This window comes from Mastomys coucha, unplaced genomic scaffold (assembly GCF_008632895.1).
Source record: "Mastomys coucha isolate ucsf_1 unplaced genomic scaffold, UCSF_Mcou_1 pScaffold5, whole genome shotgun sequence".
NCBI classification, from domain to species: Eukaryota; Metazoa; Chordata; class Mammalia; order Rodentia; family Muridae; genus Mastomys; species Mastomys coucha.
In genome coordinates this window covers 94,893,845-94,964,614 of record NW_022196911.1, presented here as the reverse complement: position 1 = coordinate 94,964,614, position 70,770 = coordinate 94,893,845, and the positions used below count along the sequence as shown (strand labels likewise).

Here is a 70,770-nt window from a genome sequence, read left to right as displayed (position 1 = left end):
AGGATCAGGGACAGGGGCCACAGGCAATGTCCTCCCTGGTTACATGCGCCCCCTGGTGAAGGCAGGCTTCAGCATCCATGATTAAACTGTGGCTCTGCTGGTCCCTGTCCTCTCACTACTGCCCGATTCCGTGACACCAGCTCTGCTCTAGCACCAACAAGTTGAGTGAGACCCTCAGGCTGGGCTGCGCTGCCCCCTTGCATCCTGCTCCCCCCGCCCACCACCCCCCTCCCGCCATCACTCACCACCTACTCTCCGATTTACCCCACCTCCTCCTGCCACCCAAGTTGTATCCAGGCTATGAGTCTCCTTTAAACATGTCCTGGCAGTGCTCCTGCCCCCACAGCCCCTCTCTCACCCTACACACACACACACACACACACACATACACAGACACACACACACAGGCTCCTGCCAGCAGCTGCTGAAGTTCTCGGAGCAGGAGGGAAATCATGAGGGTGGGGCCGGGGATTGAGTTACCAAAGCCAACGGGGTAGGCTGTCACCCAATCCCCCATCTCCCTCACCCATCTCCCTCACCCACCTGCCTCCCTCCCTACCTCTGGCTGGCAGCCTGCTCTCCCTTGAGCCCCTCCACCGTACTCCACCCAAACTAGGAAATAAATGTTCAAGGGTAGTTGTCATGTGAAGACCAGCCCAGTATATGTGTAAGAAAGAGAAGGTGAGCTTGATGCAGACAGACCTAGCTCAATGTTTGGGCTACCACCGGTAGGCGTGTCTATGCCTGCGTTACTGAGAGACTGAAAAGCTCAGAGTAGCTCACGGGGTCCCAGTAGAGTTGGTGGGGCCCAAAGGGAGTTGACAGACTGAACAGCCTCAATCCATTTACACTATTGATTTCTTACACAGTGCCGCAGGCTTGATGGGGGGGCGCGATAAATCAGGACCCTAGAGACGGGAACTGAGTGGGCAGGGGGGAGGGGCTCTTGCACCATAATTTGTGGCCCTCTCAGAGCTGCTTGGTGAAGAGGTGACCAGCCGGGGAAACGGGAGGGGCTGAGTGACAGGGGGCAGGGTTGGGAAAGGAGGTGTTGGATTAAGGTCCCCATCTGTAACCACTCCTTCCAGCTGGCAACCCAGGTTCTGGAACAACTCTAGGGGGCGCCATTCACCTTACAATCCCACGAATGGCTTTCTTCACACCTATATAACATGGAGTCCCTCAGGGAGACAGAATCGCGATGGAATCCCCATTGATGGCTTTTTGGCTATTCTCTACCGAGCTATCTCCCCCTAACCATCCCCTGCTCGCTCCTAGGACTCAGACAACCCCAGTCCCCTAATCTGAGACCTCTGCTAATTGTGCTGGCTCCTTTCTGTGCTAGGGGCAATGGCCAGGATCCCGGGCATGGCAGAAATGAGCTCAGGATGGGTTCTGGGGAGTCTAAGGATATGTGTCCTTGTCCCCCATCTATCCTCAACTCATCTTGCAACTGTGGACAAAAATCCCTGGCCCTCTCTAGGTCTCTGAAATGAAACAGCTGGACGGGATGTCCCTTCCAAAAGGTGGCTCCAAGCCCTACAGCTTGCCAGCCTGGGAATGTGTTGGAAGTCGTCCAGCGCCTCCATTCACACCAGTGGCCACAGGCCACCCAAACAAACCAAGCTGGGGTTTACAGAGACCCTGCACAGACAAGCAGGGAGGGAAGCAGCCCTCCCTCGCGTTCCTGGTCTGAGGTTCTCCTTGCTGCAAACCGGTGAAGGAAGCATAAACTGTGTGGTAGAGACCAGAGAACAGTGGTACAAGCCACCTGGGCTCCAGTCCCAGCATAGCTGGTGAATGGTTGAGAGTCCTAGGGTAAAACTCATCCCTCTCTGGTTCCCATCAGTGAGGGGGGAAAGGGTTTATCTAGGTGGCAAAAGTCCCTTTCAGATCCAAGGGAAATTGGACAGAGAAACCTGAGGGGGTCCCCGAAGCTCTTCTGCTGCTCTGAGCTGAGTCAAGCCCCACTCAGCAAGCTTGTTCCCCTGGCCAACACACTTCCTTGTTCTGTCTGCTCCTCCTGGCCTCTCCTCACTCCTCAGCCTGTCTTTTCACCCTCACCTTGGCCAGCCCCTCTGCCTGCCCCGTGCTTTTCTGCACGTCCCTCCTGCCAGGGGACAGACCAACTAAAAATAGTCCCCACAGCCTTTCTCGCCCACAGCTGCCCAAAGAGCAGGAAATGGGGGGGGGGCTGGGAGGCCCGTGCCCTGCCCTCACCCACCGACTCTGGGTGTCCAGCACTCCAGTCTGGGGAGAGTGCCAATTTGGCCATCTCTGGGGCATCCCACACCCCTCCCCTAGAGGGAAAAGCCTACTCCTAAGTGCTTACAATCACAGAGTTGCCCTTGCCCAGTGGGAGAAGAAAGGAGGTCATTGGTCTCGAAGGAATCCTTCCCAATTTCTGACAAATCAATGCCAGCCACATTGTGGGCACGAGAAGGGAAGGTCTGGCTCTACCCACTGGTTTTTGAGGGCATAGGGAATTGGCATTGGTAAAATGTGCTCCTTTCCTTTATCCTAGCCCGAGTAGAGAAGAGACAAGCTAGTACCCCACCTGCAATTATGCTATCCCCCAAAATACACATGGCTCGGATAGAAGGGTCTCAGTAGGTCCCCCATCAGATACTATCGCCAAAACAGCAACAGAAAGATCTTCAATACCAACACAGAAAACCAGAAGGCTGGAGGCAGACCCAGGCTGTGTCCCTGGGCAAGCTGAATCAGAGGTCGTGAGAGAAGCCGACTCTCCCTGGTGCCACAGGCTACCTACATAATATGGTGCCTGCTCCCCATCCCATCTGGGATTTCTGGCACCTCCCAGCCCTTGGGGAAGGCCTTCTCCATACAGGCATCAGGAAACCAGTTCAGAGACTCTCTGGAGGCCAGCAAGGGAGCCCTGCACAGTGAAGCAGGCGGGAAACCCAGGCATCCTGGCCTCCAGCCCAGAGAGTAAATGAGAAAAATATCTTCCAGGGGAGGAAAGGAAACAGGCTTGATAGAAATACACACAGACAGACAGACACAGACACAGACACAGACACACACACACACACACACACACACACACACACACACGCATGCACACACAGTGTCCCTGCAGCTCCCAAAAGGATTGAAGTGAGGCAGCCAATACTACTCTGAACAGGAAGGAAGAGCAAGTAGGTGACGCCATGGGATTGGGGGAGACAGCATGGCTTTCCCTTGTCTTTCCTCTCTCTTTATCAGAGTAGTAAGGTGCCTGCACTTTAAGGCCAAGTATCAATTTAGGGCCTCAGGAAAGAGAGCCACCCCAACCTCTAGTCCCTAGTCCCTAGCGGTTCATTCCTGGGCTTCCTCTGGTTCTCCTTTCCTGGGATGAAGCCAGGAGTGAGCAAGCCCAAGGTGGTGCTCTTGGGAGCCAGGGCAGCGGCAGGGGCAGCTCTCACACCATCCACCCCACTGGCTTCTCTCCCGCCTGCTTTCAGCCACCACACATATCTCAGCTGTCCAATCCGATTAGGGTTCCTGCCCACTGAGCCGGACAAGGAGGCCACTGGGCAGGGAAGAGACAGGCAAGGACGCAGACAGAGATGGCAAAAGGAAGGTGGAGAAGAGGCTCCTGGACTAAGCGTCGTGGCCTCTGAGGAAAAGGGGAACCTGGTGCCCGGATTTGTGCTGTGTGCCGAGCATCCTGGTGGCAGGAAAAGCTGCTGTACTCAGGAAGTTCAAGTTCGGCGTCCTTAGGCAAGGCTCCTCTGTCCCCTGGGCAGTGGTGGAAAGAGACTGAAGGCAGAGAATCTGACCCAGATTTAAGGAGGGTTCCCATCCTAGAACTCTGTGGTCATAACTGGAGTTTACACACTATCTCCGGGGGCCTTTTATGGCAGGGTCACAGTCAGGCAGCTATCTGACAAATGAAGAGACTGAGGCTTAGCTGAAGAGAAAGCTATAAATGCATATGGTTAAGTGTCTCAGATGCAGGCTTTTAACTCAAGGCTGCTGCTCATCCCCAGCATCCCACTTGTTTTGTACTGAGGGCAGAAGTGAGTCTAGAATCCATTCCACAACCGACCCTTTCCTCCAAAGCCAACCATCAGGGGGATCTTGAGAAACACAAGGGAGGATAGAGTACACACACTAGCTAGTTTCCAAATAGGTACATGTCACCCACCCTCACAACGTCCCCAGAGCTCAGCTATGATGGGTTAGGAGCTCTTCTAGCTCCCTTCTGTTCAGCTACCCCCAGGGGCAAAGATAAACACACACACACACTCACACACACACACACACACACACACACACACACAGCTACTAGTTACTCAGACAAGCCCCTGGCCCTTCATAGAAACCCACCAAACCATAATAAGATGCCCCCCTGATCTTTAGCAAACAGAGCCTATCAGCCCACCCCAGGAGAGGAAAACCCAGCCAGGTAAACAGAAGGTGCCACCCAGCTCTCTCCCAGACAGCCTGCAGGAGAGCAGAAGCCTGGGGGCCTCCCAGGTCTAGAGTAACACCAGGAGCCCAAGGCTCTGAAAGCCAAGGAGTGTAGGGAGCTGGCATGGCTGATCAGCCTTCCAGATCTGGTCCACACCCCCTTCCCCAGCCATCTGGACTGAGCCTGATTTGGCTTGGGCCTCTCTGGGATCTCTCCTCTTGGATACATACAGTAATCTCTATCCAAAATGTATAGGTCTTAGGACCGCATGGTCTCCACACAGTCACTCAAAGGAGGGGGCTTCTGCACTGGCACGGAGGTGCTGGGGGGGGGGGGGGTGGTGAGAGTTCTAGACTGAGAAGACTTTCCCTAGAGAACAAGGTCAGCAAACACTGGAACCTCCAACCACCTTTCTGCAAAGCCCTTGGGCACCCAAGTGTGTCATGCACCTGGAAGGAGACCTGAGCTCCTTTTATAAGGGAGTGGAGGCAAAGTCCTGAGCCCCAGACTGGGAAGCCACGAGGAAGCAAGGGGGAAATCCCTCAGGGAGAGTAGGATCCCCTCCATGCCCCTCACCACTTTTTCAGTCAGGCTACGGTCTGTCTAGGTGAGGAGGGGGTGGAAGGCTAGGGCAATACTGCAAAAGAGGGTGCAAGGGCGTGGGGCCTGGGCAGACCTCCTCCACTTTCCATTCTTAGCTAGAGAATGCAGACTGCCTGAGGTGGGGGCGAACTGCACGAGGGGCGCTCCGGGGGTCTAGGGTTCCGTGGTTTCCAACGCCCCAGGGTTCCCAGGCTCCCACCTCCCTAGACTACTGTGAGCAATGGGGGGGAGGAGGAGGCGGCATGGGAAAGCCTCAACTGCCGAAAAAGGAAGCGGCCGGATCTGAAGCCGAGAGGCCCCAGCGAAAGGAGACGGAGGGAGAATTGGGAGGGGGCGTGCATGATCTTACCTGCTCAGGTGTGTGCCGGCAGGGGGGCGATGGGGTTCCCAGGAGAACCGGGGAAGCCCTCTCAGCTCGATTCAGGATTCCCCCCTGCTTCTGGGTTAGGCTGCTGCAAGAGGCACGGTTCCCGTTGGGTCCTAAAGCCCACTGTTCAGGTTGTAGGCTCACCCTGCCCTCTTACTACCAGCCCCCACTTAGTTAGCGGGTGCGGCGCTGAGGACTGAAGGAGGAAAACGAATCCACTGTTAGAAAGATCGAGGGTTGGAGACACGGGAAGGGGCAGGAGCAGTATCAGATCTCAACACGCACGCCACAGGACCAATAGACATTTTCTTTCTGCTTTTCCTGAGCCTACAGATTTGGCCTTGAGTCAGGGGATGAAGCTTACACCTTCCTCTCTAACACTCTCATTGGGCTATCTAGCTATCGGCTACAAGAATGTAGGGAAAGCAACTTTCCGTTTAGACAAACAAACACCTACTAATGTCCTCCTTTTTCAGACTATAGCAGTCTGCTCATCCCACCCCTTTACCTCTAAGTGACAAAGAGGCCATCCCAGAAGAAACCCTTGGTGTTCAGGAAGAGAGTCTCAAATGGCAGCTGGAGACTATGGCCTTAGACTGTTAGACTATGGCGTACTGGGGACCTTGTGGTGTGGACTCATGTATAAGAAAGAGTCTGAGCAGGGTGGGACTAGGGAGAAGGGAAGGCTTTGGATACAGCCAGTACTAGAGATGGCAATTAGCGGGAGATGCCTAAGTCACAGATCCTAGATGTTAGGCAGGGCCCTTGCTCAGCCCTCAAAAGGATCTTTATTATCATAGGAATATGTTAAAGTGCATTTCCCCACATCTTCTGGTTCAGAGGTGTCTCTAAACACAGCAGATCAACTTCAAGGTCACTGGCTCTGTAGTATAGGATGGCCAGCTTTCTCAAAGGTAGTCCTTTCTCCGGTCCCCTTGAAAGAAGAATTGAGGCGTGGTAGGGCAGACGGGCATCGGGGAGGCGGCTGAGGAGTCTGCAGAGTGCGGGACTGAGGGCATTTTGCAAGGAGTGTTGCATATTATTTCCAGCAGCAGAGGCGGGGGCGGGGGGTGGTGGTGGTGGTGGAGGGCCAGAAGACCAGGGTATATTGAGGGAAAGACTATGGGAGAGGGCAAAGGTAGAGAGCCTTCAGCCCTCGCAGTCTTGCAGGAAGAACTGGAAGGAGCTAGACAGTAAGTTTGGAAGCCCCAGGGTGGAGTCTGTGGGGTGAGCTCAGGTCAAGCCTTTCACCCTAGTGTGCCTCAGTTCTCTCCCAGCTGTTAAACAGAACTCCGGATTCTTCCCAGGCAGTTAATGAGTGTTTACCAAAGGGCTTGGAGCTCCTCAGATCTCAGCTGGTCCACCACTACAGTTAGAAAGCTCACGAAGGGCTGAGTGTTACTTGGGGAGGGGAGGAGAGCAGGGGGAAAAAGGGAAGCAGACCCTAGTCTCTCACAAGCTGAGGATGAAACCAAGCTCCGGGAGAAGCACAGGCCCGGCTGCTACAGGATATCCTTGTACCCAGGAATGGAGGTCACCCTCCCCCTCCCCCTAACCACCACTGAAACGCTGGCCTCTAGCTAGCTGTAGGCAGAACCCAGCCGGGCAGCTGGCCTTCATTAACTCCAGCTTTTTCGCCCCCCACTGTGAACCCACAGCTTCTACAGGCCTAGGCTACAGGGGGGCTGCCCTAGTCTGACCTTGCAGCTGATACTGGGGTGGGGGGTACCACAGAAAAAAAAATCCAAGTTACCAGCTGAAAAGAAAGTCAAGCGAGACTCCCTTTTCCCACTGGGAGCAAGCAGAGAGGAAAGGAGTGTGGGGGTGAGAGGGTGGAGGTGGGGGAATTTAGGGCAAACAGCAGGCAGTGAAGTCAGCTGGATAGAGGCCCAGAAACCCCCACACCCTGAGGCCAAGTCTTACTCTAGCTTTGCTTTCAGCTAGAGTCTTGGCGAGGCCCCAAACTAGGGAAGGCTCCCTGGCTGCCCCTTTCCGCCTCCCTGCCCCCACCCTTATTAAATACACATTTTATCTCTCAGCATCTTCATTATCTTAACTGAAGGAGACAAGCAGTGGATGGCGGCGGCAGAGAGCGTCAGGGGAGGGGGGGCTGTGGGGAGCAGGCGCACCCTTGTTACAAAGTGCTGATCTAGCTCTTTCAGGCAGTGTGGGAAACAGAGGAGGGATCAAAGCGAGTGAGGCTGATTCAGAACTCAATTAGAAATTAAAAAAAAAAAAAAAAACGGGAGCCGACTCTCCTTTTGCCAGCCTGCAGCTAGCCCCTTGCACCCAATTACCTTCTGCTGGCGGCATCTGGACAGCATGAGACCAGAGGACACACACTTAGGCCTCATACACCTTTCTCTGGAGAGGAGACATCAGGAGGAAATGGAGATAATATCCCCCACAAAGCTAAAAAGTAGGACATCAAAGGTGGCTTCCTCCCCAGTCCCCAGTGCCCAGCAGCAGCTTTCTGGGCAACCTCTGGGGACGTGAGGTAACTTCTTGACAGACCTACTTCTTCCTAGCCCAGTCTCCAACCCACAGCCAAAGTCTCCCTGAAGCAACAGAGGCTGCCTGAAGCAAATTAGTAGGACATCCAACCACATCCAAGGCCCTGGGACTGCCGCAAGAAGGCGTTCTGCAGGGTCCCAGCCCACCTGAGTGTGTCTAGGCCTGCAGTTTACCTCCAGCTGAGAACTGTTTTCTAGATTGAGGGGGGAAAAAAGCGGTATAGGATCTTCCTTGGGTCTTTCACCAAATAGCAGTTAATGAGTAGGAACCAGAGTAAGTGCTGGAGACCAATACAAATGTAAATAAAGTCTGCAGAGGGTTTCTCCCACACAGTAAACAACACAATCCGTCGTCACCTATACCATAAATAAAACTATTTTGCCCCCACCTCCCAATAGTCAAAGATATTTTTGTGCTTGGGAAGGTTAAAGGTCAGTGGTAGGTGTGTTTCCTCAGGGGCCATCAGACTTTCTTTTTTACCACAGGGGTGTCTCTCACCTGACCCGACCAAGCAGAAGCTGGCTAGCCAACAAGCCCCAGCGATCTTCCTGTCCTTGCCTCTGAGGACTGAAGCGCTGTGTGTGAATGTGTGGTGCAGCGTCCTGCACAGTAAGCACTTTGCAACTGACCTGTCTACGTTTTGTTTTGTTTTGAGAACATGCCTTAAGCCAGGCGATGGTGGAGCACACCTTTAATCGCATAATTTAGGAGGCAGAGGAAGGCAGATTTCTGAGTTTCTGAGGCCAGCCTGGTCTACAGAGTGAGTTCCAGGATAGCCAGGGCTACACAGAGAAACCCTGTCTCGAAAAACCAAAAACCAAACCAAAATGGCTTAAGTGATTGGCCTTTTTTTTTTTTTAAAGATTTATTTACTTATTATATGTAAGTATACTGTAGCTGTCTTCACACTCCAGAATAGGGCATCAGATCTCATTACAGATGGTTGTGGTTGCTGGGAATCGAACTCAGGACCTTTGGAAGAACAGTCAGTGCTCTTACCCATTGAGCCGTCTCTCCAGCCCCCAAGTTATTGGTCTTTATGGTGGTGGCTTTCCTTTCTAGCCTCAGCACTGAGGACTGAACCCAGGGCCTTGTGCATATCAGGCAAGCCTGGGAACTCTTTTATTAAAGTGTCTGGGTTAGCCTTGAACTTGTCCTGTGTAAACTAGGATTGCTGGCTTGTACCGCCAGGTTCTGTTTCTTGTGTTATCTTTAGAAAGTACTTACCAGCAGGGAGGACTGGGACTGTGGTTCAATGGTAATGCTCCTGTGCTGGGGTGGGGGTTGGGGCAAGGAGCGATGGGAAGGGAAGGGAAGGAAAAGGGCTTTGCCAACTCTTCTGATTTCTGGGTAGCTAGGCTGGACCTCACACACTCATGGAATTAGCTAGCCACAGGCAAGTCTTCATTGAGCCAGAAATGTCAGAGGCATCTCGGGGCTGGAATTCAGACCAACTTTATTGAGTCTATGTTCTTTCCATAGCAATCCCCAACACTATGGAAGCTTAATCTGCTTCTTAAAATAACAACAACAACAACAATAATGTCAAACCAGGATATACACACCCCAGTGTCTTCAAAAGGAGAAAATGTAGGTCAGCATCTTTGCCACTACTCCATGTGGCCTAAGATCCTGGCAAAAAACTAGTAACCACAGGCCCGTCCCTTCCCACTTATAAACTCCCACCACCTTCCCATAGCTTCCAGCTTCGGTGAGAAAAACCAGCCGGGAAAGGACTCTCTCTTCCCTTCCGACTCAGCGTCTGAATTACACTTAAGACCTCACTGACAAACATACATCAGCCTCTGCTCCCACAAGGGCAGCGGAAGCCAGGCAGGGGACTCTAAGTCTGCTTCACGCATCATTGAAAGAACCAACCCTGTTCCAATTGCTGAAGTCTTAAGAGCAGCAATGACCTAGAAATTGACAGTGAGTGTGTGTGTGTGTGTGTGGGGGGGACGGGTAGGGGGTGCAGAGAGCTGAAGGAAACTAACAAAACAGTACACAGAAAGCCCTGTTTCCAAATGGGGAGGGGGGAGATGAGATAGAGAGGGGAAGGAACTTGGCCCCTTTGAATCTGCAAATGCAATCTTGGCTGGAAGCCAGGGAGGATACAGCCCAGTCCCACTGAGAGTCAAACCATGTTCCTGATCAAGCCCTACAGTTAAGAGGAAGGCGCCAAGCCTCAAATACATCGGAGGCGGGGAGGCCACTCCTTTTTGGGCAGGATCCTACTATGGACACAGAACAGACAGCAGCTGCCCACAGTGTGGAAACAAACTGTAAAGCAGTCACGTCTCTTAAGGCTGCAGCATCCAATAAAATGTAATTTAAATCAAGCCTCACATCTGTTCTCAATCCCATTCGGGTCTCTGCTTCCCATCAGTCTTCGGACAATCTTTACAATTATGCTCGTTAACCCTTACAGTCCCAGACAGTTTCCAAACTCCTCGGGAGAGAGTACGGTCTTGTACTGCCCCGGAGGGAATGCACATTCTAGTAAAGCTGTGAGCAAGCGCTTGACATCCAAACTCCTCTCTACAGACGCTTCTGCAGTGGGCAGTGTACATTTCAGCCGCCGCCCTCCTATCCCCCATCCCATCCCACCTGCTGTGGTTCAGATCACTTTACAAGGATACAGTGGGCAGGCTGAATGAAACCGTGGCCAACAGATCTCCTGTACCCATATCGAATTCCCAGACTCAGGGCCGGATCAGACACTGGGGCAGCAGCCTCGTCTGGAGAAAAGCAAAGGCTCAGACCGTTCGGACCATGCACGGTTTGCTCCCAAGCATTTAGCCAGGTACTAAAGGAGCAGCAGCCTCCCAGACAAGTCAGCGCCTTCCTGCTCCTTCCCTCAAAACCACCGTGGCCTGGTCTACACGTTCAAAGCAATGTTATAATGGTGCCCTCTGGTGTCCTTGTCACAAACTGCCACTTAACACCACAGGAAAGCAAAAACAGAAGTCTTAGTAACCACTAAGATGGACTTATCTAGGGAGACTTTCTGGAACACAGAGACCGGCCTGCCTCTATCACCTGAGGGATGGGACTTAAGGGGCATGTACCACCAAGGCCTGGTGAGAAGGTATTTTTGTATTAACCCCTGAAAACTCAAGCTACCACGGAGTGTGGCTGCTTAAAAAGACAACAGACACGGGCTCATGAAATGGCTCCAAGGATAGATAGGTGCTGGTTGCCGCCAAGGTTGATGGCCTGAGTTCAGTCCCAGCGGTTCACACCACAGAAGGTAAACAGTGACTCCTGCAGCCTGACTTCCGATATGAATACCGAGGCACCTATATGCTACCAAACCCACAAAGACAACAAATGCAAGCCGGGCGGTGGTGGCGCACGCCTTTAATCCCAGCACTTGGGAGGCAGAGGCAGGCGGATCTCTGAGTTCGAGGCCAGCCTGGTCTACAGAGTGAGTTCCAGGACAGCCAGGGCTAAACAGAGAAACCCTGTCTCAAAAAATATAAAAAAAAACTTAAAAAAAAAAAAAAAAAAAAAAAAAAAAAAAAAAAAAAAAAAAAGACAACAAATGCAGCCCAGACAAACGAAACTTGAAAATAAATATATTCACAATCCGTAGTTACTCTCCTTATCACCCCCATACTGGTGGGGAGCACTGGAGCATCTTCATCAGTGCAGTGTAGCAGCAGCACCCGTCACACAAATGGAACATCCTCTGAACAAAATGTCCTTTATATTTCCACGTAGGCTTGTGTATTTTTTGGATCATTCCGTTTCATCCTTCTAAACCTCAAAGTTCTTTACAAAATATATCCTTTGTAGACAGAGGTAATACATATACAAATTCTTCAACACAAGTCTGTATATATATATACTTGTGGGTACTGTGGTTAGGAATGTGAAGAGGGAAAAGTACTGAATATTGCTTTAAAAGGGGTCACTGGTTTTATTTTTAGAGTCTCATGTTGTCCAGGCCAGCTCAAACTCACTATGTAGCAAAGGATGGCCTTGAACTCCTGACTCTATGTCCCAAGTGCTGGAATCGCAGGCATGTCACCACACCCAGCTCCTCGGGTCATTTTTATGGGTAAAAACAGTAAGAGCCAAAGATGTTAGCCAGCGCTAACACTCATGAATTCACACACTAAAATTTACTGGTGTGGAGTAAAAAAAGGCCATAACTGTTTCCAAATGACCTTACTAAAACAAAGACTCTCCGGGCTGCCAAACGCCAGCGGGACACCTGCAGGCACCGTAAGAGAAACACTCAGGGCAGACCAGCAGCTAGGATGTTCCCAATGAACGCTTTGCCTTTCAGGGCATGTTCTATTTCCTTTTCTTCAATCTTCAGAGACACCTGGAAAGAGAAAAAAGGCTTTCCGTGATGAAGAGCATCGGTGCTCACACCATTACACCCTCTGTCATATTCCATTCTCCTCAGACCAGCAGGCTAATGGCTGCCATCCTCAGTGGCCCGAATCACACCACTCCGTCCTCACATCCTAAGCCCTAGCTGGCAGAAAAGCAAACTTCTAATCTTTACTTTGGCAAGGGACACGCTCTCCAAGACAGGACAATTAAAAGCAGGGACACACACAAGAAAGCCATTACTTGTACCTTGGTGAGGCGGCTCTCCTTATTTTTCTTTAATCCCACAATGCCCCTGGACTCCAGGAGTCCTGAAAGGGATAAACACTCAGACTGGTCCACAGCTGCCACCTGCTGTTTGCGACAGATGCTACTGTAGGCTTCATATAACTGGGAGGAAATGAGGGAGAGCAAGTGTCACTTAGAAGCCACACCTCATAACCTTACAGACTGAAAAACAAAAATAAGCCCAGAAACTGTCTTAAGTTATCTGAATAGCCCACCTCGCCCTTTTCAATGAACCCTCAAATGGGCAACAGACCTTCTGTACCCCCAACACTTTATGATTATCCTTTAAAAGATCTATTTTTCGGGCGGTGGTGGTGCACGCCTTTAATCCCAGCACTTGGGAGGCAGAGGCAGGCGGATTTCTGAGTTCGAGGCCAGCCTGGTCTACACAGCGAGTTCCAGGACAGCCAGGGCAATACAGAGAAACCCTGTCTCGAAAAACCAAAATAAATAAATGAATAAATAATCTATTTTTATTTTGTGTGTCTCGTTGGCATGTATTTATGTATGTGCACCATGTTCATGCCTGATGCCCATGGAGAGCAGAAGAGTTGTTGGATGCCCTGGAACTAAAGTTACTGATGGTTGTGAGCCACCATGTGGGTGATGGGAATGGAACCCAGGTCTTCCGCATGAGGAGCAACCGCTATTGACTGGGGAGTCATCTTACTCTAATGTAGAACTTAAGAACAGGGCTTTAAGTAAGTTCAGTGGGAAACGTGGAAACGAAGGCAATGGGCTCTACATAGCCCTGGCTGGCAACCATCTTGGCTCTGCCCCTAGGTACCAGGGTTACAAGTATTGTACCACTTAATGGCTAAGTCAGTTTTTAAATTTTGGGGCAGGGGGCTAAGGGTGGTGAGATATGATCTTTCTGTATAGTCCTGGCTATCCTGGAACTCACTTAGACTGGCCCAGAGATTGCAGAGATCCACCTGCTTCTGCCTCCCAGAGTTTTGTTTTGTTTTTTGGAGACAGGGTTTCTCTGTGTAGTTCTGGCTGTCCTGGAACTCACTGCTTGGCCTTAACTTATGTTTTTGAGACACGTAGCCTTGGTTGGCCTAGAATTCACTACGAAGACCGGGTTGGGTCAAATGTGCAAAAAAAGCTCCACATGCCTCTGCCTCCTAAACGCAGTGACACTAGCACTCATTCTTCATGATAAAAACCCATCTTTAATTCCCATGGTCTGGAGATGACAGGTCTTTTGGAAAGTAGCCGTGGCGGGCTGAGCCTCAGCTCCACCTGCTGGGACTCGAAGCTTACCTTCCCCAGGGTGACCTCTTTGATTTTCAGCCGCCTGGTCAAGAGCAGCAAAGAGCAAACCAGGATCTTCTGCTGGAGGGGAAGGGAATCCTGTGTGTTTTCTTGGCTCAACATCACCCTGTTCCCATCAACTTCCGAAATGACTTGGGATATGTGAGCAAGACCAACGCGCTTGGGAACCAGCGACTCGCTGGGCGATTTACCTGCAAAGTAAGTAAGCACGCTTTATTCAATTCCTTTCCTTCCTTCCTTTCCTCCCTTTGTGTAGCTGTCCTCAAAAAATCTGTCTTCTGCTGCCTGCCTCTGCCTCCCGAGTGCTAGGATTAAAGGCACACACCACCACCATCTGGCGCTTTATTGGATTTCTAAGACGTCACCTGTATGTGCGCAGACACATAATGCGGGTTTTGGCTAAAAGAAACCCACGTGCCCATGGAACGGCACAACAGAGGTTCTGCTTCTGGGGCGGAAGACGAAGGAAAAGACAGTTCCAGAAGGCAGGCTTGCCTTTTCTCTGGGAAATAACGATCCAGTTATCTTGTCCTTTAGGATGCAGTTTCATGTTGAGAAGACAATGAATAAGCAAGAACCCAGACAGCTGCCAACAAGCCTGGCTAGCAGCCTCAGAGGTCGGCTGGGCAAGGAAGCCTGCTGCTACAGCACTTGCCTTGCGCAAAGCCCCTCAGTTGATCCTCAGCCTAAAACTCTAAAGCAAAGACGACTGCCCAATAGTTACAAAAGGAGAAGGAACAGTTGGAAAAATTATCTAATATTTTAATTAGATATGAGTCAAACGGGTGGCTAGGCATGGCCAGTAAAGTCAGTCCTGCCTTAGGCCCCACGCCCAGATGGCTTTCCCGAATAACCTCTGAGGTTCGGTCACATGTCCAAACTAGTCTGCAAGACACTGGTGAAAATGTCACAGGCTAGCCTAGCATGTTCCCTCCCCCAGAGCTGGAGGCTGGAAACGGTGGTGAACACACACAGGCCCCGTGGCCCCACTGTTTGCAGAAGCACAGCTGTGAGCGGCAGGATTTGCTCTCTAACAACCATGCCTGCAGTTACTTCCTGAGACCGCCTGCCCTTGCCCCACAATGATCTGCTTCGATTGCTTTACCACAAGCAGGAAGCGGCAGAAGGCTAATAGAGAAACCAGAGCTCACAGATCGAGTAGCACAAGCTCCAGAATGAAGGGAACTTGGAAGTCTATCCTCACCCCTACAAGTCGGCAAAGCCCCTTCTGAGACAACCCTAGCTCGATACCTATCTCATTTTCCTGTTTCGTGGTTTAGGATGGCCCGCGCTGGCCTTGAACTTGTGGCCATGCGGAGTGCTGGGATCACAGGGATGGCCCACCATCCTAAAAAGGTTTCAACAAAACCTTTTTGTTGCCCTATCTTCAGTGCTGTGGAACCTAGTTATTTCTGTACATTAGGAAATTCCTTCTATTTAGTTGAAGCCACCGTCTCTGAAGCTTACTGTACAGCTAGGCCGCTGAAACTAGCCCCACACACCTATCAGAAGTCAAAAGACAGGAGTTAGGTTACTCCCATGATCTACACCAGGAAGCTGGGAGCTCTTTTAGCAGCCTGTGCCAGGGCTGACCCCAGGGTCACTGACAAGCCTGTGTGTCACTGCTAGGGGAAAGGAGCCTGAAAGGACGGATAACCTAAAGAGACAGAGAAAACAATCTCAATCTACATACTGCTATACGCTGCCCACTCACTGCCCAGGCGCTAATTTGGGTTACTATTTGAAACCTTTTAAACTGTTTCTTCTAGTAAATTCTGATGAAAAAAAAAAAAAAAAAAGGAAGTCTCTATCTTGAATTCCCAACTAGAAGGAAGAAACAAGTCAGATCTCCCTACTTCTTTTGAGCTGGACCGGAGTGAGCAGAGAGAGAGGCCCTGAGTTCAATTCCCAGCAGCCACATGATGGCTCACAACCATCTATCTGTACAGCTACAGTGTACTCATACACATAAATAAATTAGAAAAAAAAAAAAACCTAAGGGGCACCCAGCATCCCCAGAGAGAAGGCAGCTCAACCTTGCAACATTCCCGGAGCCTTGGCAGAAACCTTACTCCTCGAGCCCCACCATTTATGAACACCCCTGGGGACTCACTTCCAGGACTGACACAGGCAGGCAAGACTGAAATGACCTACATCCAGCACACCTTGCTCCCTCTTGTATCTGGTGTGCGAAGGGAGATTTAACCGTGTCCGCTTATCTTTCCCTCTCCCCAGCAAGGTAACTAAAGGTCTCTGTTTGGAAAGGCTGACGGGAAGCAGGTAAGATACTCACATTCGGAGAGTGGTTTGAGGACTGTCTGGCTCCTGACATCAGACTCCACAAGTTCAATGGCTCGCCTATAAAAAAAAATTTTTTTTTCCAAAATTAATTTAGTATGGCCCAAACCAAATACCACACTAAGCCACCATACATCAAAGCAGGCACATTAACTAAAAATACATTTTAAAAAAATGAAGGTCAGGCTGGGGAGATGGCTCAGTGGTTAAGAGCACTGACTGCTCTTCCAAAGGTCCTGAGTTCAATTCCCAGCAACCACATGGTGACTCACAACCATCTGAAAAGGGATCTGATGCCCTCTTCTAGTGTGTCTGGAAACAGCTACAGTGAACTCATATAAATAAAATAAATCTTAAAAAAAAAAAATAAAGCCAGGTGGTGGTGGTGCACACCTTTAATCCCAGCACTTGGGAGGCAGAGGCAGGCAGATTTCTGAGTTCAAGGCCAGCCTGGTCTACAGAGTGAGTTCCAGGACAGCCAGGGTTACACAGAGGAAACCCTGTCTGGAAAAAAAAAAAAAAAAAGCCAAATAAATAAATAAAAATTAAGGTCCCTTACAAGTTTGGTGCCCAGGACCCAAAAAAGGCAGCTCTCTCAACCACCTGTAACTCCAGTTCCAGGGGATTTGATGCCCTCTTCTGGCCATCAGAGGCACTGCACACATATAATATACAGACACAGTCACAGCATACATACACAGAGCTAAAAGAAGTAAATAAAAGCCCAGCAGTGGGGCAGTGGTGACTGCACACCTTTAATCCCAGCACTTGGGAGGCAGAGGCAGGCAGATTTCTGAGTTCAAGGCCAGCCTGGTCTACAGAGTGAGTTCCAGGACAGCCAGGGCTACACAGAGAAACCCTGTCTCGAAAAACCAAACAAACCCCAAGGCCAGTTTCCATGGTAGGTTCCAGACCTGTCAGTCACCCAGGAGACCCTGTCTGAAAATCAACTGGGATATGCTGTAGCCCAAGGGAGACTTACCTGCCTTTAAAATAAAAACGCTAAGGATTTTGGAAATAACACCATTCCTTTTGCTTTTACAGATGTCAAGCAGTCTGTCATACACTGAGCCAGTAACATTCTAGATGAGGAAAAATGTCCTGGGTAGATGGAATAGGCAGTGTGGAGACTGGACAGCGCTCCCACACAGCAGGACCCAAAGGGGAGTTCTCAGAGATAGGACACACGTTGGCTAATCTTGCTGGCCTGCATGGCCATTACTCATAGCCGTCGCCTTTACTCAAGGAGTTTGCTGACTAGGGCGAACTTTCTGTCTAGATCATGCCAACCAGCAACAGGAAGAGCTTCCTCTCCCACTGTTCTTTCTAAAAGTGCTTTGACCACAGGAGTCCACGGGCAGACCTGGATCTTCTATCAGGCAATAGGGGGAAGTTGGACCAGCAGGCCAGCACAGTGAGGATCATTTTAATGGACCCAGTGCTCCTACTGGGAGGGAGAACTTTCATCAGTCAGCACAGAGGCTTTCCCCAGCAGGAGAGGCCGGGGGACAGAAGAGAGAAAGAGGTCTAGGGTAGGACTTGGGGGACCACCAACTGGAAGGAGGAAGGGGTGCCCACAAAGTAAAAAGTCTAAAGGCAAAGATGGTTCAGGTCCATAAATAAACCTGCTTGAGACCAGCGAATGGAAAAGCAAACCGGAGCCTTTTTTAATACAGATGTAATTAACCAATCTATAATCACCACGGGGAGTGCCGGCAACATCTCATTTGTTTCTCCCTCCGTAGGTAATGGACTGATAATGTCTCAGACATTAACACGGTGGAAACCCAGCGCTCCCCACTGAGAAACAAGTCCTCTTTTCTGAGCACGGAAAGAGGCAGCGTGGAGCCTCTTAAGTCACATTCATCTGAGCGACACCAGATCATTGACAACATTTCGTCTTTTTTTAATAAAAAAAAAAAGAGTCAACGACGTTATAACTCACCTGCAAACGTCCAGCGCTTTACGGATGTCTCCCGAGACAGCAGACACTTTGCGGGCACAGAACTGAATCGCAGCACTGTCCAGAACCTGGTCTTTTGAAACCTTCAGACAAGACCCAGAAGACATTAGAGTCAGGCCAGGTTAACACTGGCCTAAAATCCAGGAGACTGACTACAGCAGGAGGATCTAAAGTCAAGTTAACACAGCGAGGCTCTGACTCAAATAAATATACATGCAAAATAATCAGAGCTCAGCCTACAACCCTTGCTAGCCTGAGGCAGATCCCAGTCCTGGCAATGAATAAAATAAAAAGTTTCTCTTAGCTGGGTGGTGGTGGCGCACGCCTTTAATCCCGGCACTTGGGAGGCAGAGGTAGGCAGATTTCTGAGTTCGAGGCCAGCCCGGTCTACAGAGTGAGTTCCAGAACAGCCAGGGCTATACAGAGAAACCCGGTCTCGAAAAACCAAAAAAGTTTCTCTTAGCAATTTAAATTCTAATCATATATTTTCAGACTAATTTTGGGAGTGGGAGTATATGCTCACAGCTCCATGCTTAATGCTCAATGTTGCAAAGGTCTAAACCCAACTGGTATCTTCTTAGTTCTAAGGGACACATTGCACAGATTTAAGAATCTTATAGTGGGCAGTGGTGGCACATGTCTTTAACCCCAGCCCTTGGGAGGTAGAGGCAGGCGGATTTCTGAGTTCGAGGCCAGCCTGGTCTACAGAGTGAGTTCCAGGACAACCAGGGCAACGCAGAGAAACCCTGTCTCGAAAAACCACAAATAAACAAAACAAGAATCTTATAGAAAGATGGTGTAGAGGTTCATGAACGGCATAAAAAAGCAAGTGAATCTACAATTTCCCATAGATCCTCCTTTTTGGTTTTGATCGAGACAGACTCTATGTAGCCCTCTCTGGCCTGCAACTCAGTCATCCGCTTGCCCGTTTCTCAAGTAGACACTCACGACTATGCGCAGCTCCTAGGCTCTACTTTTCAGAATTTATCACATTTATTTACTTTTGTTTGGAGTGGGGGGTGGAGTAGAACATGTGTGCTACAGCTGTGGAGGTCAGAGGACAGCTTCCGGGCTCCTTCCACCACGTGGGTCTCAGGGACTGAACTCAGTGCCTTGACCTTCGGAGCCACCACACTGGCCCAAGCCCCGCTTTTAAAAAGCCATTAAGGAAGCATTTGAACCCTGTAATTCCCGCTCTTCTTTCACCAGCAGAAACTCACATAAAAATGTTCTCACTCATTACGGTCCACAGGAGCTTGCCACACCATTCATAAAGCAATCAAACTTAAATATTTTAAGCCCATTGTTAGTTTTCCATCACAGAGATTATCCCGGCCACAGAATTTGGCACAGCAGCCGGCACTCACCTGATTAAGTCTATCCTGCAAGATTGCAGCTATCTGATTCCTGGTATAAGGTGGGAAGTTCAATAACCGCGGCTTACAGTTTTCTCTAGCTTCAAGTCTCGGCAGAATTCTGTCTGTGAGATCTAGGGTATTAGCAATACCTGAGAAGATAAATAACAATTACCACTAGCAGCAAAATCATCCTAAAAGGAAATTAAGCCCTCTAAAATTCCTGGCTTAACCCAGCACTTCAACTGTTGCTTCCACTTGACCCATACCCCACGCTGGAAGGTGAGATGGACGGACCTACTAGGTAAGACGTAGTGCTTAGACAGGTATAGTGAAGCATGCTCATAGTCCCTACACAGGGCAGACTGACACGGGAAGCTCCTGGGTTTGAGGTTACCCTGAACAAGGGACACTGTCTCCAGGAAGAAAGGGGTAAGAAAAGAGGGTGGACAGGTAGGTTTCTGTTGAATTCCAGGCTAGCTAGGGCTGCAGTGAAACCTTGCCTCAAAAACAAATCTATTGAGCCAGGTGTGGTGGTACCCCCCTACTTCCACCCCGTTTCATCACAGCTCTTTGGAGGCAGGTGAATCTGAGTCCAAGGTCAGCCTGGTCTACAGAGCTAGTTCTAGGACAGCCAGGGCAATGCAGAAACCCTAACTTGAAAACCAAAACAGACCAAAAAGCAAATCTATTGTTTTAAAATGTATTCTGCTCTTTTTAGTACATACATGACGAGAAATGAAGCCATGGCTTTGTGCACACTAAGCACATGCTCTATCAGCAACTCACACCCCTCACTGCCTATGTTACTTTGCATGATTATGTGCACTGTATGTTCACACTCGTGTATTTGCACTTCTGTGTGAGTGTAGGCGGGGCCTAAGTTGGTGTCAGATGTTCTCCATTAGGGTTCTGCACCTTAGGTTTTTTTTTGTTTTGTTTTGTTTTGTTTGTGAGACAGGGTTTCTCTGTGTAGCCCTGGCTGTCCTGGAACTCACTCTGTAGACCAGGCTGGCCTCAAATGCAGAAATCCACCTGCCTCTGCCTCCCAAGTGCTGGGATTAAAGGCGTGTGCCACCACTGCCTGGCTTGCATCTTAGTTTTTGAGACAGGATCTCTCAAGTTTATGCAAACACTTTGCCCAGTGAGCCATCTCTCCAACAGCAACCCCTATTAAAAGGATTTTGCTTGCTATGACACCCCAAATCATGATCTTCCTGCTTCATCTTTCCAAAAAGCTGTGACCCCAGGAATACACTGTGGCATCTGGCTCCTTTGCTATTTTTATTTGGATCTGACAAAAATCATGGTTATGTTCACTTAATACCATAGTAATTTTCTTATTTTGCTAAAATAGCAAGCTGACTTAGGATCCTCCATGGGTATCAGGGAGGCAAGCGGTGCAGAGCTACATGCAAGCAAAACACCCACGCACGTGAACTAACAAACGAGAGAGGTCACTGCCGTGCACAGGGAAACCTCACGGCTCAGCGGACTAAGCACTGGCTATGCAGGCACAAAGAGCTAGCTGTAGACCTCAGAAGCCATGTCCGAACTAGGAAGGCAGGGTGGCCCACCCGCAAACCCAGCACTTAGGAGGCAGAGAGCTCCAGGTCCAGCAAAAGACTCTGCCTCAATAAATAAAAATGAAGACCCGTGATGTCAACTTCTGGCCTCTACACACCTGTGTGCGCTAACATGCTTCACACACGGAATAAGCTGAACAGACCTGAAACCGTTAACAAAGTAAGCAACTGAGCACTGACCAATGAGCACCAGTCGGGAGTTGCTTAGCCACGGCCACTCAAACAGTGTGTATAATACATCCTGCCCTTTGCTGTCCAGCTGGTCCATCTCGTCCAACACCAACACACTGCACAAAGAGAGAAATATTCAGTACCAGTCACATTCTCAACCTTCCAAAGTTGGATCTCAGCCAACTTTAGGTTGCCTGCCTTAGGCTGGTAGGGCAACAGCCCCCATCACTAACAGGTATCATCCAATTGTTTTCAAGGAACCAGCTTAAAGACAATTACATTTTAAACTAGGTCTGGCAGTGATAATGTATAATGCATTGCCGACCTCTGCGAGTTTAAGGCCAGCCTGGTCTACAGTGCTAGCTAGTTCCAGGACAGCCAAGGATATCCAAAGAAAGCCCTGTTTCCAAAAACAAAACAAAAAGAAAACCATCCCAAACGAAACAACAAAACCCCCAATACAACAAAACAGTTAAAATTTAAACTCAATAGTCAGAAAGCGTAGGGGCTGTGGGTGTGACTCAGCGGTGGAGCACTTATCTAGCACACACAGGGCCCTGGATCTGAGCCCTAGTACCATCAATACATAAATTAGAAAGTGGACTATCTTTCTTTCCTTCAAGCATATGCACCCAAGTCGCAGAGCAAAGTTCTTTCCCTGGGTAAGATCTTAAAAGACTTTCACTGGGCATCACACAAGAGAGAAACACTCACATCATGGGGCCCTTCTCAGCCGTCAAGTGCTTTTCCAGTTTTCTCATCAAGTCCTTCCCAGCTGGTCTGCATAGTTCTTCCCGACCAATCTCCTGAGCAATAGCTGGGAACACAGCCTGGGCACTCCTCAGGGACATGCAATTCAGCAGGATAGTTTTAAAGCCTTTTACTTCCTTCTAGGTTTAAAAAAAAAAAAAAAAAAAGCAAACATGGGAGTTATGTCCTCTTCAGACAATGATTTCCACAAACCTGACCAGGATCTCAGAGCAAAAAGAGCGAAGCTCTACTTTCTTTGGAAAGAGTTATACCCTGAAATAACAAAATTTCTTCCTTTTAGGAAGCATTCAATTTCCTAACCATCTATTCTTCCTTAACTCTTAGGAGTCAGTTGTTGGGGCTGGAGAGACAGCTCTGTAGTGGCTGCTCTTCCAAAGGACTAGGATTCAATTCCCAGCACCCATACTGCACAACTGTCTAGAACTCTAGTTCCAGGGGAAACATACATGCAAGCAGAACACCAAGCCCCAGGCATGCACAGACAAATATTGTTTCATCAAAAGTCTCCGTAATTCAGATTCTTGGAGTACCTTGAAGTCTTGCAGAATCCGGCTTAAACAGGCAGTTTTTCCAGTTCCAGGAGCACCAGAAAGGTAGAGGCTCCCCGCTTTTCCCCCACAGACGTGTTCCTTCAGGAAATCCCTGATGACTCCCATCTCCTGCTCTCTGGCAGGCAGCCGGTCCGGGACAGCTGTATTCAGGACTAGCTTTGCTTGCTGATAACAAGTGCCTGTGTCAGACATAAAAGGACATTTAAAGACATAGCTGAAGGTGACTGGGTTTCATTTAGATCCACCGGCACGGTTCCTGATGGCTACTCTACCACGTAAGGACGTACCTTCTTGCTTGAACAGTCTTACACACACAGATTCCTTCTCCGGTGGACATCTCTGCTCAAGATTGGTTTCGCTCTCTGGACCTCTTTGATTGGAGGAAAGTATCTGGTGTTGGTGAACTCTGTCTTGTTCTTTTTGGGTGGAAGCCTTAACTGTGGGCTCATCATCGAATACTAATCTGCACCCCTTCCGCGTATGGGAGCGAGGGGGGCCGTTTTCTTTCTTGCCCAGCTTTGGCGGAGAACAGGGAGATAAGCGGGGAGTGTTGCACAGGTTGTCGTCGCCTGAAACATGGAGTAGGACATGCTTACTTCACAGCAACGCTGTCAGCCACCTCAAACGGGGTCTGTCCTTCACAGTGGAGGGCAGGAAAAAGAACCACAAAGACTTCTCTCACATTCGCAAAGAGGTGAATTTCTTTCTTTTTTTGAGACAGGATTTCTCCATGTGGCCCTGGCTGTCCTGGTTAATCCAGGCTGTCCCTGAACTCACAAGAGGGAAATTTTCTACCTGAGCCAGAAGCACAAAAGAAACCTGTCACCAAGGAGCGGATATGACCACCAGATGGCACCCCTGAATCTTATCCTTTGGTAGAAACCTAATGAGTTCTAGTGGGGTGAAACTGTAAGGTTGTTTTAAAAATGGGACTCCTGAAACTTGGCGATAAATAAGGATAAATAAGTTCCCTCTAAGGGAAGCTGTTTGCGTGCACCAGTGGCCCAGCAGCCTGGGTAGCTTTTCCTCACTGTTCCAATACCACCCCCTCAAGGGGAACCATCTGCAGATATTCCAAATCACCCCCCCACTCACAACAAATATTCTCGGTACACATCGAGGAGTATCTACCGAAAACAACAGTATAAAAGCTCTTAGCCTGGCATGCAGAGCTAAGGGTACAGCACTTCCAAGCACGGTTAAGGTCTTGGGTTCAACCCCTAACATCCAGCAGCTGCGTTATCATCACACACTGCATGTATGAGTAGTTCCAGAAGGACCTCAAGTCTGAGGCAATCCTGGGCTACAAAGTGAGTTCCAGGCTAGCCTGAGTTATAGATTATTTCTCCAAAAAAATCCAAACAACACGTCTAAAAACGGAAATGGTTGTTAAGTACTATTTGACAACGAAAATAAAAAAAATATTAAGAATCTCATCTAATTTTTCTTTCTCAAGACAGGGGGGGGGGGTTCTCTGTGTAACCCAGGCTGCCCTGAAACTCACTGTGGACCAGGTTGGCTGGCCCCAAACTCAAGAGATCCATCTGCCTCTGCCTTCTAAGTGCTGGGATTAAAAGCATGCTCACCACCTTAATTTCATAAGTACGCGGGCAAATTTCACAACACTATAACTTCAAGGGACATATAAAGGACAGAACTAAGGAAATGAAGATCAAACCCAGGTTCCCCAGCAAATGATCACTATTAGTGGACAGCTTAACTGTGCAGTTTGGTACACACGGCAGCCATTATGAAAGCAAATACAGCTCCGGTTTTAAGAGCCAGGCCTTAGCATCATGGCAAGAAAGGCTGAGAGCTCAGTCACAAAGTCGCACTCACAATGTGGAAAGCTTACCCAAACGTTTTCGGGGACTGAGCGGCAGGATCTTTATGTCCGCACATGGAGTGGCGGATACAGGCTGGACGTTTCTAAGCTTTCCTTCACTGTCACCAGACTTGGTTTTGCTCAGGGTCTTAGATAGCTTCTTTTTCGGAAAGCTGATGGTAGCTTGTGTCTGGGATCGGGTTTGAGGCATGATGGCCACACAACTGGATACAAAGGAGAATTAGGAAAGCGAAGAGAAAAACACACAGAGCTTATTTATATTGAGGACCAGCACTCCATAAAATCATGTTAACATAGCATTTTTAACATTTAGTTCTGCTTCTCATGCAAATCTATGCAATGAAGGGTAAGGTCTGTCTGGTACGTATAACATTGTGTTATACACATATTACACACTACAGTCTGACCATAAGTCAAACGTATAAACTACTAGCCCTCTCTTAAAGAGATAGTCATAGAAACACACGCCTATCGTCCTGGGCATCCTGGGACCAGAACCCAAGTTCTTACACTTGAGCGACGCCAGAAGTTTATCTCCAGTAATTTCTATAACACTTTTGTTCCACACAAATAAATTTATAATAAAAAAAGTCACTGCTGGTAAAATATATATATATATATATATATATATATATGTTCCTTCACTGCAGACACGTGAGACGTCTTTAGCACTAGTTTAGTTCCAGATCGTCACATTTAGGCTCTCCTAAGTCCAGGCCAAGTGCGGCTCCGTCCTCGGCGCAAACCTAGCCAGCCCTCCACAAAGCTCTCAACCCCACCCTACACCGCTTCCTCCCAGCAGCTCTCTGCTCCTTCCCAACACTGCGTGCTCGAACCGCTTCCAGAGCTCACAACCCCCTCCCTGACCCAGCCTCAGACCTCAGGCGATTTCCGCTCTCCACCGGCTTGTTCCGACCAGCCTCAACTCTCTGGACACCAGACCTCACGGAGCTTTTTACTCTTCTGGACTGTGTCGCTCAGTGCACACTCCTCGGGTCTCGATCACAACCGCAAGGACTCTCCCGCCACAAGACCTACAGGAGTTGCAAAGTCAGCTCGCGCCAAATCCGCTCTACCTCTGCCTTCTCGTCTCCCGCCAAAGTCCAGCCAGGCTTCTGATTAGTTGTCACTAATCACCACGCCTTCGCCGGTGACGGCCGGCAGCCAATAGGACAGCCCCAGGTCTCAGAGCCCAACACGAAGTCACACCCACTCGCCTGGGAGGGCGTTAACATCAGAGCCCTCCGAGGAAAGGCGCGCGCTTGCGAGCACGCCGCGCCGCAAGGTCTGGCGGGAAATGTAGTTTTTTTTGCCTCCACGCAATCTACTTCCGTATTTTTACTTCTACTGAGGTATCTTTGTTCCTCGCGTTGCCTAACGTTCTCATTCTGCGGGGCTATCTTTGCTCCTCTTCTCTGCCAAATGTATCTATTTCCATTATTCTGGTGGGCTAGATTTTAAGAGGGCTACTACAAAAGGCCTACTTTTTGAGGGGGCGGTCCTGTATGGCATGAAGCAAATGAATGTGTAAGGTCACAGAGTTCTCTTTGGGGAGGAGCTGATGACTTGAACTAGGGTTTTTGGGGGGCAAGTTCTAGACTTATATAAGCAAAGTGACATCATCTCAGTATTTGTTGACTTGTGCTTGAGAAGTGAGAAACAAGTCCAACACCAAACGTACAATTTCAAGGTAATATATTCCAAGTGCCTTCTTAACATTAATCTATCTATACATCGGAGGGGATAAAATTATGTCCCTTTAATTTGAAAACCTTTTATGGCCAAGCACTAGGGCTTCAGACCCAGGGAAGACAGTTATCGGAGAGGCAAGCTGAGCGTTTAATGAAAAATGTAAATTAGAGTAGTCATCTGCAGGCAGGCCAGACTCCGAGGTTAATAACCCACCTCGGGTTCTTTTAAAGACCAGAACCCAATTCTAGGTAATGGTAAAGCTTATGGGATTTTTGTTCTTGTTTTGTTTTTTGTTCTTGTTTTCTGAGACTTTTTATTTGTAGCCCTGGCTGTTCTGGAACTATGTAAACTAGGCTGGCCTCAAACTCAGAGATCTGTAGCCTGGGTCTGCCTCCCAAGAGCTGGGATTAAAGGTGTGCACCACCACACCTGCCTATATCTTTTATTCTCAAATACCAAATAAAATAGTCACAAAGCTAGGAATAGGAAAGCCACAGCAGAATCACTAGTTAACTATTATTTCAAACAGCTGGTAGGAGCCAATGAATGGGTCCTTAAGTGTGTAGGGCTGAGCTCCGTATTTTACCTCTATCACCTTAATTAGTCTTTATAAGCACCCTAGGAAGTTTTTATAACTAGTTGGAAGAGCTGATATTTGCATTTTAAAGTCTGACAGACAACTAAACTCTTGACTACCTAATTATGGAGGAGGATTAAAGAGAGTTGGGTTCTAAACAGGTCAAGGTGGTGAAGGGGTGCATTCTGTGAAGGTTTTCTAGCAGCTAAGAACTACCTCCAGAAGAAAACAAGCTGCCAGGGACGAGAGAAAATACCACGACGGAAGGGAAGCTTTCAGCTTGGACGCTGTTTCTACCAGGGCAGTGGAACCGGAGAGCACCACCACTGGCTCACATCTTTGTAACTTGAGGACCTCAAACCTGCCCACACCGTTGGAAATAGCAATGAAGGTCCAGTCAGCTTAGGAGCTGGGAGCACATGACCTACCTGAGTTACAGGAGAGGGAGCAGGGAAGTGGTGTTTAATGTGCGTATTGCAGCCTAAGAAGGAATTCACCAGGTTTAAAAACAAACAAACAAACAAAAAAAGAGCCCCACCCCAAGAAAGGTTTGCAGAGTAAATGAAGGCTGTGCGGGCTGGGCGGGACTGAACTGTAAAAGGTTATCTGCTGGAGGCTTCTCCTCCAGTAACTTCATACACACATCAGTTCATCTCTGTCCCTCTGTACTCCGGTTCCTGGCTGGCATGTGTTACTTCTCTTCCTGGTCAGCCCCTATGAAAGGCTTTCCATACCCCGCATAGCTTCCTCCTGATGACTATGATCTACCAGGCTATGGCCTCTGTCATCTTTGTGTGTAGATTCCTGTCATTAAGTCCATGACGAATGCTTATCACACGAAAGGATGAAAAGGACATTCTGTCAGGCTCAATGTCCACTCTTTGCAGGAATGATCTTTATGGTTGTAAAGCACACAGATAGTCTTTTAAATCTCAAAGCCATAAACCGTAGAAGAGTTCGTTTAATTGTGTGCAAAACCAGATCAGACTGCGCGTTGGTGGTGTCAAAGGTGAAACCCTTCTTGTTTCTTCTCTGGTGTGGTCACGATCCTGAGATTGGCATTTTACCATCTACAGGGTATTGACAGGCAAGAGGAAGACAAGTTTCCTTCCCACGAGTTGCAGTTCACGGTCTGGGCCAGGAAATACTTGAGACACATTCACCGCACGCACAGCTGTGCCTGAGTGATCAGCAGTGAACAACCTGGCGTTCTTATCACTTAACTCATACAAGGTCATGGAGCAGGAATCAAGTCACACTGGAAAGACCTGTCCGGCATCTTTCTGAGCATGTGCAAAGGTACACTCGTGGTCCAAAGATACTATCCTCCGAGTGAGATAATTTACCGGGCTGGAAGTTGGGGGTTATTTAAGCGAGTGCTGTATTGCAGGCTATTAAGTCAGAAAGAACAATGAAATCAATAAATAGTTTATTACTCATATTAATAACAATAATGGGTCAAATAATGAGGAATTCAGCCACGCTGGTAGCAACCCTTCCCCGGCAGGTTTTTCTAATCTAGAGTCCCTGAGAGCGATCCACACACACACCCATTATAAACCCGGAGGGAAGAAACTGGCTGGTCTGCCAGCAGTGAAAGTAAGTCAAATTCAGTGGACTCTTGCTGCAGTTACTGTCAGCGGCAAACACAGAAACAAAGAGGCCTGGTTGAATTTTAACACCTAAAGTCAAAGCTCAAGAAAACCGGCTAAGATTTCAGCCGAAAAGGCAGTGGAGATGTGGTGGTGCACACCTTTGATCCCAGCACTGGCAGAAGCAGAGGACCTCTGAGTTCAAGGCTAGCCTGGTCTATGCAGAGATTCACGAGATGAGGGCCCTGCCCCCACCTTTTCTTCCACTGTCTGGTGGAATCTGCCTCAAAGCACAGGCACAGGAAGCCAGTCTAAGGGGTCACAAGGAACAGAACCCATGGGAAGGAGCCTCCGGAGCTCCTTGAGAGAAAGGCAATGGGGAATTAAGCAGCAAATACAGAACAGAATCACTGGTCAGCCAGGCCAAAATGGTGATTTTTCAAATGCACAGGCAGAAAGCCCAAATGTCCCTTTCCCCCACACTCCCTTCCAGGACAGGGTTTGTGTAGCCCAGGGTGCCCTAGAACTCACTCTGTAGACCAGGCTGGCCTCGAACTCAGAAATCCGCCTGCCTCTGCCTCCCAGGTGCTGGGATTAAAGGCGTGTGCCATCATCGCCCAGCCACAAGTCTGTTCTTAAGGGAGCCTGAAATCAAACTGCCATGCTCACCCAGGAGGAGACAATGGGTTTCCTCCTCTATCCCTGCCACCACTTGAAACAGTATAGCTCATGACAAGAATACACAGAGTTTTCCTTTTTGTTTTTTCTTTTAAGGTTTAATGAAACTGCACAGAAAGAAACGTACCAAGGAATCTGCCTCGCCCACTCGTCTGCCCCAGTGAGGTCTGCAGTATCAGGGTTAAAAGCCTGATCATGGACAAGAGGCGTTATGACTTCAAAGGGAGTTTGTGCCTCCTGGGTATTCAGTCAGTTGTTGGCATCTCCTAACTCAGATGTGTTCCAGATTGGTCTCTGCTAAAGTCTGTGGAGAGATCTGCGTGCTTTCTTTATTCAGGCATAAAGGTGCCCTGAGAAATATTTCATTATAGCTAAAACTGAGATTTAACATTGTTTCCTGGCCTCCACAGTGGTTCAATGATCTTAATTGATTTCTTAGCTGTTATTAGCTTGGGATTCCCACAAGGAAGCTGCCTTATCAAACAGATTATCTCCAGAGAGGGTGAAAAAGATCAGGCATTAAAGTTTACTGACAACAAAAGTTAGTCTATGGAAAACTACTTTACATATTAGAGAGAAGTTGGTTGGCTCCCCTGGCAAATTGGGAGTCTGTCACAAATGCTCCCAGGAATCACTCCCAGGGATAAAGTAAAGTAATTCATGAAAGGTTAGCAAGAATGAGACCCCCACTGCATACTTCTGACAGCCCAGAAAAATGACATAGTTGGGTGTTGGCTTAGGGCTGCCAAGGTAGCCCAGTCAGGGAGAACACTTCCGAAGGACTCATTTACACCTGGCTGTTTGACTTACTGACTTTGATGTGACTGCTACTTGCCTACATGATCCCTGACATTCGCCCTGTTTCTGTATACTACCTAAGCCTGGTTCTTATTTTGTGCAAATACACTCAAGTCCCACACTTCTTTGTGTCGTTTCTGTTTGTCATGCGCCGAATTCCTTGCCCACCTGGTCAAAACTCTCATCACCCTATGGAACAAGGGGTCCCCACAGAAACCCAGTCCATGGCAGGAATCCAGCCTGAGACCAGATAATACATTTTATTCTGGGGTGGGGTGGGGGTGCAGGGATCTGGGCTATTGTGGAGCAGCACAGTAACCCCAACAAAAACTCCAAAATAAATCACACAATAAATTATTTTTCAAAGAAATGGACGCACATGCAGATGGACACACACACACGCACATGCACACACATCACTCTGGTCTCTTACTCAGTGTTGACTGTAACTTCCAGGCTGGAAACTGTGAGAAAGGAGAAAGAGTTAGACATGAAAAAAGGGGGGAGGGGGGGAGGGTGCGCTAAGCTCCTCTGCCACCAGGTGAGTAAGAGGGAAGACCATCAAGAGAAGAAACCCACCAAGCTGTGAGAAACAAGAGCAGAAAGGAAGCAGCCGTTATCAAGGAAGGTTTTAATTAATGACGTCACAGAGGTGGGGAGGAAGAAAGCACAGAGTTCTAACACAAGTAAAGGCACAATGAACACGGGATGGAGTGGAACCAGACCCTTCCTTCAGTTAAATGGTTGCTGTTGGTTTGATTGGTTTTGGTTTTGCCTGTGATTGAAGGTGGTTATCTCTTTTTTTTTTTCCATTTTGTTTTCAAGAAATGAGTCTTGGGAGGCAGAATTATTCTGGCCTCCTCTCTTCCCTCTCATTCCCTAAATTGGGGTGGTTTAACAGAGTTCCCCTGACCACGGAGCTAGGGACTGAGAGTCACGGGAAAGGAAAGCTTATACCTGGAATGTGAAGAATCTGATTTGCCGCTGATGGCAGGTTGGGTTTCCAGGACAGACAGTGCAGCCATGCTAGCAAAGGGCCTCTGATGCCCTACACTCCACCCCCAGAGCCTCAGAGAACGAAGGACCCCGGAGTCACATTTCTCCCACACTCCAGAAGCATTCAGCCTACAGATTATTTTTCAAGTGATCAGGAGAATTAAAACATACCCCAACCCTGAGTTGCTCTGCAGCAAGTCTATTTACAGTTATCCCCGCCCCCTCATCTCTCCCTGGAGGTAAGTCTGGGTTTCAGGCTTTCAAGATGGGAAGCCACTGGGTGAGGGGATTCCCCCAGGGCAATGGCCAGTGACTGGGAAGGGGGCAGGGAGTAATTCCTGGTGAGGACCGCCTCATGTCCATCAGCTGGGATGGCCCTAGCTCACACAAGTGGCCAAGGCTCTGAAAAGGGCAGGGCTCTGCAGCTGCCGCAGATCCCAGGAGACAGGAAACCACACCTGGAATATGAAGTACTTTGGTCCAGGTTTGGTGACTGGAGAAAGGGGAAGAGGAGCACCTAGCTCATTTGAAAATCAGAACCACTGCCTGGCTTCAGGCAGGGCAGTAAGAAATAGCTATCGAGCATTTCCCATTAGGGAGAAATACCATGAGAGCTGTGACAAAGCTTCTGGCTGCTTAGCTGGGCATTGTCTCTCCCCTTTGGGAGGGGACAAGGGAAGTAAAGGGACTAAGTAATAGCCTCAACATGAGACCACCCAATCTTCTACTGAAGAGAAGACATTCCCATCAGGACATAAAGGAACAGTTTAAAGGGGAAAATTGTCAGGGTTCTCACAGCCCGCCCACCTTAAACCTGCGTTACAAGCTGTGTACAACATACAAAATAGACCAACAATTTTGAGGATCACATTCCCATCTTCAATAGCAAATATACATGGTAATAAATTTGTTATCAACAGCAGGACCAAATGATGAATAAGGCAAAGACATTTAACTTAGGTGTTGTGTCATCAACACACTCACTTAGATCTAAACCCAGGCCTTTTTTGGGTGGTTGTTCCACCAGGCAAAGACAACGAAAATATCATCAATACCCACATGACACAGTCAGAATCTGGGGAATAGAAAGGGAGGCAGGGCAAGTCGAGGAAGATACCATCAGCCCAAGCAAAAAGCTGGGGTTTGGCTTTATTTGTGAGTAGATGTATGTGTGTGTATACAAATATATATGTGTATGTGTATACATATATATGTATATATGTATACACATACGTACACACACACACATACATAAATACACACCCATATATATTTTTGATGGGCTACGTTTCAGTAAGGGAAAATTTTCACACTTTGATAGCATTGTACAAAAGGCATCAGCTCCCATTTCAACAACAAATGGGAAGACTTCACAGTCAAGTTCAACAATTAGCATCTACCCTGGAACTCTCGAAGTGTCAGTTCTTCTCCCTCTCTTAGCTCTGTTCACTTTGGGGTGTTGGGAGCGTAACTGCTAACAGATTTGAGAAGAAGGATAAGTAGTGAGCAATAAAAAGTCTGGTGAGATCTAACCACTGCCTGTCCCAAGAGTCCAAGTGGTTCAGGAGCTGGCATCGGGTAACACTCAATAAATAAATAAACCAAGTTAGGTCCACCTTCACCAGTCCTAGAAGATTTGGGTTTGACCTGACATTACACACAGATCCTTAGCCTATGTTCCACTAGATCAGAAAGGTCCCTATGAGCCAGGTGTGGTGGTGCACACCTTTAGTCCCAGAACCTGGGAGGCAGAGGCAGGAGGATCTCTGTGTTTGAGGCCAGCCTGGTCCAGAAAGTAAGTTCCAGGACAGCTAGGAATGCACAAAGAAAACATGTCTTTGGGGGGCAAACAAAAAAGAGTAAGAATAAAAATAAGAAGAAAAAAAAAAAAGAAAGGTCCCTATGACAGTTTAAGTCCGTGGTGTATCTAGAAGTTTTTCACCAGCTTCCCCATCCAACTCAAAGAACAGCCTGGTCTCCCTACTGTCATCCAGGATTTGAGCGGTGTGTGCCCATGTCAAGGACTGTAGGAAACCAACTTCTCTGAGTGTGGAGTCCAGGTGCCCCACACTGCAGTTGGAGAAGAGACACTCCCTGGCCAACAGACCAGCCTCAGTTGGAACAGACCAGTTCCTCAGTTGGAACTTCCTGTGCTGTTTACCTACAACTTGGAAGACAAACATTGTATTGCTGCCTGCCTCCAGGATGGCGACAGGCCTCCCTAAGTCTTTGTGCTTCTTGGTTTAGAGGACTCTGTACTTCGCCCTGAAGCTCCCTTTTCTTCTCTGTGGCCTTAAACCCTGCAGTCTCAGTAAGATATGGGTGGCAGAGAAAACAGGAAGAGCCTGCTATCTGATGGGTGAGAGTCTTGGTATGAGCAGGCTGTCAAGACCTTCCTGGCCCTGAAGAGCCACACTCCCATGAAGTGAGTGCTTCCTGATTCCCTTCTTAGTCTCCCTGGAGCATTCCCCAAGGGCTGAAGGACTCAGGCTGCTGACTACTTCAGGGTTAATCAGAAAAAAGTAGGATTAAGGCCCTACCGTTTCACATCTTATAAGAAGTCTGTAGGGTTTGTGACTCAGGAACGGACAATGCCCTCAACAAAAAGTGACTTCTCTTGTGGGATTTGGAAAGGACACCCTTCAGCCTAGCACCCTGGGGAAGGGGCAGGAGGCTCCAGAGCTCAGACAGCCCTGGCCTCTAGCTGCAATAGAGCTGACTAGCTCTGTAATGATCCTCACTTACTTCATACCCTTTTGTTGTTTAGTTAACTGATTAGTACTTAGTGTGTATGTACAACTCATCTCTTGGGATGGGGGAAGAGGGATAAGAACAAAACCAAAACACTCTTATAAATGAAAAAGACCCATTCCCTTGTCCTTTCTGTAGCCTGACCTTTAGAACAGATCACTTCTCTGCAAGCCCTCCCTGCACCGTGGAACGCCCCCTCCTCAGAAGCCCTGGCCACACCAACCTCCTACACTATGGGCTGTAATGCACACAGCACACTTCGCCCTCCGTGAACGACACAGACAGGGGTTCCATTCTCTACCCTGCCCAATGTGAGTCTATTCACCATAACAAGGCACCTTTCCCTGGAAGGAAGCAGGGGACGTGGAAGCTTTCTCCTCCTCTGGCTAGCAGGGCTTGCTGGAAGAAGGTGGATATGGGCATTCACACTACTGCCAATAGGAAAGAGTCCAATCACCAAGTCCAGAGAGGAGATGCATAGATGGAGCTGGGCTGGGAGGATGCTCAGAGTCTAGGGTTGGTTGCACTGGAGAAACACTGTAGGAGCTCTCATGCAGGTGTTAGGGGTTGGGGGACCATCTGAGAAGAGGGGGTCCATCCTTTTCCTGAGGAGCAGGACCACGCCAGGCTTCACCTGAGAATGGGCGGCAGAGGTGGGGCTCCACGGGCAGCTGGAGGAGAAAAAGCAAAAAATATACATATTCAGTGCATGTGCCAGAACTAAAGGACATTTCTGAAATGAGACAGCCTCCTTTTTTTTTCCTTAAAGATTTATGTTTTTAATGTATGTGAATGTTTTATACATCTATCTGTATACCAGAAGAGGTCATCTGATTCCATGAGACTAGATACAGACGTCTGTGAGCCACCATGTGAGTAATGGGAATTGAACTCAGGACCTCTGAAAGAGCAAACTGCTGAGCCATCTCTCCAGCCCCCAAGATAGGCTCCTTAAGTCAATTTTTAAAATCAGGAGCCTACGACTGGAGAGATGGCTTGGTAGGTGGGTGCTTGCTGCCAAGCCTGCCAAGCCTGCTGACCTGGGTTTAATCTCTAGGGCTCACTTGATGGAAGGAGGAAACACCCATTGCCATCTCCATGTGCAGAAGCACATTTGACCTCAGAGAACACAGACCAGGCTGCATGCAATTATGAAAGCTTTCCTGACGGCCCTCGCACCTCGGTTGGTTTTGCTGGGGTAGACTCTTTGAAGGTGCTTATACTCTTCTGGAGCAGGGAAGTCCTCCACTGGATGGAAGGAGTACTTGGACTCAAAATCATCTGTGAAAAGAACAGAGTTATTAAGTCATCCTCCCACAGACTTTCAACTTCTTAGGACCCTCCCTATTTACTAACCTCCTGTGGGTTCTGCTAAATGGAGAAGCCTGCTCTACCCACCAAGCTGAAGGTCCCACGACAGGGAAAACATTGCCCTGGGTGCGTCTCACGAACAGTGAATACCCAAAGATCCCCAACCTGGGGGCTGGGGAGGTGAAGCAGTTAATGAAGTGCTTGTCATGTGGGTGTAAGGACTTCAGTTTGGATCCACAGCACCAGGCTGGGTAGGGTGACAGGAGCCTATAACCCAGGACGTGGAGGCAGAGAAGAAGAGGACCACTGGTTCTCACTGGCCAGTCAGCAGGCCAACTATGGAGCAACAGGTTCAGTGAAAGAACTTGTCCCAGAAAAGTATGGTGGAGAGAGAATAATTTAGGAAGTTACCTAATGGTGACCTTTGGCCTCCATACATCAATACACACACACATGCATACATACATACAGAGAAAAAATTTATTGATTTTTAAAAATTGTATGTGTTGAATGTTTTGCCTACATGTAAGTCTGTGTGCATCATATACATTCCGTGCCCACAGAGGCCAGAGTAGAACATCAGACTTCTGAGACAGGAGTTCCAGACTGCTGTGAGGCCCCAAATGGGTGCTAGAAACTGAACCTGGGTCCTCTAAAGAGTAGTCAATACTCTAAACTACTCAGCTTTCTCTACAGTCCCCTTACTTATGTGCTGGATGGGTGTATGTCAACTTGACACAAGCTAGAGTTATCTGAAAGGAAGGAGCCTCAATTGAGAAAATCCCTCCAGGGCTGGAGAGATGGCTCAGCGGTTAAGAGCACTGACTGTTCTTCCGAGGTTCCTGGGTTCAAATCCCAGCAACCACATGGCCATCTGTAATGAGATCTGATGCCCTCTTCTGGTGTGTCTGAGGACAGCTACGATGTGATTACACATAATAGTAAATAAATCTTTAAAAAACAAAAAACAAAAAAAACTCCTAGTCTAAAGACGTTTTAAGCTGATTCTTCAAATCTTTCCACCCCAAATCAGACGCCATTGGAAAGGAGCTAATGTGTGCTTGCTGACAGAAAGAAGTATCACTTTGTTCTAGAAACAAGGTGGTCTTAAAAGATGCTGTTATGGGAAATGAACTGAATTAAGTTTACAAGGTGGTAGTCATAAACTACAAAAGGGACTATGTCTCTCTAGCTGGTGAGTTTCAACCAGAATGTTTTCTTTCAACCAAGGTTACCCTATATTGCTCTGCAATACATTTCACACAGTCATGTTGGCCCCACTCCTATGTTCTAGGAGCCTTCACAAGATTCAAAAGTCTTACGGACATAGCTTGTTCAAACTTCAAAAGTTCCTTTTTGCTTCAAAGCTTCCTTTTTGTTTGCTTGTTTGTTTAGATAGGGTGTTGTTATGTATTACAGGCTAGTTTTCAATTTGGGATTCTCCCGACTCAGCTAACTGTGTGCTGGGATTACAGACATGTGCCATCATGCCCTACTACATTTTAAAGATGCAATATGGATGTATGTTCAAAGCAAAACCCTGGTGTGCCTGTTAAAAACAGACTGGAATGTGTTGGCCAATAGCAATGGAGGAATCCATTAAAGACCTTACAGTATTCAGAGTCACAGGAAACCTCATGGTCTGCTCTAAAAGTCTTCAACAGAGAAGTCTGGACATTGTCTCTTGTGGCTCCATTCCAGACTGTGAAGTGTTCTCTCTTAAGTAGAGTCCTTGTGTTGTAACTTGGAAAGGTGACCTGCTAGCTACTCATTCAGGCATTTCCTGGTTCTGTAGAGAGTGAAAGGGGCTCTAAAGAGATGAAATGACTTCCTAAAAAACTCAAGGCTGGTTCATCACTGACCTCTGTATGTTTTGCTTTTGTTTAGTGCTGGGGCTCATCAAACCAAGGGCCTCTGTAAGCTAAGCTTCTTTAAGTTTTTGTGCTATTTCTGTAGTGCAAGAGATTGAACCCAGGACTTTGCACACATCAGGGTAGTGCTGTACCATGGAGCTTCATCCTGAGCCGCTTGAGTTTAAGTAACTAGTATCCCTCCTTGGAGAGATACGTATGTATAAAGAGGATAGACAGTCTCTGACAGGAAGCCTAACCAGAGACCCTTGTGGGAACTTGAGAGTAGCTTTCAAATTAGCATGACCCCTGATGGTTTCATATAAGGAAAAGGACATCAATGGACTGGGAGCAGAACTCAGAGTAAAAGTTGGGAGAGGACCTGCTGTGAACAAAGGCTACTGCTGGGGCATTCTCCATCTCCATAGGCAACCTGGGGGCTAAGGCACAGCAGTCCACCGAAGTCACTGCCAGAACCAGTAGACAAAATCACTAACTACTTACCCAAGAAGGAGCGGACAGTGGTGATGGAGTCTCTATGGCCATTCCGCAAGGGTGGCGGTGGAGGGGGGGGTGGCCCAGCTGGGGTCCTTGAGGGTGGAGGTGGGGGCTTTCCTCTGCCTGGTGGTTCTGACCCATGCATCCGGTAAGGTGGGGGGGGAGGGGGAGCATCCCTGGCACCATTTCGAATCATGGGCGGTGGGGGTGGAGGAGCTGCAATAAAATTCAATGCAGTTAGGAACTGGGCTGGAGCTGGCAAAGGAGAGAAAGGTTTGAGAGACAGGAGCTAAGAAAGCAGCCTGGGAAAAACTAGTGAAGGAATGAATGTGAGAAATGCCCAATGATACAGATGCACATAAATGGTGTGAAGAAATAAATTCTTTGTTATAAACTGACTATAAAAAAAAATCATACAATGCCAGGCAGTGAGTGGAGGCACATGCCTTTACAGTACTTGGGAGGCAGAGGCAGGTGGACCTTCGACTTCAAGTCCAGCCTGGTCTACAGAGTGAGTTCTAGGACAGCCAGGGCTACACAGAGAAACTCTGCCTCAAAGAACAAAACAATCAAAAAAAAAAAATCATTGAAAATAAGAGAGTGATTCAGGCTCTAAGAGGAGCCTTGGGGTGGCAAGGTAAGTCTCAGGTCACCTTTCCATCCAGAGCTGCAGCTGCCCACCCCCATCTGTTTGTTTACTTTTAGTCTGTTGGACTTTTTTTTTTTTTTCCCGAGACAGGGTTTCTCTGTGTAGCCTTGGCTGTCCTGGAACTCACTCTGTAGACCAGGCTGGCCTTGAACTCAGATATCCGCCTGCCTCTGCCTCCCAAGTGCTGGGATTAAAGGTGTGCCCCACCACTGCCTGGCTAGTCTATTGGACTTTGATTATGGTTTCTGCATTTTTAGGATAGCTCTCATCTTTGTTTCTTTCTCTTTTTTTTTCCAAGACAGGGTCTTTCTGTGTGGCCCTGGCTGTCCTCCAACTCAAGAGATCTGTTTGCCTTTGCCACCAGGGTGCTGGGGTTAAAGGCTTGCGCAACCATGGCCCAGCAGTCCTAATCTTCTCGGCTTGACTCAGACTTGCTATGCAGCCCAGGCTGGTCTGGAACTTGCTACTTCCTGCTCAGCCTCCACAGAAACAAACGTGCATCATCATATAATACTGTCACAATGTGACTGAACCGAGTAAGTCCATGATGTAACTATTGGGACAACCTTCTCCATACACACAGCAAGTTCATCAGTGCAGTCCATTGTCATACACTCCTAGCTTACAAACAAAAAACAAACTTAAGAGAATCAAGAGATTTACCCAATATCACACAATACAGCCACCATTTAGAAAAGCATTTGGGGCAGCAGGCTGAAGCCTCTGCTGGCTCTAGCTGCTCACGGCTTATGGACAGAGTATGGCCCTAGGACGTGAAAAGCAGGAAGTCTGCAGGCACCTGAGCATCTCACCTCAACCTGCACACCACTTCTATCTTCTCTGCTCTTATTACAGGATGGAATTTGCTCACACTAACAAGGTCTTCAAAAATTCTAAGTTAAGGCCGGGGGCTGGGGGGGGGGTGTGGCTAACGCCTTTAATCCCAGCACTTGGGAGGCAGAGGCAGGCGGATTTCTGAGTTCAAGGCCAGCCTGGTCTACAGAGTTAGTTCCAGGACAGCCAGAGCTATACAGAGAAACCCTGTCTCGAAAAAAACCAAAAAAAAAAAAAAAAAAAAAAAATCTAAGTTAAAAGCCTTTTTTTTTTTAGATGTATATATTTATGTGTGTACATGTTTGCCTGCATGTATGTGTGAACTATGTGCATGCCTGGTGCCAGCATAGGTTAGAAAAGAGTGTTTTCGAGTTTCCCCCAGAATTGGAAATTAAAGACGATTATGAGCCGCCATGTGGGTCCAGGGAACCGATCCTGGGTCCTCTGGAGGAGCACTCAGCACTCTTAGTACTGAGCCATCTCCCTAGCTGTACCTCACACACTGCATGCAGTTTTTTGGGTTTTTTTTTGTTTTTGTTTTTTTAAAAACCTGAACTTCACAGAATCCAGTTACCTTATGGTATGCTATAGGCAGGGAAATACCACACCATCAATGTATCAGGTTATTGTTTGGGTTACCCCCTAAAAGACTGCTAGGGAGAGCACAGATCTACATCAGCCTAACCAGGCAGCACAACAGCATAATGGTCCTTTTACTAATTTACTTTTGTTTTGTGAGACAGGATTTCTCTGTTTAATAGTCCTGGTTGTCCTGGAACTCACTTTTAGACCACACCTGGTCTCAAATTCAGAGATCCTTTCGCGTCTCAAGTGCTGGTATTAAAAGCAAATGACACTAGGCCTGGCTTATTTTTTAATTCATATTTAGTTTTAGTTATGCGTATGTGTGTGTACCTTGCATGTACAGGTACCCATGGAGGCCAGAAGAGGGTCCCCTGGAAGCACAGTTACAGGAGGTGTGATATGGGTGCTGGAAACAAGTCCAGCCCCTCAGGAAGAGCAGCAAGTGCCCTGGCAACCATTCTGCATGTGTGTAAACATAGATGCATTCAACTAAGCCTTCACTGAGGTTCCTGTACTGCTTTCTTAAATGTTTTCTCATTTGGGTCACAGTCTTCCTATGTTGTCCAGGCTGGCCTCAAACTCCTATGGCTCAAGCCAGCCTCCTGCTTCTACCTCCAATCCAGCTGGCACTCATTCCTTAATTTTTGAGCCACCTCAATTTGCTTGCTTCCTGCCTCCCTTCCTCCCTCCCTCTCTCCCTTCATCCCTCCCTCTCTCTCTCTTTCTTTTTTCGGGACAGAGTTTCTCTGGCTGTCCTGGAACTCACTCTGTAGACCAGGCTGGCCTGGAACTCAGAAATCCACTGACCTACCTCTGCCTCCCAAGTGCTGGGATTAATAGCTTTGCTTCCTCTTTCACCTACCACTTCTCCACTGATGTTGCACTGAAGGGTCCCCTGTCACTCAGACACTGTCAGTCCTCAGGGTCTGACTGCTCTGGCTGCACACTGCACACAGAGGACCATGTCCTTCATCTTGGAATTCTTCCATCACTCTACCAAACTCAGGGGCTTTTGATTTGCCTTTTAATGTTTACTATTTTAGTGTGTGTGACTGTTTTGCATACATTTATACCTGTGCACCATGTGTTCCTGATGCCCTCAGAGACCAGAAGAGGGCATCAGCTCTCTTGAAACTGAAGTTACACACAGTTGTGAGCCAACCTGTGGGTACTAAGAACCTAACCCGGTGCTCTGGAAGCGCAGTCAGCGTTCTTAACCACCAAGCTCTCTAGTCACCAAGCACACATTTTTGGGGTTTTTTACTATTATTATTTTAACTAAAATGTATTTAGAACTAGGTGTGCACACTATTAATCCCAGCTTTCTGGAGGCAGAGGCAGGTGGATTTCTGAGTTCCAGGACAGCCAGAGCTACACAGAGAAACCCTGTCTTGGAAAAAAGCAAAACAAAACAAAACAACCCCCCAATGCCCCCCCAACAAAACAAAACAACCCCCCCAATTCCCCCCCCAACACTTGAATTCTTATTTTCCCTAATCATTGCCGAGATATTATGAGAGCAAGCAAAAAGATAAAGGGTTTCCAAACACTTACCTGCTCCCCTGCTAGGAGGGTCTCGGGCAGGGGGAGGCGGCCTGTTACTCAACAAAGAGGGAGTGGCTGAGGTGGGTGGAGGAGGTGCAAGGCCTCGGACAGGCCCTGGCGTTTTCCTATGCAAAGAATTGTGTCTCTGGGGCAGCTCAGGGGCTGACTCATTGGTGGGGCTTGAGGGCCCATTGGGGACCCCGGGAGGCTGGCGGTAAGGCGGTGGGGGAGGAGCCTGGCCACTGGGTCCCGTTCTGCCGTTCACAGGGGAAGGAGGTGGTTTTACAGGGGGTGGAGCAGGGTGTCCTTCTCGGCCAGGGTGCAGCCTCTGTCCAGGCGTTGGAGGCAACGGTTTCTCCCTGTTGTAGGCTTGGGCTTTGTTGCTGTGCAGAGGCAGAGGGGTAGGGGGCGCGTTGGCACGCCTCCCTGGAGGTGGTGGGGGAGGTGCAGAGGAGCTGTGCTTCATTCCTGTGCCACTGGTGGTGTTGGGCCGAGAGAGGTCCGGTAAGGAGGGTCTCTGCATCCGGGGCAGTTCTGGGAGGGAGGCTCGGCTGCTGTCGGTGTCATCGTGAGGGCGCCCACTGGCTGCAGACACCGGAGGCCTTGGAGCAGCAGCTCGAGAACTGGGGACTTGCACGGCTGGCTTACCAGCTGGAGTCTCTATAAACACACCCGACAGCACTGTATTAAGAGTTAAAGCCTATCTATCAGTCAGGGCCCTAGCTGACCCAACCTCCTCAGTGCAACCTGGACAACACCCAACAGAGTACCAGCACAGCCCCAGGTTTGTCCTGCAGCCCTCGGATCTAACCCAGAGACCCGCACATGCAAGGCACTCCTCCACTTGCTGAGCTAGCCTTAGTTCTGAGTTTTAATCATGTTTCAATGGATTTAGGACCTGCTAATAAATACTGCTCACATAAGCTTGAACATATTTAAATTGAATTACATTTATTTATTTTACCATTTTTGGGGGAGGGGTAGTTCTGTTTAGCCCTGGCTCCTGGAACTCCATCTGTAGACCAGGCTGGCTTCAAACTCAAAGATCTGCCTGCCTCTGCTTCCTGAGTTCTGGGATTAAAGGCGTGCGCCACCAAGCTAGGCTTATGTCTTTCTGTTCCTTATTTCACTTGACATAAGTCCTCCAAGTCTATCTGTGTTTTCACAAAAACATTAATTTCCTCCTTAAGGGACAAATAATAAACCTATTCTCTGTGTGTATACCTTTGTGTGTGTGAATGCATTTATGTATTTAGAGACAGGTCTCATGTAACTTAGGCTGGCTTCAGACTCAATATGTAGCCAAGGATGACCTTGAATGTCTGAGATTCTCGTCTCTGCCTCCCAAGTGCTGGGATTGCACTGCCTAGCCTGGTTTCTGCAGTGCTAGGGACTGAACTCGGGTCTTCATGCACACTAGGCAAGCTTACTGAGGTACTCAGCACTTAAAATCTGCTTTGCTCCTCTAAGGCAGGTTCTTACCCTTGGGTTCAGGCTGTCCTCAAACTTGGGATTCTCCTGCCTCAGCCTCCTAGGAGGACTGCAATCACGCACCACAGCAGCAACTCCCATTTTCTTTTCTTTTCTTTTCTTTCTTTCTCTCTCTCCTTCTCCCCACCCTCTTTCTCTCTCTTTCTTTCTTTCTTTTTTTCTTTCTTTTTTTTTTTCCGAGACAGGGTTTCTCTGTGTAGCCCTGGACATCCTGGAACTCACTCTGTAGACCCGGCTGGCCTAGAACTCAGAAATCCACCTTCCTCTGCCTCCCAAGTGCTGGGATTAAAGGCGTGCGCCACCACTGCCAGGCCCATTTTCTTTTCTAAGTTAAACACATTTTTATTTCCCCCTCAGCTTTGCTTTACTCTACTGTGGAACTGCTCTCATTTCTTCTTCCTCCTACCTACAACCACAGGCCAGATACACTTAGAACAAGTCAAGAAATTTATACTTGGGAAATCTCCTGAGAGATCATTTTTGAGATACCTGAAGCATCCTTGGCTCCCACAGGTCGGAGCTTTGGCACTCCTCCTTGAAAGAGACCTCCTTTGGGCTGCAAAGCAGCAGCTCCAGGGCCGTAGCCACCACTGCTCCCTTTGGGCTCTGGAAGGCATAGGGAAGGGTTTCATGTCACACGCTCTGAGCTGCGGACCACCCCTCTTCTGAAGACTTTCATTTACAAGCATACCAACCTTACTTTCGCCCCCCTAACAAGCAGCAGCCAAACAGCAGCACAGCACAGCGCCACCAGACACACAAACAGCAGTATAGCACAGTGCCACCAGACACACAGACAAACACAACAACACGCAGGCCTTGCAGCTGCACACGAGAGGAGGAAGACAAACAAGCAAACTGAAAGGAGGAAGGGACAGAGGAGCCATCTTTAAGGTGAAGGAAAACACCTCAATTAAAGATGTGCTCAGCAGAGTTCCCTGGGCTCTGTCCTGACCAGCTAGTGGCTCAGGAGGATGGAGTGTGAGCAAACTCTCCTGAGAGTTTGCTATAAGTCAGAGGCCCATCCTTGGTTTCAGCCACGAAGCTTCTCGGAATGTGATGGCCTCCTGAGAAACAGCTAAGGCTGTGCTCTGGCAAACACTAGTGCAGCAGGGGGCTTTAACTCTGAGAGGAGTTAGGGAGAGCTTCCAAGGTATTCAACTCTGCAGCTGGAGGGAAAGGCAAGATATCCAGGACACCATTATCCCACTGGAGAGACTAGAATAAACGTGATGGTCCAGAGATGTCTTCCAAGCCTGGATCCTGACTCTAGCCTAGGAAAAAAGCCCAGACTCACTCTCGATGATAGGAGCACTCCGATCATTAACATTGGTCGTCTTCTTCAGTTTGGTCCCTTTGCAAATGTCTTGCAAGAGGGCGCCTCGATTCCGCTGCTCATCTCTACTGAGTTTGGGCTGTTCTGTGTTTGCCTGGAGAAAGAGGAAATGTTAAGTTTACCCTAAGAGCTCCTTCTATCACAAGCTTGGAATCAGTGACTTAAGCCAGGGGTTCCGTGAGATGCCAATGTAGCACAATCAGACATATGCGTCAAGTAGCAGTATCAATGTGCGCCACCAATCTTCTCAGTTCCCCACTGCCTTCTATGCAGGAGACAGGCCTCTCTCCAACTCACCAGTTTCTGAGAGGAGGGCAAGACGAACCGTGAATGGACATGTTAACAGAGCATCATCCCCAGAGCAAGGTTTTTCTGAGCACTCACTATGCTTCAAATATTGTGCTAAGTACTACTTAGATGACCTCACTGAAAACCCGAAACAGCCCTACAGAAAGGCACGCTGATCACCATCCACATTTGAAAGTGTGGATCAGAAGCTGAACAGTTTCCAATGGTCACACAATTAGTAACTGGTAAAGAGAATCCACACTGTGACCCCGACTACAGAATCCTATCACAGCACAACCTGTTGTTGAACAGTAGATAATTATAGCCCCACCCCACTCTGAAGGGGTAATGGTTCTGCACAGTTAAGAGCACATGCTTAGTAGACACTGAGCCAATTTTCCAAATGTTTTTTGTTTTCTGGGTTTTTAAATTTTTTTTAAAGTCTTTTTTTTTTTTTAAGATTTATTTATTATTACATGTAACTACACTGTAGCTGTCTTCAGACACACCTGAAGAGGGTGTCAGATCTCATTACGGATGGTTGTGAGCCAACATGTGGTTGCTAGGATTTTGAACTCAGTACCTTCAGAAGAGCAGTCAGTGCTCTTACCTGCTGAGCAATCTCTCCAGCCCTTAAAATTTCTATTTGGGCTTTTCAAGACAGGGTTTCTCTGTGTAGCCCTGGTTGTCCTGGAACTCACTCTGTAGACCAGGCTGGCCTTGATGTCAGTGATCTCCCTGCCTCTGCCTCCCAAGTGCTGGGATTAAGGGTATGCTAATTTTTTTGGGGGGGTGGGGAGGGAGTTTCCAGACAGGGTTTCTCTGTAGCCCTGGCTGTCCTGTGACAGAACACACTCTGTAGACCAGCCTGCTTCTGCCTCTCAAGTGCTGGGATTAAAGGGATACGCTAGCACTGCCCAGCTAATTTTTCGAAGTTTAAAATGTTATCTGTCTGGAAGAAAAAAGAAAAAAAAAAAAGAAAAAGAAAGAAGAAAAAAGATTAAAAAAAAAGAAATAAAACGTTATTTGTCATTACAGTGTGTGCCCCTCTGAACATGCAGAGGTCACAGGACCACTTTCTGGAGCTGGTTCTTCCCTTCCACTTTGGGTTCTAGAGACTGAACTCTATCTATGGTCACCTATCAAACCTGAGCTCAGTTTTACATGTTGTACTGGCTGGTTTTGTATGTCAACTTGACACAAGCTGGAGTTATCACAGAGAAAGGAGCTTCAGGTGAGGAAATGCCTCCAGGAGATCCAGCTCAATTAGTGATCAATCGGGGAGGGCCCATTATGGGTGGGGACATCCCTGGGCTGGTAGTCTTGGGTTCTGTAAGAAAGCAAGCCAGTAAGAACATGCCCCCATGGCCTCTGCATCAGCTCCTGCTTCCTGACCTGCTTGAGTTCCAGTCCTGACTTCCTCTGGTGATCAACATCAATGTGGAAGTGTAAGCTGAATAAACTCTTTCCTCCCCAACTTGCTTCTTGGTCATGATGTTGTGTGTAGGAATAGAAACCCTGACTAAGACGATGCTGATGTGATTGCCTCAGACTCCCTGCCTCTTCCAAAACCCATTTTTCTCTATGTCACTTCACCAAGTTCCATCCTTAGCCTCCATTTACATGTTTCTGAGCAACACCAATCATGCTTTGCACACTAGATAAAAGCCCCCCTGAACCCTGTGGATAGACACACTCGTGTGTATGTATGTGTGTGCACCTGAATGCAAAGACCAGAGATTGATGTCATGTGTCTTCCTCAAATGCTCTCCACTTCGTTGTTTTTATTTTTTTGTACTGTATTTTAGTTCTGAGACCAAGTCTCACTACACAGCCTTGGCTGGCCTGCACTCAGATCCACTCACCTGGGCCTCCTGCAACACTCACCTTCTGTTTTACTTAAACAGAAGTACTAGAGTAAACCGAGGTCCTCCTGCTTATATGTGAGCACTTTACTCACTGGGTGACCTGTCTCCCCAACGCTCCCAGTTTTTCATCTCCCCCTCATGTCTGACCTCAGCTTCACATGCACATCAGCAGATACAGTACATCTCCAATGAATATCCTACACACACCTAAAATGTAACGCACTACCGTTATGGTTCTGAATTCACTTGGGGTGTATATGTGTGTGTTTGTACACACGTTAGTGTGTTAGTGTTGGGGACCAAACTCCAGGCACTGTGCAGTCTAGGCAAGTGTTCTACCACTCAGCTATAGCCCCAGTTCATCTGTTAAATCTTTTTTTTTTTTTTAAAGATTTATTTATTATATGAGTACACTGTAGCTATCTTCAGACACACCAGAAGAGGGCATCAGATCTCATTACAGACAGTTGTGAGCCACCATGTGGTTGCTGGGATTTGAACTCAGGACCTCTGGAAGAGCAGTCAGTGCTCTTAACCACTGAGCCATCTCTCCAGCCCCCTCATCTGTTAAATCTTAACACCATTAACTAAGTGTAGAGCTGATTTTTTTTCAATTATTCCATTTGTGCCTATGTTTGTGTGTTGTGTGCACGAACCTGTGCACTCACATGCATGTGCTCATATATGAAGGTCAAAGTCCACTTTCAGGAGTAAATCCTCTCCCTCTATCATGGGATCAAACGCAGGCTGCTAGGCTTTGGCAGGCATCTTCAGCTGCTGACAACCATTCTGCCCACCCACAGGCAGAGCTTTTGAAGCTCTTTTTTTTTTTGGTTTTTCGCTGTCCTGGAACTCACTCTGTACACCCGGCTGGCCTCGAACTCAGAAATCCGACTGCCTCTGCCTCCCAAGTGCTGGAATTAAAGGCGTGCGCCACCACCGCCCGGCTGCTTTTTAAGCTCTTAATGACACTTTCTGTAAATCATTAGAAATCAAAACCATTCTAAAGCTGGATATGGTAGCATGCACTCCTCTCCTGATACCCTTAGCCAGCTGAGGTTTCAGGATCTGGAGTTCAAGTCCAGCCTAAGATACAATGAGTGTAACTATGCACAAAGGCTCACAGATTCCAACATAACAACTAAAGCCCAAGAAAAGCCTCAAATCTACAGAACCTTAACATATAAAGAAGTTTTACGAGGCTGGAGAGATGGCTCAGCGGTTAAGAGCACTGACTGCTCTTCTGAAGGTCCTACGTTCAAATCCCAGCAACCACATGGTGGCTTACAACCTCTGTAATGAGATCTGATGCCCTCTTCTGGTGTGTCTATACTTAATAATCTTTGGGTTGGAGCGAGCAGAGTAGACTAGAGCAAGCGGGGTTGACCGGAGCAAGCAGAGGTCCTGAATTCAATTCCCAGCAACCACATGATGGCTCACAACCATCTGTACAGCTACAGTGTACTCGTAAACATAAAAACAAACAAATAAATCTTAAAAAAAAATTTCAACATAAGCTTCTAGCTTCAACAAGAGCACACAGGTAAATACACATACACCAATATAATGATGAGCAAACATAGAAAACGTATAAAATGTATACCCTGGCTATAATAGAGATGGTAGGAAAAAACAAAACAAAACATGTTTTACGAACTGTGGAGTTCAATATGCTCAGGGAGTGGCACTATTAGGAGGTGTGGCCCTGTTGGAGTGGGTGTGGCCTTGTTGAGGAGAAGGTGTGAACCTCAGTTCAAGATATACAACTCCTGACTCCTTCTCCAGCACCATGTCTGCCTGGGTACTGCCATGCTTCCTGCCATGAGGATAACGGACTGAATCTCTAAACCTGTAAGCCAGCCCCAATTAAATGTCCCTTATAAAAGTTGCCTTAGTCATGGTGTGTCTTCTTAGCAATGGAAACCCTAAATAAGACACAAACCAACAAATAATCCAAGGACACGACCAGACTGCACAAAAGAAAGTAAACAGGAAGCAGATATTTAATTTTTTTCAGCAACATTTAGGACTAAAAAGAATGCAGGGTCTGAAGAAATGGCTCAGAAGTTTAAAAACATTTGCTCCTCTTACAGATGACCCGAGTTCAGTTCCCAGCACCCACATCGGTCAACTGACAACACTTGTACCTCCTGCTCCAAATCTGACCTCCTACTATGGCCTCCTAAGAAGACACCAGGCATACATATTATGCACATACATACAGGCAAGCAAACCACTCGTATGCATAATCTGTAGGTTTTTTTTAATTTATTAAGAAAGCAGGCTAAGAGTCAATACTGTTTACCTATTAAGTTAGTATAGTTAACAACTGTCCACTGTGGGATTCATGCCAACAGGACTGCTGCTCAGTACTCTACAGTGCCTGGCACAGAGAGGAAAACTACAAACCGTTCAGATGAGAGCAGGGGATGGTCAGAGGTTCAGCCAGGAGGACTAGTTGTATTCAGTAAGACCCTGTCTTAAACCCAAAACAACAAAGGCTGAGCATGGTGGCACATGCCTTTAGAGAACTGGGGAGGCAAAGGCAGAACTGGGGAGGCAAAGGCAGGCAGATTTTTGCGTTCAAGGCCAGCCAGGTCACAGTCTATACAGTGTGACATGGCTCAAACAACAAACAAACAAATAAAAACTCCAGGAGCTGAAGAGATGGATCAATGGTTGAGGGCACTGACTGCTCTTCTAGAGGACCTAGGTTTAGTTCTTAGAACCCACATGACAGCTCATCACTGTCTGTACTCCAGCTCAGGACCTGACAGCCTCTTCTGGCCTCCTAGGACACTAGGCATTCACATGGTACGCAGACACATGTAGGCAAATCACCCACACGTAAAAGAAAACAATTTTAAAAACTCTAATGAACTGACCAGGAGCAGGAGAGATGGAATGGTAGCAGAAATACCCTAACCACCTCAACTCCTCCCCCCTTTCAAGGACGGCAGAGAAACGAGACCAACCTATTTAGATTTTGTTGGTTTTATTTGGCTGGTTTTAGTTTTTGGTGACAGGGTTTCTGTGTAGCCCTAACTGTCCAGGAACTTGCTCGGTAGTCCAGACTGGCCTTGAACTCAGGGATCCACCTGCTTCTCATTTTCAAGTGCTGGGATTTTAAAGGTGTGTGCCACCACTGCCCAGCTGAGACTAACCTATTTATAGAATAGTTAGTTATGGGACTGCTCAGAAATGCAAACCAGCTGAGGCAGACGGGCTTGTTTGTTCTCTATCTACATTGCCTGCTATTAAGTGTGTTTATGAATGAGACTCCAAAGTATCTGCAAGGACCCAGGGTGCAGCTGGGCAGTTGCTCAGGATGACAATCCACAGGCAGAGAAAAAGGGATCACACAGCAAGTTATAGGCTAGTCTGACCTATGTAGCAAGCTCTAGGCCAGTCACAAAGGAAGATCCTGTCTCAAAATTCGAGGAGAAAATTTTTAGTTAAAATTTAAATATATGGGGGCTGGAGAAATGGTTCAGTGGTTAAGAGCACTGACTGCTCTTCCACAGGTCCTGAGTTCAATTCCCAGCAACCACATGGTGGCTCACAACTATCTGTAATGGGATCTGATGCCCTCTTCTAGTATGTCTGAAGAGAGTAATAGTGTACTCATATACATAAATAAATAAATCTTTTTAAAAGATGAATATTAATTTTAAAAATTTAAATATATATTTTAAGTATAGATGGTATTTAAAACAATTAGTGGACATGGTTATCTCATGTCTGTAATCCCAGCATTTAGGGGAATGAGGCAAATTTAAAGCCAACCTGGACTACATAGCAAGATTTTGTTGTTACAGGGACATGTGCTGGAGAGATGGCTCAGCGATTAAGAACATTCACTGTTCTTGCAGAAGATCCAGGTTCCACTCGCAGCAGCTACGTCTGGCTGTACACATCTGCTTGTACCTCTGCTCCTGAGGATCCCAAAGCTCTCTTCTGCCTCCTGGAGCACCAGGCATGCATGTGGTGCACATACACACATGCATGCAAAACACTCATCCATGTGAAGTAAAATAGAAAAGAAATAAATACAACAAAGAAAGCAAGCTCACAGTGAAAGAGCAGTTAGGTAAGAAAATCTACAAGCTTTAAAGAACGAGGACTGAAAAGAAAAAGAAGAGAATGGGAAGCCCACCAATTTACTTATAGGTTTGAAGATGGCCCAGTGGATAATTACCTACCTGATTAAATGTGGGAGGTGGGGGAGGACCAGGTGGGGGTGGAGGGGGAGGAGGAATTGGCATTCTTGCCCTGTTCCCAGTTGGCACCGTTTTCTCTCCGTCTTTATTTGCAGCTTTAGGTCACTCATATACCTGTAAACGAAACCAAAATTCAAAAGATCAGCTTTATAATTAGAGGCGCTGAGTACCCAGGAAGTCTAGGACTGGACAGGGACCAGGGATCCTGAACATGCCATCTCCTACATAAATGGTCTGTAAAATGCCACCTTACAGCCTCCTTTTATAAATTATTCTGTTTTGTGGTACTAGGAATCAAACCCAGGGCCTCATGCATGCCAGCTCAACTAAAAAAACAAAAATAAAACAACAAAAACAACAAAAAACCCCTCTATTTTAGAAGTTTTAGGTTCACAGCAAAACAGCAAGAAGCACCAAGAGTTTGTATGTAAGTCTGTCTATGTCTGCATCTCACCACAGTATCACTGTCTGACTGTTGGGTCATACAGCAGGAGTATGTGTGATCGTATAAGAAGCTGCAAAACGTCTTCAAAAGTGGCTTTACCACCTTTGGGTTTGTATCAGCAATGAAGAATGTCTGTCGCTCCACATTTTGGCCAGCACTCTGCTGTCAGTTTGGGTTTTGGCCACTCTAGTAAGCATGTACTGTTTAGTTTCCAATCTTGCTTTAATTTGCAGTTCCCAAGGAGCTTGGTGTTGATCAGGTTTTCATAAGCCTACCTTCCACTGTGTATCCTCTTGGCTGAGGCCTCTGTTTAAGTCCTTTGACATGGGGGATGGTGGTGCTAGGTGGGCATGAAGGTGTGGTGAGCCTATGTTCTATCAATGAGCCATTCAAAATCCTAGCCTTATATATTTTTTTAAATTAGACTTTTCATTTTACTGTTGGTTAAAAGCTCTTGTGTCTCTAATGAAATATTCTCTTCCAGTTCGTGGCTTGCCTTCTCATTCTCATGATTTTTTTTTTACAGCCTTTTAAGAACATAAAATCATGGGCAGTAGTGGTACACACCTTTAGTCTCAGCACTCAGGAGGCAGAGGTCAAGGCGACCTGGTCTACAAAGCGAGCCTCAGGCTAGCCAGGCCTGCACAGAAAAACCCTGTCTTGGAAAACATGTATATGTATGTGTGTGTATGTATATACGTTTTCACATATATAGCATTTATAGAATTCTCTATATGTGCACATATGTATATATACATATGTGCAAACACACATATAAAGTCATTCTTAGTTTCAGAGGCATTCAAGAACAAGCTGTAGACCAGACTTGACTCACAGGCCACAGCTCACCTGTACCTTGGAATAGTCACACCCATGGGACTTGATTAGAGAACAAATACCACAGGAGAAATCAGCTACACACTTGGTCACAAAACACGTAGCATTTGAAACCTACGGCTACCTGCCCATTACAGTTTGCTTGAGTTCATTTAGGACTGGACTGAGGACTGACTGACTGACGTAAGTCATTACACTGGCTAAAGATAAAACAGAGAGCTCAAGAACACCAGGTCTGTGGTCACCTCCCACATACACCTCACATAATCCCTCCAAGTGTGAGATCTAACCCTTCAGTCCAGGTTTTCAACCTGAGTCTTGACACTTCTGGGGACTGCAGACCAGATATTTACATTACAAATCACAACAGCACCAAAATTATAGTTAGGGAGCAGCAATGAAATAATGTTATGGTTGGGGGTCACCACCACAACATGAGGAACTGTATTAAACCGTATTAGGAAAGTTGAGGACCACTGTGCCAATTTCTTTCTCTAATTAAAATATGCTAGGAGGAGCAATGCCCAATACCTGTGGTCCCAGCTACTTATGAAGCTGAGGTAAGAAGATCACCTGAACCCAAAAGGTCAAAACCAATCTGGATAAAACAAGACCCCATCCTATTCAATGCCCCCAAACGGATACTTAGCTTCACTGAAATACTAATCAAAGTGATAAGTCTCCGTATGTAAAACCCTATCACCACGGGGGCAAATCGAAAATAAATCTAAGGGGTCATTCTCCAAATCCAGAAGGCTCCTTCTCTAGCCAATATGCCAATAACACCAACAAGTCAGACTGGAGCAAGAACTTCCCACTCTCAGCATATCAGGAGCAGAGCTAGCTCACCAACACCACAGGCAGAACCCAAGCTCTCACGGCAAGGCAGATGGGGACTTTCCTTTAATGTGGCTCCTAGAAACAATGACGCCTGATATGGTGGCAGGGCCTTTAAGCTCAGCACTCAAGGCAGAGTCAGGTGGATCTCTAGGTTTGAGGCCAGCCTGCTCTAAATAGCAACTTCAGGCCAGCCACAGCTGATTAGTGAAACCATGTCTCAAAAACAAACAAACCACACACTGAAGACAACAACAAGCCTGGTGGTGGTGGCGCACGCCTTTAATCCCAGCACTTGGGAGGCAAAGGCAGGCGGATTTCTGAGTTCGAGGCCAGCCTGGTCTACAGAGTAAGTTCCAAGACAGCCAGGGCTATACAGAGAAACCCTGTCTCGAAAAACCAATAAAAAAAAAAAAAAAAAAAAAAAAAAAAAGAAAACAACAACAAAATAACCTAAACACAAGAAAGCAGGGAGATGAGTTCCTCACCACAGTGGTGTAATGACATCCAGCACTCAGAACAAAGAACCTCAGTACAGGAAGAGCAGGAGCTGCCCAAGAGGGCAGACACACCTGTCCAGGAGACTACCAGACACCAGGAACCAAACAGGTTCCAGCGCTTACTTGGGAACTGATGTCCTCAGAGAAAGACGCGCATGCATCCTGTGTTCTAGGTCAGACGAGCTAAGGCATCCACCAGTGCATCTCTAGTGTCTCTGAAATGAAGGAGCCGGACAAGAGCATCCTTCAGGTCTTACCTATGGTCCCTCACAGCATCCTTCAGGTCCTACCTATTGTTCCCTCACTACTCCTTCACAGGGCTACAGAGTGCAGAGTTCTCATCTCTCAACAGAAAAGGTGCCAATGCTTTTCTGAAATTCAGTTGAATCAAATGTCTGATGGATTTCTATCACATGCAGAGATGGAGTTAAAATGCCGAGGTGATTTTGTGAAGGGTCATGTAGCACTCGTGCCATGTGGGTGCTGGGAATTGAACTTGTGTCCTCTGGAAGAGTAGTGCTCCTAACTGCTGAGCCATCTCCCCAGCCCTGTTTTCTAAAACAGAATATGTATGGGCAGGGTTTTTGTTGTTGATTTGTTTTTTGTTTTGTTTTGTTTTTGTTTTTTCAAGACAGGGTTTCTCTGTGTAGCCTTGGCTGTCCTGGAACTCACTCTGTAGACCAGGCTGGCCTCGAACTCAGAAATCCGCCTGCCTCTGCCTCCCCCAAGTGCTGGGATTAAAGGCGTGCGGCACCACCGCCCGGCGTTGATTTGTTTTTAAGCAAAGTTCTAGACAGGAGTATTGGCACAGACTGTCATCTCAGGACTCAGAGATAGAGACTTCTGTGAGTTTCAGGCCAGCCCAATCTACACAGCAAGTTCTAGGCCAACCAGTGCTACCTAGAGAAGACTGTCTCAAAAACAAAACAAAACAATAGATGGATGGATAAATTTACAAAGTCTCACATAGCTGGGGCTAGCTCTGGACTCTCTATGCAGCCAAGGATGACCCTGAATTCTTGACACTCCTACCTTTGCCTCCTGAATGCTGGGCTTACAGGTACTCAGCTGGTACCAGTATTCTGGACCAGAGATTCTTCACTGTTGTAAGGAGCACAGAAGCACTGCTGAAACCCCAGCACATGGAGGCTGAGGCAGACAGCGAGGGGTGATGGCTTGTAAACTGAAACTTATAAAAGCATTTTATAAAGCGTCTAGGATGGAGATGGGCTCAGGAGATAGCTCGGCAGGTAAAAGTGTTTGCCACCCAAGCCCAACAATCTGAGTTCAGTTCCCAGGACCCATAGTACAAAGCGGGAAATGACTCCCCAAAGTTGCCCTCTTGGCTCCACATGTATGTGTCTGCACTTGCACATACGACACATGCACTTATACATAAAATCAAAATAAATTAAAATTTTAGAAAAGATAGGGCCTAGGGGTGTGGCTCAGTGCTAGAGTATGCACATAGCATGCACAAAGCCTTGGGTTTATTCCTCAGCAGAAAACAAATACATAAAACATAGAGATGTTCCTATAAAGATGCTCATCAGAGAATGCAAATGCTCTCAATGCCAGAGTCGGCTTAACTAACAGACGCAGGGATTTCCCAGAACTAGCCACTGTGGGGTTACACTCAGCCTCCGAAACAGTAACTACAAGTGCTACACGGCTCCTGACGGCCAGGCGACCGACAGCATCCAAGGAGTAGCTGGCTGCAAACACGTTTCCAGATGTTTTGCTGGCTAGCAGTAAAGGCCAGAGCCGTTTCTCCGTGAATCTACCAAATAAAAGGAGATGTGCACGTGCCCTTCATATACCATTGTTAAAAACAAAATTCAAAGCCAGGCTTGGTGGCACTTGGGAGACAGAGGCAGAAGGACTGGGAATTTGAGAGCTGCTGGGGTTATATGAGACCCTGACTCCAAAACCAAAAACCCAACTTCAAAATCTCCGTGCATTACCAACTCCAGAAGGATGGTGTGGAAATCCATGGCAGATGATTTACCGGTGCTTTCAAAAAGTACAGCCACTTCCCACATCACCAGAGACATTAACACATTCCTGAATTTTGACAGTTAAATGATAGAGTAGCTCAATGTTCATAATTAATATTTCCTCCCCACCCACATATCCCAGCAACCAGGGAGCTTAAGAGATACTAGCAAGAAAAATGGAGTCACACAGCTAAAATTTATTACCAGCCAGCTTGAATACTAGGGAAGGTCAAGATTTAGGATATGGACTGACTTAGCTTGAATAAATTCCCCAATATGGTGGGGGGGGCACTCTAGGGAAGAGAGGAGTGCATCAGATAAAAGACATGTATTCTAATTTAGAAATTCAGACCAAAAGTCCAAAGCTAGACAGACTAAAACTGTCTGAATATAATACAGGCAATACTAGTGAAAGCCTATGGAGTTGGCCCTGGAAACCTAAGAGGGCACCTATGTTTACAAAGAACTCTTCTAATGTAGGGCTTCTGAGCTCACCTGTAATTAGCCACATCTAGAATATTTAAGAAAGAAACTTAAGCTGGGCAGTGGTGGCACACGCCTTTAATCCCAGTGCTTGGGAGGCAGAGGCAGACGGATTTCTGAGTTGGAGGCCAGCCTGGTCTACGGAGTGAGTTCCAGGACAGCCAAGGCTACACAGAGAAATCCTGTCTCAGAAAAAGAAAAGAAAAAGAAAAACTTTGAAAGAGCAGTAAGTAAATAACATACACACAAAATATTGAAGACTGTGCTGGCTCTGCACCAGTCTAACAGGAACCGATCAGAGTTAAGTAGCAGGCTGAGAGAGGAAAAGCTTGCCAGGCTTTATGACTGCACACATCTTTGGGAGGCAGAGTCAGGTGGATCTCTGTGTTTTTGAGGCCATCCTGGTCTACATAATGGAGAGACTTTGTCTCAAAAAAGGGGGGGGGGTTTGGGGGTGAGCTTTACCTCCTATAACACAGATTCAGAATACACAACGTCATAAAGATTAAGAAATGGCGTACAATGCTAGCATGCTGGCATGAGACCTAATCCCAGAACTCAGAGACAAAAGGCAAGCAGATTTGTGAGTTCCAAGCCAGCCTGATCTATCTAGAAAGCTCCAGACCAACCCATTATATAGTGAGATTCTATGTCAAAAAACAAACAGTGGGGCTGGAGCAATGGCTCAGTGGTTAAGAGCTCTGCGCTGGAGTTACAGGCATGTACAAGATGCCAGACTTATTTCACAGCTGCTGAGGACCAAAACTGTCCTGATGACCACACAGCAAGAGCTCTTAGCCACTGAACCAACTCTGTAACCACAACATTTGGGGGTTTTTTGTTTTTGTTTTTTTAATATCAAGCCTTGTAATATGTTTGATTTTTTTGTTTGCTTTTTTGTTTTTTTGTTTTTTTGAGACAGGGTTTCTCTGTGTAGCCCTGGCTATCCTGGAACTCACTCTGTAGACCAGGCTGGCCTAGAACTCAGAAATCCACCTGCCTCTGCCTCCCAAGTGCTGGGATTAAAGGTGTGAGCCACCACTGCTCGGCAATATGTTTGATTTTTTCCCCCTCTTTCTTAAAGACACGGTTTCTCTGGGTAGCTCTTGACTGTCCTGGAACCCACTCTGTCGACCAGTTGGTATCGAACTTAGAGATCTGCCTACCTCTGCCTCCCAAGTGCTCTATTTGACTCTACAAACTATATATTCTTACTGTTTTAATAAAAAGACAAGCTGGGTGTAGTGGCTTATGCCTATAATCGAGCTCTCAAGAGGCTGACGCAGGATGCTTCCAATTCAAGGCCAGTTTGAGCTACAGAATGCAACCAATCCAGTGGTGGGGGGAAGGCCTCGGGGGTCACTGAGCACTGATGCCTGTAAGGAGGTGGGGTATGGTGATCAATGCCTATAATTCTAACACCTGGGAAGTAGAGGCAGGTGTACCACAAGTTCAAGGTCTTCCCCAGTTACAAAGCAAGATCAGGGCTACATCTGCCTCCCCCCATTTATTTACTTAGTCATTTATTTCAGTGTGTATATGTGTGTATGTGTTCCACAGTGTGCATGTGGTGGGAGTTCAGAGGACAACTTGATGGACTTGGTTCTCTGAGTTCAGACCAGGCCCTAATTTACATGTATTTTTTTTACTTGGAGGTGGAGAGTGAGGCTTGTGGGTGCCATGGTGGGTGTACTTGTGAAGCTCAGAGGACAGAAGATGACTTGGAGGAGTCTGGTCTCCTCTCCTGTGCAGGCCCGTGGACTGCTCAGTCTGTCAAGCTTGCCAGTGAATGCCTTTACATACTGAAATGTCTCGTTAGCCCCTGCTCTCAGCTTTTTTAGTTCATTTCTTAAGGTTTATTTCATTTTTAATTATATGTGTTATGTGTGACTCTATTTTAAAAAGAAAGGGTATAAATAAAATCATCACATAAGAATAATAGCCAAGCCAGGCAGTGGTGGCGCACGCCTTTAATCCCAGTCCTTGGGAGGCAGAGGCAGGTGGAATTCTGAGTTCGAGGCCAGCCTGGTCTAAAGAGTGAGTTCCAGGACAGCCAGGGCTATACAGAGAAATTCTGTCTCAGTAAACAAAACAAAACAAAAACAAAAAAAAGGTTCAAGTCAATCCTGGACCTGGTATCAAACCAAATAAATAAGAGTAGAAAAATGTATACATTAACCTCCACCCCCACCCCCACCACACACACACACACACACACACACACACACCCCACCCCACCACCCCACCCTGGCAAGGTAAGAGCCAGCAAAATGGCTCCGCAGGTAAAGGTGCTTGTCCCTTAAGCCTAACACCCTATGTTCGATACCTGGAACCCAAGTAAAAGTAGAAGATAAAAAACAATTCCATAAAGATACCCTCTGACCTCCACACATGCACCTGTGCATGCTCTCCAACAGTAAAGAATTAAAAGGACATTCAGGCCTCAGTCTTGCTTGAACCTCTCATGGAATCGGGCTGCCCACAGTGCCCTGGATCTCTGCCACAGTCTGGGTGTAACCACACATTGATAAGTGGCCTCAGCACCTACTCTATCAGAGGCCAAACATGTGAGCAACCTCTAGGACACTAAAAGAAATCATGACCAAGCCGGGTGTGGCAACACACAGTCCCTACTACTCAGGAGGCTGAATCAGGATATGGCTGGAGCCTGGGACTTTGGAGTCACCGTGGGTAACAGGACAGGACTCGTTTCTTTAAATAATTTTTTTTTAAGTCAAATATAACAACAAAGGCAAACACAAGGAAAGGATAAGATGGGACACAGAGGGACATGTCTGTGATCACGGATCTCAGAAGGGTAAGGCAGGAGGGTCACACAATGGAGACCTACCGCTGACTGTGGTGGTTTGAATATGTTTGGCCCTAGAAGGGGCACTATTTGGAGATGTGGCCTTGTTAGAGGAAGCGTGTCACTGTGGGGTGGGCAAGGAGACCCTCCTCCTAACCATGTAGGAGTCAGCCTTCTCCTAGCTGCCTGGAAGCTAGTCTGCTCCTGGCTTCCTTTAGATGGAGATGTAGAACTCTCAGCTCCTCCTGCACCATGCCTGCCTGGACACTACCAAGCTTGCTGCCATGTTTCCTGCCTTGATGATAATGAATTGAACCTCTGAACCTGTAAGCCAGCTTCAATTAAATGTTGTCCTTTTTAAGTTACCTTGGTCATGGTGCCTCTTTAAAGCAATGGAAACCCTAACCAAGACACTTTACCACTTTTAAGGTCTCACTTTCTCAGTCTTTTGAGACAGGATCTCTTTATCATGTAGTCCTCACTGGCTTGGAACTCACTCTGTAGACCAGGCTAGCGTTGGACTCAGAGATTGCCTGTCTCCCTCCTCCAGGCTGGGATTAAGTGTCTAGGTGCCTATTATTATTATTATTATTAATTTATTTATTTTTTGTATGTAAGTATACTGTAGCTGTCTTCAGACACACCAGAAGAGGGCATCAGATTCCATTAGAGATAGTTGTGAGCCACTATGTGGTTGCTGGGAATTGAACTCAGGACCTCTGGAAGAAGAGCCAGTGCTCTTAACTGCTGAGCCATCTCTCCAGCCCACTGCCTATTATTTTTTTAAGGGTAGCATTACACTGATCAGATCCAGAGTTCCAGGCCAGCCAGCCAAGGCTACATTGTGAGAGTGTCTTTAGAAAAAAAAAGATTAAAAAAAGAAATCTATTACAAACAAAAAAAGGCAGAGACCTAGCCACTGACTGCAAAATAGGCTCTCTTACTGTAAGCTAGCCATATCGCTTATGAGCATCCTTCATGTGCGCACCCCAAACACAAAGCAGGAAGCACATGCAGAGAAAGGAGGAAAGCCAGTGACAGACTTCACTACGAAAAGGCCTGAAAGAAACTCTAAGCAGACGCTCCACGAAATCGCTGATGGACTTCACACAGAGGGAAAGGTGCCATGCTCATTTCAAACAATAAATCCCAACTCAGCACAGATAATCTGATGACAGCACCATGACATTCCTCTCACATTCTCATACCCTTGAGCCACCAGAAATGCATACACGGCTTGCAGAGCCGCTGGAAACACTTGCACGTCATCACTCCTTGATCACCAGCGATAGGGCTAAATCAAGAGTCTGCTAGAAGTTATGAAAGCAGAGCGGGTTGATCCAATTACATAAGAAAAGTACTCAATCACACAGGACCATCTGGGCTTTGAAGGCTGTGATTTCTGAACAAAAGTCAGCAGCTTCAAATGCTTTTCCACTGCCGGAATGGCCCCAGATAAAAATGCCTGCAGACATTCTGGGTCAGGACAGCCCTCCCCTCAGGGTATTCATTCACTTGCTCTCTCCTGGGGAAAAATACGACACAGATGATTGGATGATAGAACATTATTCTCACAAGTTCATATAAGAACATCTGTAGTCTCTGCTTGGCCCCAGGAAGATTCACAAAAGCCATCAAGATTCCCTACAACTACAGACTTTTTGTCTCCTCAATCTACAACCAATAACCAACCCCAGCAGCCCCCCATAATCTAAGGACTGCTCCCCAGTAGTCTTAAAACCTAATCCAGCCAACCAGGCTTAATTTATAAAACCTGGAGAAGTTGAGACTAAAGGGACAGGCATTATTAAGGGGAATTCTGGTGGAAAGCCAAGATCCAAAGACATACATGCAGACAACCTCAGCATCCACAGCAGGAACCAGGACTGTGGAAAGAGGTGCCCGCAAGTTTCCTGACGCTGAGCTCGGCATTCTCTGACGCTGCAGTGGGGTTATAGCTCAGGCCTGGCCTGCTTGAGGCCCTGAGTCTGGTCTTCAGTATCACAAACATTAACTAGTTAGCTAAGTGAGGTGCCTAGAGTGAGTCACATTCTCTTGCCCCTAACCTCTCTGCTTCTCACCTGGGTGTATGAGGGCCTTCTTTCCTCCAAATCCATTCTTTCCTTAGCACCTTCACCTAAAATCACCCTTAAATCCTCCCGAATGCTAAGGTTTCACCTGAAAGGTCAGTTCCTCCAAGTTTACCTCTCACTGCCCCTGCTCAGTCAGCCTGGGTGTCCCATTAGCTGCCTATGTGGGGAACGTGGCAACAGTTAATCATTTCTTTAATGAAGGTCTTTTCTACTAGGCCATAACTGTCACAAAGGCAAAAACTCAAGCCAGTTTGCTTGGCTGTATCTCTAGCATCCAGCTCAGTGCTTGGCACACATTAGGGGAAATTTCCTTATTTGCCATGAATTTGAGAACTACCTCAAAGGAAACAAACAAACAAACAAACAAACCCTGAGCGTAGTGGCACACACTTAAAGGCCAGCCTGAGCTACGACACCCTGCCTCGAGAAAACAAAGCAAGGAGCTGGAGAGACACCTTCACTGTTAAGAGCACTTGCAGTCCTTCCACATGACCCAAGTCTGATCTCTACCTGCTGGCTCACAACCGCCTTTAACTCCACCTGCATGGAATCCGACACCCTTCTCTATCCTCCCTAGGCATGTGTGAGCAATCATGTACACACATGTAATTTCTTTTTAATGAGATAAGGGTTGGGTTAGAGTTCAGTTGGTAGAAAATGAAGGAGACTGTGCAAGAAAATCTAAAATCGATTTCAGAAGCTAAGTTCATTATGGTAATTTTTTGGAGCATAGTTTGTAAAAAAGACTGCCAAGTTTGAGCATCAGGAGGGGGCAAATTTATGGCTAGTGGGGAATAATGACCAAAACACATCAAACAACAAAGATGCAACCTGGCAGTGGTAGCACAGGCATTTCTAAATCTAGTGTTTGGGAGACAGAGGCAGGGGGATCTCTGAGGTTAAGGCCAGCCTGGTCTACAGACTGAGTTCCAGGACAGCCAGAGAAACCCTGTCTCAAAGCAGCAATGATAAGAACAAACATGCACGCTCCCTTCAGCAGCTCACACTAAAATTGGAACAATACAGAGATTAGCATGGCCTTTGCGCAAGGAGTTCATCCAAATTCATGAAGCACTCCATATTTTAAAAGACAAAAAACAAAAGATACAGGTAGTATTAATGGTGTAGCCTCAGGCTGCAGAGAAGGATCAGCTAGTGAGAGAACACACTGATCTTGTAAGATCTGAGTTCAAGTTCCAGCACCCATGTCAGGCAGTTCCCAACCCCTGTACAGAGGGACCAGTGGCCTGGGCTGAAATGGTCAAAGGCAGCATATATCATACACTTCCCCTCAGTGCTAAGTATTCCTTGTCCTTGTGAGGTAAGTGTCCCACCACTGAGCGAAGTTTTGGATCTTGCTGAACAGCTCAAGCTGACCTTAAATGCAACTCTCTGCCTTTGCCCCAGGAGCACGGACACTGCAGCCCCGAGTCAGCACCTCAGCTTCATTTATTTTTTGCTATCTGAATTATGCACTAAATTGTAAAATTTGTTTTTGCCGGACAGTGGTGGCAAGTTGATCCTTGGAGCCCACATGCCTTTAATCCCAGCGCTTGGGAGGCAGAGGCAGGTGGATTTCTGAGTTTGAGGCCAGCCTGGTCTACAGAGTGAGTTCCAGGACAGGTACGGTTACACAGAGAAACCCTGTCTCGAAAAACGAAAATAATAATAATAATAATAAAAATAAAGAAAATATCTAATAAAAAAAAGTGGTGTATGTGTCTGTTGAGTGCAGAACACACGTGTGGATGTCCCCAGCATTCAGAAGCGGGTGATGCTGGATCCCCTGGATTTGGAGTTTTGGACAGTCGTGAGCCACATCTGACAGTGTGAGGAACTGGGACTGGTAACGTGCTGCAGATTAAGACTTTGTCTTAAAATTCATAAAGTTGGGGCCAGTGAGGTGGCTGGACAGTGTTTGCCCCTCAGCGATGCAAGTCTGGTGGCCTGAGTTGATCCTTGGAGCCCACATAAATGTAAGAGAAAACTGAATCTCTACATTCATCCTCTCCTCCACCCGTACAGTGCCATCCACACCTGTACTTCATCATCATCATCCTCTCACTCACTCACTCACTCACTCACTCATACACACAATACACATACACATATGCACATACTGTTTTAGTCATAAGGGGATAAAATCTACCACATATACCATTTTCCAGAAAAGAAAGATATGGAATATAAGCATAACTCATGCTGTTGCCACAATCAAAAATCATAGCTCTGGACCAGAGTCAAAATCTTCCTTTCTAAACTTACTGGCTTTTTCTCCCCACCATGGGAGAGGGGCGATGGGGACTCACCCTACCTCTGGCTAGGGTAGACAAGCGCTCTTCCACTGAGTTACACCATTAGCCACTATGCCAGGTTTGCAAAACTGAGTATTAAAGATAGAATATTCTATGGCTCGTGGGATGGCTCTGTGGGTGATGGGGTAATGGCACTTGCCAGGTAAACCCTGGCAACCTCACTTCAATCCCCAGAACAGAAAGGCGGGAGGGGAGAACCAATTCCAGCAGTAGTCCTCTGACCAACACAAGCGCCACGGCACATACCTGTCCTCTCCCTACCCCCGCCCCCCACACACACCATGCATATTTACAATAATAGGGTATGCTGTTTTTAAAAATACACTAATGATGAGAAATAAAGTCTGGATTCAAAGACAAAAGAGAATTCACTTAGGGTTATCGCCAGTGCTGTTGGGGCTATTGCCATATATATATGATGAAAACATCATCACAATCCACCACCCCAAGATCCAGGACAGATAATGTTATCTTAACTACTTATCTCCTGGAGAACAAAAGGCTATTTACTAGGTAGAACATAATCGAACAGCCTAAAAAGCCAGGTAGGCCAATTCCTAGCTCAGCAATCTGAGTGCTCTATACCTCCACAGAATCTCTTTGCATGCGAAGTCAAAACTATTAAGTTAGTTAGAGACTTAGAGATTATCACATCTATCAGCAGTTTTTCCTCTAACATCTTTAAATTCTTTACATTACCCTCCCCCCCACCCCCAACCCCCAACCCCCGTGGGTTTTAAGACAGGAGGATCTTTTTTTTTTTTAATTTATTTACTTATTACATGTAAGTACACTGTAGCTGTCTTCAGACCCCCCCAGAAGAGGAGGTCAAGATCCCATTACAGGTGGTCGCGAGCCACCATGTGGTTGCTGGGATTTGAACTCAGGACCTTCGGAAGAGCAGTCAGTGCTCTCACCCGCTGAGCCATCTCTCCAGCCCAGACAGGAGGATCTTATTCTGTGATCCTGACTGGGCTTGACTCTGACAGCATCCTCAGCCTCCCTCCCAAGGGCTGGGACTACCAGCATGAACCTCCTCGAAACCTGACTTCTACTTAACATTTTTCAGTATCTTGTCACAGTAAACACTCCCTGGGGCTGGAGGAGCAGTTCAGTGGTACAGCACTTGCTTAAGCACATATGAAGCTCTAGAAAATTTGATCCCCAAACACTGAGGGAACATAGGGGTGACACAGCCCTGCTAAGGCTCTTCGGGCTCAAAGACTAGGAAGTGAGAACATGGGTAAGCTTGAAGCATTGCCTTCCTCACGCTCTGGTCTTGCAAAGTCAGGCAAATGGAATGATTCTACATTCAATCGCCAGATGAGTAAGAAAGAGACTTGGATTTAGAAGAAAAGGACTGCCAAACATCCAGCAAGAGTTCTGCCTCTAGGTCCTTGCAATCTACCAGTGGACTCCACTTCAGCACAGACCTCCCCATCCGCTCTAATCCATACTCCAAGGGCATACTCCAAGAGGCGGGCAATCAGCCGGAAGGCCGCCAGCTTCTTTTTGGGAGCTGTGTGAAGGATAGTTAACAAGAGCTTACTCTGAGAAAAAGATCAACAATCACACTACTAAAGAAAAGAAGTTATTCGGCAGAGGGATGCCTGTTGCCAAAATGTTAGTCACAGCTTCAAGGTCCCAGTTTGTGTCTCTGCAACTATTCTCTGCTTTGACAGAAGCCATTCTCTGGCTCGAGAAACCCAGCTCAGCTTCTGTCACTGTCCCCGCTAGAAGCAGTCAAGAATCCTTTCACTTTGGTGGTGTCAAGCTGTGACACAGACAAGATGCCCACCAGAGGAGGAGGGGGTGACTTGCCACTTTCCATTTAGGACTAGTTGAAGCAGAGCAGTGGGAAAATGTGACAGGACAGGAGAGACTGAAAGTCACTGTGCTAAAGGAAGAGGCCATCATCACAAGAGCTCTGTCTCTACAAGTTAGAGCCAAACCCTCTTAAAAATACACCAAAAAAAGCCTGCCACTGGTAGCTCACACCTTTAATCCTAACACTCTGGAGGCAGAGGCAGGCGGATCTCTGAGTTCAAGACCAACCTACTCAACAGAACAAGTTCCAGGACAGCCAGGGCGACACAGAGAAACCCTGGTTTTTTTTGGGGGGGGGGACCAACTATTCTCTTCCCAGTACCCTTCCCCTTCCCTGAATCTCACTTTTGTGTCCACATAAGTAATCACTACCAACCAGTGTAAACACCATTTCTGATATCAAGTGAGACAGAATTAAACTGCCCAGTCTTTGGCAAATCCACGTCAGGCCTCAGAGATGCCAAGACTTTCAGAAACACTTCTAGGTTAAGCAAGTTCACTTAGCAACCAAATGTTCAGAGTATTATAGGCAAAGAAAAAGCTTAAACAGAATCTCAAAGGACTGACAAGAAAGTATCCAATCCTGTCTACCAGCACGGTCCCAACCAGTGACAGCAAAGCCACACACACACACACACACACACACACACACACACACCTTCAGTGACTGGACCAAGGCATATGGCTCAACTCTCTACAATACTCCGGTAGTTAGGAAATAAGGCAGTGTGTTCTCCAAATCACTAAGAGCTGAATTTATTCATTTCAGACTCTAAAGTGCACTACTGTCTGGAAACCCTGTCTCAAAAAGACCAAAAAAATAAAAAACAAATAAAAATATTAAGGGGGCTGGAGAGATGGCTTAGTGGTTAAGAGCACTGTCTGCTTTTCCAGAGGTCCTGAGTTCAATTCCCAGCAACCACATGGTGGCTCACAATCATCTGTAATGGGATCTGATGTCCTCTTCTGGTGTGTCAGCGACAGAATGCTCATATATATTAAATAAATAAATCTTAAAAAAAAAAATTAAGATAGTAGGCTTAGGCTTAGCAGTTAAGAGCACTGACTGCTCTTCTGAATGAAGGTCCTGAGTTCAAATCCCAGCAACCACATGGTGGCTCACAACCATCTGTAATAGGATCTGATGCCCTCTTCTGATGTGTCTGAAAACAGCAACAATGTACTCATTCAATAAAGTAAATAAACCTTTTAAAAAATACATTAAGATAGCTGGGTGGTAGTGGCACACACCTTTAATCCCAGCACTCAGGAGGCAGAGGCAAGTAGATCTCTGTGAGTTCAAGACCAGCCTGGTCTACACAGTGATCACTAGAACAGCCAAGGCTGTTACAGAAGAGAAACCCTGTCTTGAAAGAAACAAAACAAAAAAACAAACAAAAACATGAGTTCCAGCCGGGCAGTGGCGTGGCCTACACCTCCCAGTGTTCCTAAGGTAAAGGCAGGCGGATCTCTGTGAGTTCGGGGGCCAACCTGGTCTACAGAGACTGAGTTCCATGACAGCGAGGGTTACACAGAGAAAGTGTCTCCAAAAAAAAAAAAAAAAAAAATTTCAGGGTTCGAAGTAGCTTAGAGGTACAGTCCTTGTCCAGCATGCAGGTGGATCAGGATTTAAACGCCAGCAAAAGGGGCCGGGGAGGGGAGGGGCGGGGGAACGGGGGTAGATTCCAACGCACAGCAGCTTCCTCCAGCTCCTCGTTTCAATATTATCCTTCCAGAATATGCCTTCCTAACCATTCCTAATCAGTAACTCAACCGCACACAGTGCCTACGTTTAGCGCCTTCAGATTTTCATCTTCCCTCAGTTCACGCCGCTCCAACAGGATCGATCCTTCTTCAGCGGCAGGTGCTTCCAAGAGCATCTCTCAGACGTCTCTCTCTCTCCGACTCCCTCTCACCCAACACTCTCGAGATCTCCTCCAGGGTAAACACCTTCGCTCTCAATCATCCTTTTCACCCAAATCAATCCCGAAACGTCACACCACCCTCCTCAACTCGAGAGCAACCTGCCAACAATTACCTTTCCCAACAGGTCCTCCCTTCCCCATCTCCCCCTCCGCGCACGGCTCCCCTCTTTCCTTCCTCACGCAGAGTTGCCCGTCTTACTCACCTCACCCAACCCTTCAAGATCTCTAATTTCCTGTCTCTCAAAACCCGCCCTCCTGCCCATCTGCTCGCTCGGGACCCGCCGCCCTCCACCACCCTCCGCTCCGATGGCCCACGCCCCCTCGCCGGGGTCTGCAGGCCCCGCCCCCAGCCCCCTCTCCGCCTCAGGCCCCTCCTCCAGTGTCCCCTCCCCCCAGTCCCCCCTTCCCGGCTCTCCCTCCCTCCCACTCAGGTCCGCAGGTCACCCCAGCGGCGGGCTCAGCCGCCTCGGCGTCTTTCCTACCTGGCGGGGGCTGCTCCGGGAGCGAATCCTCCGTCACCTCAGTCCTGGTTTAGTCCTGCCCGTCCGCCTCGCGGCAAGCTCCCTTTCTCGCCGCCGCCCCTTTTACCAACCCGGAAATGGATCCGCTCCCACCGTCCCCAGCGTCCGCGAACAAAATGGAGGCGGGGGAAAAAAAGGAGGAGGGAGCCGAGAGCCGCGGGGCGCATGCGCCCTGGGAGGACTGCCCTCTACCGGCGCACGTGGGGGCGGAGCGCCACCATCTTGAGAAGGTCTCGAGTCCGCAGTTAGAAGCCGGGTTTGCATCTTGGACTGCCGCTGGGGCCGCCTGCGAGGCTTCCAATAACTAGTGATATCAGGGTTCAGTCCACGAGATGCTTATTTAATTGGTCAGATGCGGGCCTGAGTATCTAGACCCTTAAAATTGCGTAGGTAGAGAACTACTGAGCTAACTGATGTATCTCAATTTTGTGTGTGTGTTTATTCTACTGCGCGCGCGCAGTACACACACACACACACACACACACACACACACACACACACAAACACACACCATAAGCCCTAATATGTTCTACAGAACCCTTGCAGAGGCCCAATAGACAAGCAGCTCCGGTTGTCATAGCAACAGAGAGGCGAGCCTCTGCTAGCAAGTCATTGGTTAGGTCATTGTAACCACAGAACCGAGGATTCCCCAGCTCGCTAGGCTGAGGCATGGTGTTGTGAACTCCTCTAGGTGCTTGTATGAGAGAGAGGAGTCCTTGTCCTTTGCTGGTTTCCATTGCTTAACTCTGTTGCAGATGACTAAGGATCTCTTCTTCATACACAAAGCTCGCCACCACACCAAGCAACTCCATTGCTTCCCTATGTCTCACTGCTCCTCCAGTCAACCCAGTGACCAGGGCTGAACCTCAAGTAAAAGAAACTTAATCCCCACTTACTAACTGTGTGCTCTTGGGTCTCAGCTACCTCATAGGGTTTGCCCTTTCTCATAGAGTCCTTGAAGACTCATCAGGTAATGAATGGGAAAGCCTGTGATAAGCCATAGGTTGTTATTACTTTTGTTTTCCCTGGGTTCTTCCTTAAGTGCTGGGCCCCACCCACTAGTGCTAAACGTCACACTGAGCATTTGCTTTGGGCCATTCATTGAGCTAAATCCCTGGAGATGGTTCCAAAAGTGACTAAGGCAGACAAGACAGAGCTTCTGCCCTCCGGGAACTCACCATGCTGGTGCATGGTACACTGGCTGGCATGTAAACAGCCAGCTGACATTCAAGTCAGCCTGTGATTAGAGTTGTGACATGTGCTGAGATGTCACAGGAGTGATTAATTCCTGCTGAAGAACGAGAAGAGATTTGTAAATGGTTTGAACTAGCTCTTGCAAGATGAGTAGAATTTTGCCGGGCTCGATAGCTCAGAGGAGGCAAAGGCAGGCAGATCTCTTAGATGGAGGCCACCATGGTCTACAGAGCAAGTTCCAGGACAGCCAGGACTACATAGAGAAATTCTGTCTCAGAACATAGAAAACAAACAAACAGAGAAAGAAGGAGGAGGAGGAGGAAAGAAAGAAAGATGAAGCCAGGCAGAGGTGGCACACACCTTTAATCCCAGCACTGGGGAGAAACCCTGTCTCAAAAAAACAGAAAAAAGAAACAGAAAAAAGAAAAAAAGAAAGATGAATAAGATTGCATTACTAATTGTGGAAGGCAAGGAACACATGCCAAGCAGGATCATGCAAAGGTAAAGATGCTCAGGTAGCTACGTCATGAATATCTGATAATGGGGTGGCTGGACCAGAAGTGCAGTGAATCTACACTGTTTACTAGAGCTTCTGAGCTCTTTACTTTATCTCCTTACCTTTCCTGTCTTTGGTGGCTCAATAATATTTAGATCTTTCTTTCTTTCTTTCTTTCTTTCTTTTCTTTTCTTTGTTTGTTTGTTTGTTTGTTTGTTTTTTGAGACAGGGTTTCCCTATGTAGCCCTGGCTGTCCTGGAACTCACTCTGTAGACCAGGCTGGCCTTGAACTCAGAAATCCACCTGCCTCTGCCTCCCAAGAGCTGGGATTAAAGACATGCACCACCACTGCCCGGCTAGTTATCTTTTTTTCATTTATTTATTTACTTACTTTTTTTTCTTTATTTACTTACTTTACATCCAGATCACAGCCCCCTCCCTCCTCTCCTCCCAGTTCCCACCCTCGTAGCCCCTTCCCTTCCCTCTTTCCTTCTCCTTAGAGACACTGGTACCCCATGAGTGCCAACCCTCCCTAGCACATCAACTCCCAACAAGACTAAGCACATCCTCTCCCATTGAGGCCAGACAAAGAGGTCTAGCTAGGGGAAAGGGACAGGCAACAGAGTCAGAGACAGCCGCTCTGCCAATTGTTAGGGAGCCTGCACGAAGACCAAGCTGCACAACTGCTATGTATGTGTAGGGTCCCTAGGTCCAGCTCATGCATGCTCTTTGGTTGGTGGTTCAGTTTCTGGGAGCTCCCGTGGGCCCAGGTGAAGTGGCTCTGTAGATCTTTCTGTGGTGTCCTTGACCCCTCTGGCTCCCTCAATCCTTCCCTGCAGTGGACACACTTTCAATCCCTTCATACTATGACGTTCCCCCTCAAAGCCTTTGAAGTGGTTATCTTTTTCTCGTGCTCACTGTCTCCTCTCCTGAGGGTATTTTCTGTCCACTATAGCTAACTTAAGCTCCTGCTCCAGCTATGTCCAAGAGCAGCCACTAGGGTTAATACAGGGACATCTCACTTGGGGAAATATCAATAAGCTTTATGAAGACAGAAACCAAGACTCTATCTCCCACTTTCTTCGTACAGTCTATAGGAATGGGCCAGGGTCTTCAGATTTTGTGCTTTCAATGCTCCGTGGCTCTGTACCATCCTCTTCCTCCTCCTCTTCCTCTTCCTCCTCCTCTTTTTCTTTCTCCTTCTCTTCTTCCTCCTCCTCCTGTTCTTCTTCTTTTGTAAATGAGTTGTTGGTATGTGTATGAGTGTTTTGCCTGCACGTAAGTATGTATACCTCATGTGGGCCTGGTATCCTTGGAGGTCAGAGGAAAGCATTGGATCCCCTAGAATTGGAGTTGCAGATGGCTGTGAGCCACCATGTTGGTGCTAGGAGTTGAACCAGTATCTTCTACAATAGCAATAAGTGTTCATAACTGCTGAGCCATCTCTTCAGCCCCTGACTGCCGTTTTTATTATTTATTTATGTGTTTGTTTATTTGGAGACAGAGTCTTACTGTATAGCTCTGGCTGCTCTGGAACTTGCTATGTAGACCAGGCTGGCCTCGAACTCATAGAGATCTGTCTGATTCTGCCTCTGGATTGCTGGAATTAAAAGCATCCACCACCATGCCCAACTATTATTGTGTTTTTAAAAATACAAATAGATGTCGGGCAGTGGTGACACACGCCTTTAATCCCAGCACTTGGGAGGCAGAGGCAGGTGGATTTCTGCGTTCGAGACCAGCCTGGTCTACAGAGTGAGTTCCAGGACAGCCAGGCTATACAGAGAAACCCTGTCTCAAAACAACAACAAAATACAAATAGAAATAAGACACTTTCTGGGTGTGTGGTTCATGCTTATAAATGTGGCATTTGATAAGCTGAAGCAGGAGGATGACTGTGAGCTTAAGGCAAGGAGGGCTACTGGGTGAACTTTCAGCTAGCATGGGCTATGTAGTGAAACTTTTTTAAATGTATATGGATATTTTGCCTGCATACATATCTACATACTTCATAAGGGTCTTGTACCTGAAGCCAGAAGTGGATATCCGATCTCCTGAAACCAGAGTTAGAGATGGTTGTGAGCCAGCATGTGGGTGCTAGGAATTAAATCCTTATTTTTTGTTTCTTTGGAGGAAGGGAGGGTTTTTTGTTGTTTTGTTTGTTTGTTTTTGTTTTTTTCTTTTGTATTCTCAAGAGAGGATTTTTCTGTGTAGCCCTGACTGTCCTAGAACTCTCTCTGTAGACTAGTCAGGCCTTGAACACAGAGATCTGTTTGCCTCTGCCTCCCCAGTGTGGGGAATAACAGAGTGTGCCACCACCACCCACTACCCAGCCATTGTTTTCTTTCTTGAGACACAGTCTCTATTGTGTATCTCTGGCTGTCCTGGAACTTACTATGTAGACCAGGCTGGCCTCAAACTCACAGAGACCCTCTTGCCTCTGCCTCCTGAGTGCTGGGATTAAAGGCCTACGTTATCACACCCAGTTTATGAGACCCTATTGTTTAAATTAATAACAACAATGACGCTGGAGAGATGGCTCAGCAGTTAAGAGCAGTGACTGACTGCTCTTCCAAA

General features: G+C 47.4%; 3 protein-coding genes and 1 pseudogene across 3 annotated transcripts in view; 1 reads left to right on the top strand and 3 right to left on the bottom strand.

The window, feature by feature from the left end:
* The window catches only part of Rara (retinoic acid receptor alpha), a 46,370-nt gene extending 40,872 nt beyond the window's left edge, over window positions 1-5,498 (bottom strand). Inside the window, exon 1 of the mRNA XM_031350885.1 lies at window positions 5,373-5,498. The gene's annotated coding sequence lies outside the window, so the exon portion shown is untranslated. The remainder of the gene's footprint in view (window positions 1-5,372) is intronic.
* Window positions 5,499-11,466: 5,968 nt separating this feature from the next.
* Window positions 11,467-25,596, bottom strand: Cdc6 (cell division cycle 6). The gene is made up of 12 exons (XM_031353700.1): window positions 25,235-25,596; window positions 24,365-24,558; window positions 22,797-23,078; window positions 22,489-22,688; window positions 21,902-22,077; window positions 21,197-21,303; window positions 19,443-19,582; window positions 18,058-18,158; window positions 16,108-16,172; window positions 13,803-14,005; window positions 12,498-12,638; window positions 11,467-12,237 (listed from the first exon to the last, which is right to left on the bottom strand). The coding sequence occupies exons 2-12, from the start codon at window positions 24,543-24,545 to the stop codon at window positions 12,148-12,150; spliced, it is 1,686 nt and encodes a 561-aa protein (XP_031209560.1). The 5' UTR covers window positions 24,546-24,558; window positions 25,235-25,596; the 3' UTR covers window positions 11,467-12,147.
* A 4,342-nt stretch (window positions 25,597-29,938) lies between these two features.
* Wipf2 (WAS/WASL interacting protein family member 2) lies at window positions 29,939-66,640 on the bottom strand. The gene is made up of 8 exons (XM_031352064.1): window positions 66,465-66,640; window positions 49,897-50,028; window positions 43,500-43,632; window positions 42,692-42,808; window positions 40,721-41,371; window positions 37,105-37,314; window positions 34,619-34,720; window positions 29,939-34,110 (listed from the first exon to the last, which is right to left on the bottom strand). The coding sequence occupies exons 2-8, from the start codon at window positions 49,957-49,959 to the stop codon at window positions 34,070-34,072; spliced, it is 1,317 nt and encodes a 438-aa protein (XP_031207924.1). The 5' UTR covers window positions 49,960-50,028; window positions 66,465-66,640; the 3' UTR covers window positions 29,939-34,069.
* Window positions 60,902-61,001, top strand: LOC116079361 (annotated as a pseudogene).
* Window positions 66,641-70,770: the final 4,130 nt, after the last annotated feature.

Bases quoted from the DNA above. Each gene is read 5' to 3' on its own strand.
- Cdc6 (XM_031353700.1), bottom strand. From the start codon at position 24,545: ATGCCTCAAACCCGATCCCAGACACAAGCTACCATCAGCTTTCCGAAA. The intron at 22,689-22,796 runs GTACGTCCTTAC...TGTCTGACACAG, and splicing joins AAGACTGTTCAAGCAAGAAG to GCACTTGTTATCAGCAAGCA. The intron at 14,006-16,107 runs GTGAGTATCTTA...CTTACTTTGCAG, and splicing joins CCTCAAACCACTCTCCGAAT to GTAAATCGCCCAGCGAGTCG.
- Wipf2 (XM_031352064.1), bottom strand. From the start codon at position 49,959: ATGCCAATTCCTCCTCCCCCTCCACCCCCACCTGGTCCTCCCCCACCT. The intron at 34,721-37,104 runs GTAAGTAGTTAG...TTCTTTTCACAG, and splicing joins CACTGTCCGCTCCTTCTTGG to ATGATTTTGAGTCCAAGTAC. The intron at 34,111-34,618 runs GTGCGAGGGCCG...TTTCTCCTCCAG, and splicing joins CCCCAGCAAAACCAACCGAG to CTGCCCGTGGAGCCCCACCT.